This window comes from Pinus tabuliformis, chromosome 2_1, assembly GCF_031772625.1.
Source record: "Pinus tabuliformis cultivar Carrire ecotype Pingquan chromosome 2_1, CPIR1, whole genome shotgun sequence".
NCBI classification, from domain to species: domain Eukaryota; kingdom Viridiplantae; phylum Streptophyta; class Pinopsida; order Pinales; family Pinaceae; genus Pinus; species Pinus tabuliformis.
The window spans coordinates 77299345-77371433 of NC_142299.1; positions in this window are offsets into that span (position 1 = coordinate 77299345).

Here is a 72089-nt window from a genome sequence, read left to right on the forward strand (position 1 = left end):
TGAGTGTTTTTCAGTGGAGAACTGATATGAAGTGCTGTGGTTTGCTGACCTTGTTCCTCTAGGGGTAGGAACAACATGTTTTAGGGACTTTGGATCCCTTAGATTATTGACATTTCATGCTCTATGCTGTAAGGCACAAAAATGTCTATAACAACATGCGCCATGATCCATCCTTGTTATGCACCAATATTATTGGAGGAGAGAAAGAACTTTGACTAGGTTGAATTATATCGACCTCTAGCATTTCTGCAACCATACATTCAATTTCACTATTTTGGGCATAGGGATATCAGTAAGGCTTTATGTTTTGAGAAACACTTCCTGGAACCAAATGAATAGCATGATCATGATCACGAATATGTGGGAGGCCTGTGGGAGTCTCAAAAACCTAGGAATGATTGTTCAAGACTTTTTGGAGATATGGAGAAATAAATGAATTCAATGTTTGAATCTCTAGTGAGCCTAATTGTGCAATTATGCCCTGTTGTTCTTTATTTAGAAGTTTTTTCATGCCATTATACCTAATTATCTTTCCTAGTTTCCCTGTGATACCCCTTAATTCAACTTCCTTTCCTTCGCAAAAAAAATTCAAGAAAAGTTCTTGAAAATTAAAAGCTATCGTACCCAAAGATTGTCACCATTGGACTCCCAGTACAACATCAACACCACCCATTGGAATGGAAAGCATTGGACTATTCAATACATATTCCACCATGGTTAAATTGATTTTATGGAGCTTTCTAGATCAATTTATAGTTCCTCCATTTGCAACCATCACTTGACACTCTGGTGCAGGATATAGAAAGCAATTCAATTCCTTGACTATCTTACAATGAATAAAATTATGGGTACTACCCGAATCAATCAACACTATTATATTTTTCTTCTTGATATGTCCTTCTATCTTGAGAGTTTTAGGAGTGGTAACTCCTTCCAATGCATTACAATATATGGTTAGATTCATTTCTTATTTCTCTTTGTTTCCTGGTGTATGTCTGCTTCATTTGACGTTTTTTGTTCCAATCTATGTAAAATAATTTCTTCTCGGCACACTTACGACCTTTGGTGTATTTTCTATCACAACTGCAACAAATCATTTTTTATCTTTTTTCTTCCAATTGTTGTGGTTTCAACCTTGTAGGCTATGGAAGTCTAGGAGCAATAAAACTTCCATATTTATAGTTGTGAGTGGTAGACTTACTTGTTTCCATAATTTTTCTTTTAACTTTTCTTGCCACCCAAAATTCCTTCTCCAATGAATTAAGTTCCTAAAGGTGAACCTCATGTTGGATGTTATCATTTAAAGTCCCTATGAAGACATCAATCCTATGTTCATCTGAAATATCATTTACCCTTATATTCAATTTTTTGAAGTCCTCAATGTGTTCTTCCACTGAACCATTTTGTTTGAGATTTATCAGTTGGCTAAAGAAGGTGTTTCTCTTTGTATCCTCATAATGCACTATTATTTTCTCCATAAACAATGACCAAGTGATAAGTGATTTACAATAATAATGCCATCGATAGCCATGTTTTGTGTGTGTTGCACATTATGGAGATCAAAATATTGCTCCATTTGTAGTATCCATGTTACTGGATCCTTGCCATCAAACTTCCTCATATTGATCTTTGGAATATGATGTGTCTTAAATTGAATGTTAGAGTCTATGAAATCATGATTAAAAATTATTTTTTTCTCATCATGAGTTTCATCTAATACATTTTCGCCGTTAGGAAGCATTTCTTGTAGCAACTTTGTGAAGCCTTCTTTCAAACCTTCCATGTCTGCTTTTAAACCATCCTTCAAACCTTCCATTTCTACCTTTAATCCATCCTTCAAACCTTGCCTGATTTCAAACCATTATTCAAACCATCCATCTTATCTTCCATTTCATTTTTTTTTGCTCTTTGTGTGAGAGAAATTTGTTGCACTTGGTCTCATAATTTTGATATATCATGTTTCATTTCTTCCTCTTATTCATGCATCATAGTAGAGCTTTATGGTTTCTTACTAGATGTTTCTATTTTCTTGATTCGAGTCATTTTCGAATCAAGCAATGATATTTATGCTTCAATATGCCCCTCGAATCACTTCAAACTGATTTTTCATTATTTAACAACACACCTTTTTCTTTCTTTGTAGGATCTCGATGTTGAATCTATTGTATCTCTATAAATTCAAATCTCCAAGGTTTGAAATTCGGTCTTATGGTAGCCCTATGAGACTTATTTCCAATGCCACAACTCAGATCAAATTTTGATTCTTCAAGATAAATTTATGTCCAATATCCCACGATGGCTTGATTATAGATTGGTTCAGTAGAGAGAACTTGTACAAAGTGCCACATGTCACTGTTTTGACCTTCAACCCTGAAAATGATACACAAGATACTAAAGTTTGTTCTCTTCTGCAATATTTTACAAAATTTAAATCTGATGCTCGTAGTGGAAGATATGATGATTTTCCCAAGGTCACCTATTTGAGACGAAATTTTAGATCATGGAGAAACCCTAACTTCATTGGATCATATGTCTGAAAATATTGTGAACCAAGATATGAAATTTTTATTCGAAGTTCATCATGATTTCAACTCCTCATGGTAAAAATTTCATCTTCTGAACCTCCATAGAAAAAAAGTTAGAGCGAAAATGCCATGATGACTAGTTTGTAGCAAAGAAACCCTATAATCCAAATCTCTGATACCAAATGTTATATAACCAGATAAAAAAAGAGATATATCAACAACTTCAAACTTAGCCTCTTCGAGGGGGGAACATCATTTACATCACATAAATGAAGAATTTTTGAATGATACAAATGAAAATACCTCCTTTCTATATATAGGAGTGTAAGGGGTCATAATATAATCAGAGCCTACAAGTTTTTTACCTACATCCAGGTCTTTGGTAGTTTTGCTAATCCCCATGTCTTACCTTTGTATATCCCTGACAAACTTCTGGCTCGAGAGATAACATACCAAACCATAGGTAATGGTATTTATAAAGTATTAAGAGAATCCAATAAGAAAGTATGGTCTCCCTTTCCTATTCATTATGGTAAGTATACATTGGATAATTTCATACATGCAGTTGGTGAGATTAACTCTATCTTAGAGTTTAATTTTCCTACCATCCCTAACAGACAGTATGACCTTCATGGAACTGTCAAGAAGGTTGCTGTCCAAGCAAGCATCAGGAAATTTTCTCATGAACCATATCAGTTTGATGACTTATTTAAAAAAGCTACCAACTATTCAATGGTTACCAAACAAGCATTAGAGCATCTAACTCCATAGGAAATAACTCAATTTACCCAATACAGGGAAGCAAGGATATCCCATTTACCTATAGACTCATTAAAGCTTCCCCAAGAAAGCACAAATCAAGAAAAGGTTACAATTGTTCCTTCTGCATAGGTTACTGATACCCCTCAACCAAAAGAGATAAGGGCTTCTTATTTTACTGAAACTGAAGGTATTTTTCCAAGTTCTAAGATTGAGTATATATGGGAGCAATGTAGCCAGGTTTTGAAATGAAAGGAACCTAAGATTTTGAAGACTAGCTCACAAGAGGAGGTCTCAGACACTTCTGAAATTTTAGAGATGACTATGATTACATTAAAGATCTCTGATAACCCTTTGGAGAATGAAGACATTGAAATTATACCAGCATTGCTGACCTCTAAGGTCGTATTAAGGGTCGAAGACATTCCTCCCCTTGACATATTCTATAGTCCTGAATTTAAGGCCATTGTTAAAAGACAAAGATAGGAAAGGAAAAATGAGCAGTCCCAGGCCTCAGTCCCTGGAAACACCTCTTTTGAAGTAGTATGGAAGGGTTCATTGTCCACTCTTTTAGAGGAGCTGGGAAGACTCACTCAGTTCACAGGAGGATATGCTTCCATGACTATGGACAAAGCCATTGAGATACAACAACTATTGAAGGAAAACGAGGACACAATTATGCAGTTAGAACAAAGTCTTGAGAATAAGCAACAAAAGATTGCTAATCAATGGTAGGGAGAGCTTGTTGAGCTCCAGAATAATTTCAATGCCCTTAAATTTCAACATGACTCCAATTTACAGGTTCAAGATGCTCAAATTCAGGAATTATAGAACACGATTGAACAGTTGAAAGTTAATCCTTAATTTAAAAAGTTTGAAAAGTAAGTAGGAGAATTAAATACTCTTGTTTCTCAACAAAATGTTATATTTTGTCAGAAGTTGGCTATTATTCATGATTTGTGCCACGCAACCAGTTCCCTAGTGGACTAATTATCCGACCTCAGAACATACTTTGATGATATTGAAGAAAATATTGCAGGTTTCATAACATGGCAAGACAACACTGAGGGGATATTAGCTTCTCCCTAGGATAGAGGAATCACACAAAGAATTAGTCTTCAAAGAATGGGAGATCCAGCTTAATCATGTAGAGACAATAATATTCAATGCAAGCAACATCTCTAACGACCTCATTGAAACCATCAGTGGTAATTTGTTTCAGGCGAGTGTTATTTTAGACTGCCCTGAGGGAGCTCTACGAAATATCAAACTACTAACCAAAATGTGGCTGGAATTAATCAAGAAATGGCCGAAACAATTGAGCAGCTATCTAAAGTTGAATTAGAATGCCATTGACATTTCTTGGTCAAGCCTCCTAGCTAGTGGCTAATGCTCAGATGCCTATCCAACACAACCACCCACATGTTGTCAGCATTGAGGGATGCCATATTTACCAGTCAAATGTGGACTCAACCAAAGACTCCACCTGAATTGAAGCCCATGAAATATATATATGAACTGAAGTAGTTAATGGGAGGGCAATCCTTTTCACAGGCTTAGCCCAGTTGTTATAACAAATTCTAAAATTGTCTTGTTGACTTATTTTAAGCGTTGTTTTTTAAAACTGCTTCACACTTTTACTCTACTTTTCAATATTTGTATTTCATTTTGATACTATAAATCCCATTCATTTGTTATGACAAGGGGTTCTGGATTTTGGAAAGAAATCTTTTGTTTACACTATTGTGAATCAAGTTATCTTAATAGAAAGTTGAACCACTACTATTTTCTCATGAGCAGAGTTACGATATATCAGGTACTACTATCTATCTATTATTTCTTTTTGTTATCACTTAGAACCATAGTTCATGTATGTAATGTTGTCCACAAGTTTCATATAAAAGTCTTCAGTTTTGTGAATAGGTTTATATGTGTGTGTGTCACTTTGAAATTTGAATTTCAAAAGGTATTGATGTAAGTTCGTGTAAAAAAAAATCGTTAGATACCCTCCATCATTTTCAGTTAAGGCATGTCATGTCATTAGTACTTTGTGCAATTTCGCAGCGCGGTCTGTTTGGTCAATTTAGCTGCGCAATGATGTTTCCGTCTTTTCGCAGCGTACTGTTTATCAGCCATTTCGTAGCGCGTTTTGTTAAATTTGAACTGTCCGCGCTACGAAATCGGGGTTTCGGGGTTTTTGTAGCGCTTTTTCTTGCAATGTCAAATCTGGGAGGGGTGAGTCATAGGTCCGTTCATGTTTGTCAGTTGATGTCCTCTCCAGGTCATGATAAATCATCATTCCGCCATAAGGTCCAGAATCACGCATATGAATATCATCTTAAGGGATTTTATGAGGTATGGTTGTGTCATAATGTGTTTTTCATAATGTGTAAACATGTTTGCTGTATGAGAAGCCCGAGTTCTCATTTAAAGGGATCATTGCAAGCGAGCCTGCACTCCAAAGTCGAGATTGTTTTCGAGCTGTAGCTGCCATTAGTTCCCTGTGTGAAGATATTCGAAGCAAGATGGAAAAGAGGGAACATCGATCCGGGAAGTGCCTAAGGACAGAGCCAGAGGGGCTTGATGTTACACTCAGGGATGAAGGTGTAGCAAGAGCCTTTCGAAATGCTGGTTGCTGGAGGTTCTGCGAGAAGTTGAAGGGAGGACATGCAGAGGTAACGAAGGCTTTCGCATTGAATTTTACCGGATTGAATTCAAAGGTGTCAATGTTAGAATTTCCTGTGTCTCCTGAATCCATTTCCATTGTCACTGAAATCCCGAGGGGAGGTCAAGAATGGTTCAAAAACTTTAAATTCGACATGAGTCCCTGTAAATAATTTTTGAAGGAACCGTATGTAAATGAGGACCTCACCAAAGCGGTGCCAAGGAGTTACATAAAAGAACATTATGCTATGCTCCTCACATGCATCCAGAAATACCTAACATGCGAGGGAAGGTACAATAAAGTTTACTCCTACCACTTCAAACTTTTGTTGCATTTCACAGGTAAGGCTTCAATAAACATACCTTTCTATTTGTTCAGAAGCATTAGTAAAATGTGTGATAAAATCCAGTTAAAGAAAGATGGTTGTGAAACATCCTTGTTTCATCATGGCTTGGTAAAGTTGCTGGTATTGGATGCTTTACAAAAGATTGGCAGAGATTGGGATTCATTTGTTTTTATGGCCGGCTTTCCAAGCAAAACAGGCCTCACTCCATTGCCTGTGAGAGAAAGGGAAGAAAGGAGTGAAGAACCTACTCTGGCTGAGCTCAGAAAAGAGGTGACAGACCAAAAGAAGCCTAAAACCAAGTTAAGGAAATCAGAGAAGTCAGTGGCAGCAAAAGAGACACCTAAATCATCAGCAAAGGAAACACCTAAGTCATCATCTAAGGAGACACCTCAGTCATCAAAGCAGAAGATCCAGAAAGAGAAGGATGAAGCTAAACCAAGTGAAGTTGAAAAGATTTCAAGGGTGAAAACCAGAGGTCAAATAAACAAGGAGAAAGGTAAGTCAATTACTGTGGAAGAAAGCCCTATTTCAAAAGGCAGTTTAAGTGACTTACTTGAAGCTATTGAACTTGAGCAAGATCAGCCAATACAGATTGAACCAATAGAGTTTGAGCAAGATCACCCAGTGCAGCCAATGCATATTGACCTCACTCAATCTTCACCCGAAAATACTAAAAAACCAAGAGCTTCAAAAAGGTTGAAATTTGAGGAGCCTAGTAAGGAATATGCTTTCAAGCCACGTAGGCCAGTCACAAGAGGACAAATGAAAGAGGTGGAGAAAGCGCAGAAAGAGAAGGCACCTTTAGAAGTGCCTAGTTCAGATGTACTTGAGGTTTTGACCAGAACAGTTCATGCAGCCAGAAGTAAAAACAAGGGTAATAGGGTCATCATCAGCCAAGGTGGAAATGTCATTGCTATCAAGCAAAAGGCAGGAACAACACAAGAAGAAGTGCCTTAGATTAAAAATGTTTCCAAGGAAAGGGCAGTGAGATATGCAAATTATAAAAAGGCTGTAATAAAAGGCAGAACAAGTCTAATGATCCAAACTGACTCAGTGTCTGATGCATATGTGTGGACGGTGCCAGCTCTGAAGCAGGCAAAAATCATGAAACAGATGAATACAAGCTTAAGAGCAGAAAACAAGGCTTTGAAGGAAGAAGTTAGCAGTTTGAAGAAGAAGCTAGGTAAACTAGCTGATTAATCCAAGGGGAAATTTGCTTTTCAAGTTTTGATAAATTTTGGTTGTCATCATTTTGAAACTTTTTGGATCCCTTACACCTGTACAAAGTAGCTGAAGAAATCACGAAGTTAAGTCATCAGTGCTTTAAGATTCATATGTTCTGTTTTGATTACCTACAGCAGTTTCGTAGCGCGCTACGAAACTGCTGTAGATGACTGTTTATGTGAAAAAATGAAATTGATGCTGAGGTCAGCAAATCTTGAAAAGGATGACTCGAGGCCAGCATGGAGATTATACAAAGCTATCCAGATATTCAAAAGGTGACAGGTGTAAGTATTGAAGGAAAAGGTGAAATTTTTGTTAAAGTCTTCCTAAAGTTACTTTATAGCCGAATTTTTAGGGTTCTGGTAGGGTTACCGAAATTTTGAGTGGTACACCTGTTCAGCTCACAAAGTGTCCAGATCATAAGGCATATTGGATTATGCATGGTTATTAAAGGAATTAAATGGCTTGGAGCATAGTCTTTTAGTGCATAAAGACTAATGGGAGGCAGAGACCATGAAAATAGGGCACAGAACTTCATCAACTGATGAGTCATCCACACAACAAGTATCCGAAGCTGCTCGTTCAGTGAATGTTTCTCCAGCATGTATTGGCTATTACTGAAATGGTACAGGTGTCAAAGTTCAAGAAAGCATCAATGCACACGAGGAGATAGACTTAGAGTTTCAATGGGAATGGGATTCTATGTTTTCACAGCGCAATACCTTTGTAATTAATTAGTTTGTTTAGATATGGATAAGGCAATTAATGATAGGATTTCGAGCTCCCCTCATGCTGGAGGAGGAGTCTCAAGTAGTTGTATTTTTGTTTTCCTATATATAGAAATGACTCTGATGTAAAAAAGGTTGGAGATTTTATACAAAAACAGAGTTTATTTGGGCCAATGTAAAGACTTATTACAGTAATAGTAAAACAGTGGTTGTTTCTTCTCAAGATTCTCAATGGATTATATTGTTCAAATATGATGGTGGTTTATTCTCTTAATGTTCTTTTACAGCCTTGTTATAGCATAATCACTCAGAATTCATGTTTAATGCTCTGACTTCCTGTATGTTTGGCAAGCTGTGGTTTATGTGAAATATGTTTGAACATCTGATGCAAAGAGCCTTGACTTCCATGAAATGACTGTGATTTTGTTTACTAAATGTGTGAGACTCCATAGCCCAATGAAGACTTATTTGATATGTGTCCAACCAGCTTTATTTTTATAAATTTGTGAAGAGTTAGCCATCTGTTGTTGTGATTGATTTTTATCAAAAGTCTGTGAGAGAGCCCTCTCTGACCAAGGAGGCTAATCTTTGGTCTAAAGTCTGGTTGAAAGAGTTACATGAAATCTTGCTTGGCTGCAGCCCTTAGTACTGATTTTGTGATAACATTTTGGTGCGTCTGCCGGGAGCCTGATGATTACTTATTCTCGTAGTTTGAAGATTGAATTTCTGGAGGTAGCAGGAGTTCAAAATGATTTTCGAGGCTGCATTCTACCTTGGTGACTCCATTGTTTTTTAAAGTTTAAAGGTGGCTTCGAGAGGAAGATACACAAGGAGCAATCCTGACCCAAACCCACCTAGTCCTGTGGAGAATCCTAATATCATCTCAAGGAGTAAACAAAGATTCTCTGATATACCAGGTACTTAAAGTATTTCAAAGTCATTATTTCCTGAGTTTTCTAGAAGTCCTGAGGATAAACTTGTTGATGATAAAGTTCAAGAGGTTATATTAAGGTCTGAGAATGAAGAAGAATTAATTGGTATTATTTTGGATCTACAAAAGAAAGGTATTGATACTTCTTTAGTATCACAAAAAGATAAAGAGGAGTTTTGGGAAATTGTTTCTTCTGAGTTATTATTAGAAAAAGAGGATTTGAAGCAGCTCAAGGAGCTTGACCCTTTTGAAATTTTGCTTAACTCAAAGATTGGTTTACCTCTCCCAAATTGGAGTTCTTTTGTTAGTGGTTTACAAAGCCCTAATAGTCCTTTTTGTACTCATACTTTGTCTTCTGCCTCTGCTAGTCCAAATAGCCCTCAGACAACATCTCATACTAGTTCTGGTCCTTCTGGTCATACAATACCTATTGTCACTGTTCCTCCTTTCATTATGGCTGTACCTGCTAGGTATGCTCCTCTAGCTCTCCCTGTTGTTCTGCATGATCTCCCTAATAAATATGCTGCTAGGATTCCAACATGGGGAGGAGATGAAGACATTACAGCTGAAGAGCATGTGGATAGATTCAATGATTTTATTGATAGGTATGAAGTGGATGATGAAGATGTCAAACTGAGATTGTTTGCTCAGTCTTTCATTGGGGAAGTCAGGAAATGGTTTAAAGCCTTGGGAGCTGGTAGCATTCACAGTTGGGCTGAGTTTGAAGATAGTTTTCTGAGGAAATGGGGAAATAGAACTAATCCTGTTCAGGCCCTCACTGAATATAATAATTTAAGAAGAGCTCCAGATGAGACTGTTCAAAATTTTTCTAAGAGGTTCAATAAAATTTATAATTCCATTCCAGCACACTTGAAACCTCCTGGAGCTTTGGCACAGTTAAGATATGCTGAGTCCTTTGATTCTGATTTTTCTCTCTTACTCAGAGAAAGAGAGTCTGCTACACTGGCTGACATGCAAAATGATGCTATCAAGGTGGAGGTGAACATACTTGCTGCTAAAAAGTCCAAGATGGCTAAGACTAAGATAAAGGAAGAGGAGAGGCCTTCTACCTCTGCTCAAGAAGATAAATTTGAAACCATGATGAAGACTATGGAGAAATTGATGGACCAATTAGCACTTGGGAATACTGCTGCTCCCCAAGCACAACAAGAACCTCGGTTTAGAAACCCTCAGTTTAGAAGGCCTCAAAATCAGCAAAGGCCAAGGGAAAATAGAAATCAGCAAGCTGATCCTCCTGTAAGACCTCCTTTTCAGCAAAATATGGTGGATGAAGAAGAAGAACCTGAGGAACCTGAGGAATCTATTCATTGTCTTGGTGAAGAAGATTCGGAGATCTTTCTAACAAAGGAGGAACATGATGAGTCCAGCCAACTAAAAGCCGAGGAGGAACCCTCAGATTTCTTAAAGGGTTATCAGCATGCCATATTTGAAATCCAAAAGCAATACAACCTCAGAAACAGAGATGTCCCTATTACAGCAAATAAGGCTCAGCCCAAGAAGAATGTTTCAAAAGCAGTGGAAGACAAAAAAGAAAAGCCAAAACAAGCTGATGGAAAAAGTGATTCTCCTCTTGAGAAAAAGGATAATCAAATCCCTGCTCCTCCTAAGGAAATTGAAAGGTCTACTTCTGTGTTCAATATAGAAAATGAGATTGCTAAAATTAAAATATCAGTCCCATTTAATGAAATCTTGAAAGTAAACAAGTATAGAAGTAAGATTGTGGAAATGCTTAATTCTCCACCAGGAGGGGCTGATATTTTGAATTTGCAAGAGGATAATCCTATCATTTGTTTAGGTCCAAGACTTGAAGATGAGCAAAATGATGAGTTTCCTCCTTTTTATATAAGTATCAATATACATGAGATGACTCTTCATAATGCCATGTTGGATTCAGGGGCATCTCATAACCTTATGCCTAAAGTCATTATGGAAAGGTTAGGATTAGAAGTGACCAGGCCTTACAAGGACTTATTTTCTTTTGATTCAAAGAGGGTTCATTGTATTGGGTTGATAAAGGATGTGGTTGTGGCACTCACACAAATCCCAGCTAAAACCACTGTCATGGATATTGTTGTGGCAGATGTTCCACCTAAATTTGGAATATTACTCTCAAGGTCATGGGCAGCTAAGATTAAAGGTACCATGCAGATGGATTTGACTTATGTTACTATTCCAGTATTTGGGGAACAAAGAAGGTTATACCGTGAGACAAGGATGGCATATATGGTGAGCAGCAAGGACAAACCACAGAATTTTCCCATTTATTCTTGTGATACAGGCCTTGGATCAGCTATTCTATTTAATGAATCAGTGGGAAAAGAATCACAGGAAGAAAAGGCAGAAAATCAGTGTGAAGAGTTGCAGCAAAGTGATGAAGAAGATGCTTCTGGTTGCTGGTCTTTGTACTTTGATGGAGCAGCAGGGAAAGAAGGTGCAGGAGCTGGAATTTGGATCATGAGTCCAGCTGAGGAAAGTAAGTTTTTGTCATATAAACTTAATTTTGATTGTACAAATAACATGGCGGAATATGAGTCCTTGGTTTTAGGCTTAGAAAATTTGATTGAGTTTAAGGCAAAGAACATTGCTGTTTATGGAGATTTTGAGCTAGTCATAAAGCAAGTTCAAGGTGCTTATCAAACAAAAGATGCAAGGATGAGAGCTTATAGAAACTTGGTGTTGGAATTGTTGGAGAAATTTCAGTCATATACTTTCAATATCAAAACCAGAGATCAGAATTCTATGGCAGATTCTCTTGCTGTAGCAGCTAGTCTTTTTGTCATCCCCAAACATGCTTCTGATAGCTATGAAGTGAAAGTCCGCCATAGGCCAGTTATCCCAGATAATATCCTAAATTGGCAAGTCTTTGAAGATGATCAGCAGGTGAAAAGTTTCCTAGAGTTGAAAGGAGAATTTGAACATAGTCAAATTGATCAGCAAAACATGTTAGTGGAAACAAAAGAAAAGTCTGAAGTGTTACAGCTGCAAAACAATCTGATTCCTAAAGGTCTTATCCCACTTGAGAAACTCTTTGATCAGAATGATGTGTTTAAAGCACCAAGGTTGCAAGAAGATGAAGAGGAAGTAGAGAGCTGTAATTTAGGTGATTCAGTAGCGCCTAAATTGGTCAAAATTTCAAAATTTTTATCAGCTGATCTAAAAGTTAAGTATGTTGAGTTAATGAAAAAGTTCATTGATGTATTTGCATGGAACTATGCTGATCTGAAGCAATATGATTCCTCAATTATACAGCATACAATCCCAATCAAGCCAAATGAGAAACCTTTTAAGCAAAAATTAAGAAGAATTAACCCTCTGCTAATGCCATTAATTGAAAAAGAAGTGAAGAAGCTTTTTGATGCAAAGATTATTGTTCCTATCAGATTTTCAAATTGGCTTGCTAACTTGGTACCAGTTAGGAAAAAGAATGGAGAGATAAGGATTTGCATAGACTTCAGGAATTTGAACAAGGCCTCACTGAAAGACAATTATCCTCTTCCTAAAATGGATCTTATTTTGCAGAATATTGTTGGCTCTCAAAGAATGTCAATGTTAGATGGCTTCTCAGGGTACAATCAGATCCTTGTTCATCCAGAGGATCAGGAGAAGACAACCTTCACTACACCATGGGGCACATTTATGTATGCAAAGATGCCCTTTGGCCTCATGAATGCAGGGGTGACTTTCCAGAGGGCTATGGACATTGCTTTTGTAGAGGAAAAAGATAAATCAGTGGTGGTATATCTTGATGATATCACAATTTTTTCAAAGAGGGAGGAGGATCATTTAAAGCATCTTGAAAAGATACTATTGAAGTGTAGGGGGTTTGGTATTTCTTTAAACCCAACCAAAAGTATCTTTGCTTTGACTTCTGCTAAATTGCTTGGGCATATCATTTCTGAAGAAGGAATTAGGATTGATCCTAATAGAGTCAGTGCTATTTCAAAGTTGGATTTGCCAAGGAGCAAGAAAGAGGTTCAATCTTTTCTTGGTAAAGTTAATTTTGTTAGAAGGTTCATCCCCAACTTTGCTGAAGTGGTTAAACACATCACAAAAATGCTAAAGAAAGGAGCAGACTTCAAGTGGACAGCTGAGGCAAGGAAGTCATTTGAAGAAATTAAGAAAGCACTCACTCAAGCACCAGTCCTTATCAGCCCTGATTTCACCAAGGAATTCCTAATCTTCACATATGCTTCTGAGGATACAATTGCTGGAGTCCTATTGCAAAAAGGAAATCAAGGTACTGAACAGCCTATTTCATTCTTTAGTAAAACATTGGCTAATGCTGAATCAAAGTATAACATTTTAGAGAAGCAGGCATATGCATTGGTAAAGGCAATCAAGGATTTTAGAATCTATGTGTTACATTCTCATATTGTTGCATATGTGCCAAGTGCTGTTATTAAAGACATTCTTACACAAGCAGACCCGGATGGAAAAAGAGGAAAATGGATAGCCAAATTGTTAGAATATGATATTGAAATTAGGCCAACTAAATTGGTGAAGGGTCAAGGGTTGGCAGAGTTGTTAACTCACTCAAATCTAGACAGCGGTGACATAAATTTCAATGCAGAAATATCAGAAATTTTTGAAGAAGAGGAAGAGTTGGTTCAGATCAATGAAAAATTTCTGACATCTGAATGGTATAGGGATGTGTCATTTGTTTTACAACACAACAGAGCTCCTGATAACCTTTCCAAGTCTAAAGCTCGGTTCACCAAGCTGAAATCCCTTAGGTATTTTGTTTATGAGCAGAATTTATTTTGGAAGGATGCTTGAGGAATTCTATTGAGTTGTCTGATTGAAGAAGAGGCTGATAGGGTGATTGATGAATTTCATAAGGGAGATTGTGGAGGCCACCATTATTGGAAGGCTACTGCAAATAAAATATTGAGAGCTGGGTATTTTTGGCCCACTATGTTCAAGGACATTTACAAAAAGATAGCAGCCTGCCATGAATGTCAGATGTTCGAAGGTAAAAGGAAGCTTATGCCTATGCCATTAGTTCCTATTTATGTAGAAGCACCCTTTCAACAGTGGGGGCTAGATTTTATAGGTGAGATACATCCCTCTTCATCAGGACAACATCGGTGGATACTCACAGCCACTGATTATTTTACAAAGTGGATAGAGGCGGTACCAACTAGGCAAGCTAATGATGCAGTAATTATTTCCTTTTTAGAGAACAACATCTTATCAAGGTTTGGATGTCCACTCAAGCTTATCACAGACAATGCTCAGGCTTTTAAGTCTAAGAGAATGATAAATTTTTTCCATCAATACCATATTTCCCTTGGTCACTCCACAGCTTATTATCCACAGGGTAATGGTCTAGCTAAAAGTTCAAACAAAAGTCTTGTGAGGATTATTAAAAAACTGTTGCAAGAAAACAAAAAGACTTGGCACTTAAAGCTGAAGTATGCCTTGTGGGCTGATCGCATCTGCACTAAAAGGTCTATTGGAACTTCACCTTATGAGCTTGTGTATGGAGCAGAGGATATTTTCCCAACATCTCTTGGGGTACCAGTTATGAAGCTAATTCAAGGACTAGAGGAGGAGCCAAATGCCATACAGCGGAGGATTAATCAATTGATAGCTTTACAAGAGAAAAGGAATGAAGTGGTTGAAGACCATCAACAAAATCAGAATAGGGTCAAGAGGGCTTTTGAAAAGAAGATTAAAGATGTTACATTTCAGATTGATGACAAGGTTTTGAAGTGGGAAGCTAGGATTGAAGAAAAAGGTAAACATGGCAAATTTGAGAATTTATGGAAGGGGCCATATTTGATTTTTGCTTTCCATGGAAACAACACTTATATTCTGCAAGAAGTTGATGGATCATCATATGCTGGAGGAACTGTTAATGGCAAGTTCTTAAAGCATTATTATCAGTGAAAATCTGCCAAGTAGTCCATGATCATTGTAAATAACCGTTTTCTGAATGTTTCATGTTAGAAATAAATGACAAGCTGAACAAGAAAACTTTAGCCCGAGGAGAAGGCCCACAAGGTTTGAAAGAGATGCTTGTCAGTCATATGTGAGTGCAATAAAATGGATAAAGGCACTGGTACTACGCGTTCTTAGTGTACTACAGGAGCACACTATCCCAAGTGGAGCCACTGTTATCACTTAGAACCATAGTTCATGTATGTAATGTTGTCCACAAGTTTCATATAAAAGTCTTCAGTTTTGTGAATAGGTTTATATGTGTGTGTGTCACTTTGAAATTTGAATTTCAAAAGGTATGGATGTAAGTTCGTGTAAAAAAAAATCGTTAGATACCCTCCATTATTTTCAGTTAAGGCATGTCATGTCATTAGTACTTTGCGCAGTTTCGCAGCGCGGTCTGTTTGGTCAATTTAGCTGCGCAATGATGTTTCCGTCTTTTCGCAGCGTACTGTTTATCAGCCATTTCGTAGCATGTTTTGTTAAATTTGATCATTGCAAGCGAGCCTGCACTCCAAAGTCGAGATTGTTTTCGAGCTGTAGCTGCCATTAGTTCCCTGTGTGAAGATATTCGAAGCAAGATGGAAAAGAGGGAACATCGATCCGGGAAGTGCCTAAGGACAGAGCCAGAGGGGCTTGATGTTACACTCAGGGATGAAGGTGTAGCAAGAGCCTTTCGAAATGCTGGTTGCTGGAGGTTCTGCGAGAAGTTGAAGGGAGGACATGCAGAGGTAATGAAGGCTTTCGCATTGAATTTTACCGGATTGAATTCAAATGTGTCAATGTTAGAATTTCCTGTGTCTCCTGAAGCCATTTCCATTGTCACTGAAATCCCGAGGGGAGGTCAAGAATGGTTCAAAAACTTTAAATTCGACATGAGTCCCTGTAAAGAATTTTTGAAGGAACCGTATGTAAATGAGGACCTCACCAAAGCGGTGCCAAGGAGTTACATAAAAGAACATTATGCTATGCTCCTCACATGCATCCAGAAATACCTAACATGCGAGGGAAGGTACAATAAAGTTTACTCCTACCACTTCAAACTTTTGTTGCATTTCACAGGTAAGGCTTCAATAGACATACCTTTCTATTTGTTCAGAAGCATTAGTAAAATGTGTGATAAAATCCAGTTAAAGAAAGATGGTTGTGAAACATCCTTGTTTCATCATGGCTTGGTAAAGTTGCTGGTATTGGATGCTTTACAAAAGATTGGCAGAGATTGGGATTCATTTGTTTTTATGGCCGGCTTTCCAAGCAAAACAGGCCTCACTCCATTGCCTGTGAGAGAAAGGGAAGAAAGGAGTGAAGAACCTACTCTGGCTGAGCTCAGAAAAGAGGTGACAGACCAAAAGAAGCCTAAAACCAAGTTAAGGAAATCAGAGAAGTCAGTGGCAGCAAAAGAGACACCTAAATCATCAGCAAAGGAAACACCTAAGTCATCATCTAAGGAGACACCTCAGTCATCAAAGCAGAAGATCCAGAAAGAGAAGGATGAAGCTAAACCAAGTGAAGTTGAAAAGATTTCAAGGGTGAAAACCAGAGGTCAACTAAACAAGGAGAAAGGTAAGTCAATTACTGTGGAAGAAAGCCCTATTTCAAAAGGCAGTTTAAGTGACTTACTTGAAGCTATTGAACTTGAGCAAGATCAGCCAATACTGATTGAACCAATAGAGTTTGAGCAAGATCACCCAGTGCAGCCAATGCATATTGACCTCACTCAATCTTCACCCGAAAATACTAAAAAACCAAGAGCTTCAAAAAGGTTGAAATTTGAGGAGCCTAGTAAGGAATATGCTTTCAAGCCACGTAGGCCAGTCACAAGAGGACAAATGAAAGAGGTGGAGAAAGCGTAGAAAGAGAAGGCACCTTTAGAAGTGCCTAGTTCAGATGTACTTGAGGTTTTGACCAGAACAGTTCATGCAGCCAGAAGTAAAAACAAGGGTAATAGGGCCATCATCAGCCAAGGTGGAAATGTCATTGCTATCAAGCAACAGGCAGGAACAACACAAGAAGAAGTGCCTCAGATTAAAAATGTTTCCAAGGAAAGGGCAGTGAGATATGCAAATTATAAAAAGGCTGTAATAAAAGGCAGAACAAGTCTAATGAGCCAAACTGACTCAGTGTCTGATGCATATGTGTGGACGGTGCCAGCTCTGAAGCAGGCAAAAATCATGAAACAGATGAATACAAGATTAAGAGCAGAAAACAAGGCTTTGAAGGAAGAAGTTAGTAGTTTGAAGAAGAAGCTAGGTAAACTAGCTGATTAATCCAAGGGGAAATTTGCTTTTCAAGTTTTGATAAATTTTGGTTGTCATCATTTTGAAACTTTTTGGATCCCTTACACCTGTACATAGTAGCTGAAGAAATCACGAAGTTAAGTCATCAGTGCTTTAAGATTCATATGTTCTGTTTTGATTACCTACAGCAGTTTCGTAGCGCGCTACGAAACTGCTGTAGATGACTGTTTATGTGAAAAAATGAAATTGATGCTGAGGTCAGCAAATCTTGAAAAGGATGACTCGAGGCCAGCATGGAGATTATACAAAGCTATCCAGATATTCAAAAGGTGACAGGTGTAAGTATTGAAGGAAAAGGTGAAATTTTTGTTAAAGTCTTCCTAAAGTTACTTTATAGCCGAATTTTTAGGGTTCTGGTAGGGTTACCGAAATTTTGAGTGGTACACCTGTTCAGCTCACAAAGTGTCCAGATCATAAGGCATATTGGATTATGCGTGGTTATTAAAGGAATTAAATGGCTTGGAGCATAGTATTTTAGTGCATAAAGACTAATGGGAGGCAGAGACCGTGAAAATAGGGCACAGAACTTCATCAACTGATGAGTCATCCACACAACAAGTATCCGAAGCTGCTCGTTCAGTGAATGTTTCTCCAGCATGTATTGGCTATTACTGAAATGGTACAGGTGTCAAAGTTCAAGAAAGCATCAATGCACACGAGGAGATAGACTTAGAGTTTCAATGGGAATGGGATTCTATGTTTTCACAGCGCAATACCTTTGTAATTAATTAGTTTATTTAGATATGGATAAGGCAATTAATGATAGGATTTCGAGCTCCCCTCATGCTGGAGGAGGAGTCTCAAGTAGTTGTATTTTTGTTTTCCTATATATAGAAATGACTCTGATGTAAAAAAGGTTGGAGATTTTATACAAAAACAGAGTTTATTTGGGCCAATGTAAAGACTTATTACAGTAATAGTAAAACAGTGGTTGTTTCTTCTCAAGATTCTCAATGGATTATATTGTTCAAATATGATGGTGGTTTATTCTCTTAATGTTCTTTTACAGCCTTGTTATAGCATAATCACTCAGAATTCATGTTTAATGCTCTGACTTCCTGTATGTTTGGCAAGCTATGGTTTATGTGAAATATGTTTGAACATCTGATGCAAAGAGCCTTGACTTCCATGAAATGACTGTGATTTTGTTTACTAAATGTGTGAGACTCCATAGCCCAATGAAGACTTATTTGATATGTGTCCAACCAGCTTTGTTTTTATAAATTTGTGAAGAGTTAGCCATCTGTTGTTGTGATTGATTTTTATCAAAAGTCTGTGAGAGAGCCCTCTCTGACCAAGGAGGCTAATCTTTGGTCTAAAGTCTGGTTGAAAGAGTTACATGAAATCTTGCTTGGCTGCAGCCCTTAGTACTGATTTTGTGATAACACTTTTCTTAAGAGTTAAATGGTTATTTTATTACGTTTATCATATATTGTTGTAAGAAATCGTGCATTTTTCACTATTGATATGCGTGATTTAAATAATATATTATATGCATAAACACCGAAATCTTATATGTGTAACAAATTCATCAACTAATTTAATTAACTATTTAATTAAATTAGTTATCATTATCTGCTTTAACCTCATAATAACTTGATAATATATATTGTCATGTTTCTTGTGAGATCCTTTTAAATCACATATACATATAAGCTTTTACGGGACAAATATTTAGTTTAAATACTCTTTGTTTTTCAATTTTCATTATATCATAGCCTCACACCTATATACTCCATCCATTTTTATAATTTATACTAAGGGAACTGGTCCCATAATTTCCAGTCGGAGCCACCATTCCAAATGGAAAAATTTTCTCTAAGGTTCCAACTGGGTGGTTTCCCCTGTCGTTGAGGCAAACATTTTGAGCCTTCAACATTAACATAATATCATTTGGAATATATACTAAGGTTACATATTGACAAATGTTAGTATATGCATTATAATATATTTTGATACATACTTTGGTATATATTCTAGTGTATATCGCATACACTGACATCTATGTTATACTATGGTATATGCTAATGTATATATACTACACCAACATATTATGTAAACATGGTACTATTTGGTATATATGCTGATGTATATGTTGGTATATATACGATAGTATATAGACTAGTGAGCATATATTTTGGTACATATATAGTGGTACTATGTTATGTTGGTTCTATGTTATATTATATATGTTAATGTATATATACAATATTGACATATTGTGTAATGAGAGTTAATAGCTAACTTTGATGATTTTTAAGTATTACAGGTGGGTTTGAACTTTGAATTTTTTCAAAAGTGAAATAAAACTTCAATGACAACATGAAAACAAAGTTTAAAGGGAAACTCCAGTGGTGTAACATTTGTAAAAATGAAAAGTGTTCTCCAATGTCCAGAGAAAATTTTAGTTTTCACTAGGATGAAAGCCAAGACTTGCCTCGACAAGAGTGTACATTTTCTCTAACCACAATTGAGATGAAAATAAACTTTACAATATGATGAAAGTTGAAACAAAGTTTTGATGGAAATTTTATATTTTTCTTGATGAAATAAAGTTTAAATCTTCTCCAATGGTCAACACAAAATAATTGGCTTCTGATTAACACAAGGCAAAACATGAATTTTGAGAAATGTGTCAAAACTCATCACAATCGTGTTTGTTTTATTCAAAATAAAATTTCAATATCTTCTCCAATTTTTTTTCTATTATTATTGTTGATCATTATACATATTTCACTTGACAATTAAACTTTTCTAGGAATAAAAGGTTGATTCAAGCCTTGATAAAAGTAAAAGTTATTTTCAGTAGCCATTGAAATCCATTGTCTCGCATTAAATGTTTAAAGGATGAGTAACTGGATATATCATATGAAATATGAGTGACCATTAATACTTTTATTATAGTCCTACCCTAATCCCCTAAGTAGATATGTAGGTTACTATGTATCAAGGCCATCTATAGTAAATGAATCCCACAAAGTAGTGTGAAAGTAATAATTGTAAGAAAAATTACTAGGAGGTTTTACCTAATAGAAAGTTCCTTCTCTATAATGTTCCTAGGAGGTGGACAAAATTCTATAAAGAAGTATTGGCAATGTAATGGAATTTCTTGCAAAGTATATTGATGACATTGCATTGATTTGATAAAAGTCCATATGCACGTGGGGGAGTGAAATTGTTTGTGATTGAAGGATAGTTATTGAACCAGTACAAGAAAAGGTTTCCTAAAGAATCCATGGATATAGTGGCTAGCAACCCATGTATTTCAGTAGATAGTAACTCTTTTATCTGGGCTTCATTAATTTTTATGTTTTGCAGGTATAAGATGAAAATTGAAGAAGGTTGACGTTGAAGAATAAATAAGACCAAAGATTGTAGAAGATGGAAGAGGAAGACAAATAACTGTTGCCATTATGATACAAGTGTTGTCCTTGATGGAAACTCACTCTTAGGTCAGTCCAGTTTTGATAAAAAGGCAACTCACAGTGTAACATGTCTATTTAGAGGTAACAAGTCATTGGTACAAAAGAACAGGAAGATGGAACTAAGGTCTACTGATCAGAATGAAGAAGTTGAATGAAAAAGATGGTGTAAAGTAGTTTAAGATGTATACATAGGTCCACTTAGTCAAAACAACGTATAGACGCTGGTTCAAAAAACAAAAAGAGCGTATACGTATACATGCACTTTCACAAGAGGAAAAACACGTATATGTTGAAAAATCAAGGAACTTCAAGAGTAAACAATCCCAGGGGTCAATACCATGGTATTAGCCCACAACATTGAGTGGAGTAATGGTTATTTTATCTCGTCCAAGAATACCACAGGCTCTAAGTACTGTTTTGGTCCAAGGTATTGAGGAAGGACAAAACTATATAAGGAGGAGAAGATCAAAGGGCCTAGTGTGGAAGTGAAAGGGTTTCTCACGAATACTTCTATCTGAAGTATATTTTATGTTGCAGGGGCTATGTTTGTGATATGATCTAAAATATTTTGTGCACCTTGAATTCAATGTTGGATCAGGATCATGAGACAAATGACTTATCATTGAATGATCTGATCTTGGTTGAGCTAGATCTAATTGTCTACACCTATTTTATTCTTAAGTGCCATGATTTGGGTATGTCTGAAGTCTGGAATAGCAGTGAATATGTGAGTTAATTTTTGTAGATCTATATGCTAGTTCACCTCAGTAAAGGTGCGTATACATGCAACTTGTTCTGAATGATGATGCATGTTTCTGGGTTCAACACAATGTTCTGGTGACAATGATCTGACTGTTCAGATTAACTAATTATTGGTTGATGTAGTTTGAAAGTTCTGATGGGTCAAGTATGAAAATTTGATGAAACGAGGCCTTTCATTTGTATTTTCATGTACCAGGGGCATTGTTGGGCATGGAATCCCCCCACATCATGTTTTGGGGCTCAAAGCCCAAGTTTTGAGTAATATTGTTATAAAGACTCCGTGAATTGCGGGCACGGAGCACGAATTGTATGTTAGAGTCATAGGGTTGTCTGCCCTAAGTTTTGAATGTGGTGTCGGCCTACCCATGGTCCATGGACCATGGGATTGTATAAATAGAGTGAGGCTCTAAGTTGTAAAGATATCTAATAGAATCATAGAGAAGATGGACAGGAAAGGTCTTAGAGTGTAAGTATAAGTGCAAAGTGTGTCTTGGGTCATAGAGTAGGAAGAGGCTCTGCAGCTGAGTGTGCAGACCCCTGTAGTTGAGTGTGCAGGGTAGATTCGAGTATGTAACCAGAGAAGAGAATAATAAAGAGAAGCTTTGTTACCAATCTAGTGCATCTATACTAAGTTATTATATGTTTTGATATCATTTGAAATTATACTGTTTTAGTTATTATGCGCACTTGTATGAATGGTGAATACTGTTAAGTATAACTAAACACGTAAAAATAAGCTAAGTTAATTAACTAATAATGGGTTACTAGTAAGGACTTGGGTAATAACACTGCTCGACCCTCGAGTAGGGCTGCGCAAAGGCGGCATCTCAGGCTGCGAGGTACGGGTAAGTGTGCATAGCAAAGTGCACGTAGGATCGAACTGCGGACCACTTGAAATCATCAAGACACCCCCAGGGTACAGAAACCTGGTTCTAGCACCCTCTCATACTACTTCGGGTGAGATCTCAGTTCACGCTCCGTGGATTGTTACCAAAAGGGCTAGTAGTACCAGGATTTGTTTGGCTAACTCACCTCCGAACCTGGGCTAGGCCCCATCAAGCCAAAAAATGGTTCTGTTGTTGAGATTGGGATCTGCATAAGGGATCTCTAATGTCGTGTCATTGGAATTTGACAAAGAAATAAATTGAAAATTGGCTAGATAGAAATATTCACGAGTTCGTGGTGCAGGAAAATAGGAATTCATGAGTATCGAAGGAACAATGGATAGAGCGCTACTTATATACGGAAATCCATGAAATTTTCTTTGCATCCTTCTCCTCTGAGCTGTACGAGTGGATCACGAAGCTAGCAGATATTCAGGGAAGGTGTAGGCTCGACAAACCGATTGTGTGGACTCTCGAATTGGCGTGCAGACTAGAAGCATCAGAAGATAATATTGCACATGCTGTGGACCATTGGCTTGATCGAAGTATAGGAGGGTTTATCACTGAGTTCATGGTAGATATGACAGTCAATTACAACAAAGCAGAACGATGCTTCCTCAAGGGACCACGAGGTAAGTACATTAAATCTTTAAACACTTGGATTAAAATGCTACCGTGTGAAAAATGGGTTATGCGAATAAATTGATGTTTGGGGCAACGCGAAGTGGGAGGATCTATAGAAATGGAAGTAGTGAAGAATTAGAGACTAGTCCCTTGATTTCACCTCCATGGGAGAGCGAGGAGGAGCTCGCGAAAGTTTCTCCGAGAAGCATGATCAGTCTGATAAGGCAACAAATTTCGTGCATACCACCCCCACCTACACCACCACCGGTTTCACCATCTTCATCTCCAACTTTGCCAACACCACCTCCGCCACCACCACAGTTTAATATGGCAAGCGCAATGAAATTGTCGGTATTCAGAGGAGTAGGAAATGAAGATTCAGACCAATTTTGGTTCGTGGTAAAGGCTGTATGGGAAGCACAAGGAGTCACGGATGAAAATATTAAGAAGGTAACACTAGTAATCACGCTAAAGGATCGTGCACTAACATGGTACATTAAACATTCTAATGACCATCTGAATGCGGGGATTGCAGATATCCAGGCCATGCTGAATAGGATATTTAGCAGGCCGAAATCAGAAACAAAGTCGATTATCAGGTTTATGGAAATTGCGATGAGACCCCCTGGGAATTGGATCGAAGACTGAAGAGTATGATTTGCGAAGCCAACATGACTTTGACCGATGGATAGCACCACACATGGTTTGTAGCGTCACTAACACCACATCTTAGGACCATGTTGTTGCGATAGAAGCTATCCACTTAGGCTGAAGCCTTGGAAATAGCAATGAGGCTGCACGAGACCACAATACAAGATCCTAGCTTGGTAGTATAGCAAATCCACGCGTAACTGAAAAATTTATGTCTGGAAATGCAGAGTTTAAAATAGGACAGGACGACTCGACCAGAGGTAGTGAGGAGATATGGTGCATAAAATGCAAAGGCCAGGGGCATGACAAGGACCATTGTCCAGTCTTCGCGAATTACTTGGCCTGAGGAGGGCCGATGCCATTAAGACCAGAGGCACAAGCAAGACCCAGCGCTGCACTTGCATTATGGTGTGCGATTTGTCAGATAGGAGGAAAACATGCTATAGATAATTGTCATCTATTATAGAAGTATATGCAATCGTCCCAACAATTGTTATGTAATTTCTACAGGTTGGTAGGCCATGAGAGTGTACCTGTAGAAGTTATGAGTTGATGATGGATCAGACTCCTGCCTATAGGGTGCAAAATGAAAAGCGAGCCCTCGATCCAAATGCAGGGATGGTGCGCATTAGATTTTAGGGGCGTGGTCGAGGTCGAGGTGGGATGGGACCAAGAAGGGGTCGTGAACAGCTGATTTGTTACAATTGCAGGGGGCCAGGGCATTATGCCCACGATTGTACAAATCTGATGAGAAAATCATGTTTATATTGTGCCCAATTTGACCATGAGATAGAGGACTGCCCTACTTTGATAGTGAGGTTGCGAGATAAAGGGGTACTCCAGCCTCCCCCGACTCAAAACCTACAGATGATGAGGTTTGAGCCACGCGAAGAAGATCCGAATGTGAACATAGTACTTCAAAGTGGTATCACGACCGGGGATGACAAAGGTAAGCAGCCTGAAGAAAGTGCATGGGTTCACAAGAATCCTACAAAGGAACCTGAATTTAATTTGGAGTGTGCGAAGGAGACATTCATGGAAGCTAAGAAGAGCTTCACGGAGGCCTCCACTTCAGGTAGTAAGGATAAACTAGAACCAGATATGGATCCTTTAATGCTCACTACCTTTCTGGAGACATGTCTGAAGCTGCTGTGTGACAAAAAGGCTATGAAAGGACTGCAAGAACTTATCACTAGGTGCGTTGGGTAAGGAGAACCACGCGTAGTCTAGAAGCTCAGGAAACATACATTGCGAACAGGAAGGGAAATGAGATTGATTGTGCGAATTGGGGAATATGAAATGGATCAAGTAATTTTGGATCTAGGATCGGATGTGAATGTTCTACCAAAGCAGACATGGGAGCGCATGGGTAAGCCCGCATTGCAATGGTCCCCTATTCAATTAAGAATGGCGAATCAACAAAAGATCCTACTAGTGGGGAGATTACAAGGAGTAATGGTGGATATTGAAGGGGCGAGCGCACTGGCCAATTTTGAAGTGATAGAGATTGTCGATGACAACAATCCCTATTATGTGCTATTACGAATAGATTAGGCCACTGATATGAACGAAGTAATAAATCTAAAAAAGCACAAGATAATTTTTGAAAAAAAGTCATTGCGTGTAGTGGTACCTTTAGACCCTGCAGAAGGAATGTGCTACATAGAACGATGCGTGACGATGATAACGATGATGATCTCAACCGTATCTACAAAATAATCGTGTGGGAACAAGATTGGGTGAACCCAACAAAAAATGGTAGAATTTCGTGGGAGAGCGACAACTCCTGCACTTCGGATTTAGATGAGGAAGTAGAACGATGGCAGAACCGGTTACACGAAGTAACCACGCTCAACTGCAACATGATGATAAGGTCACTACACTGTGTAGCGACAGAGGTAAGGGATCTGCCTATATATGATGGATTGACATCAGTGGATGAATTCCTAAACAAATTTGAGAGTGAAGTGCTAGAACAGTAGCAGCTCGATGCTTTGAAATGGGCACTGCGCGCTACGCCCACAATGTGATGGGGTACGCACCAGCAGAGTTTTGGGGATTAGCACAAATGCAGAAGGATGATGCTTATGCTATTTGGAAAGCCTCAGCTGCGGATGAGAACCAATTTTGAGGGGAAAAACAGCATGTGCGCCCACCTTTCCAGATGGGTACAAATGTATGGCACGTAGCCCACACAGACGCACATCACTCCTAGGATAGAAAAAAAGAACAAAACATAGCAGCACAAAAGATGAAGTGCGCCAAAGATTATCCACGGGGAAGCATTTGACAGGGTGTGCGAAGTGCTGAACAGGGTCCACTAGGTGAGACACACTGACTGGGACCTGCACATACCAGTGGTTCGATGTGCCTATAGGACCATGTGCAAAACCCTAGGAGCATGCAAAGATAAATCCGCACGTAACAACACCCATAGATTTGACAGGGTGCGAAGCCCGGGACGAAGAACTCACACAGCTATGCGAAGAAGAACATATAAGACTTCAAGAAGCAATTCGACAGGGAAACTTTAGATTTTGCGAACTTGAAAAAGACTGGGTACGGTTAAGGAAGAAAGGTGCTTTAATGGACATAGAGGTTAAGAGGCTGGAAAACGAAATAAAGGAAGCATTTCTTGTCGATAAAGCAAGGATGGCAAGGAAAGGTGCGTACGATCATGCTAAAGAATTAGAGGACTATCACCGAGAATTGGTTAGTCTGCTGCCATGGCTGGGACCGCATATTGCCAAACGCAGTGACCAAGGTAGCGCATTGCCAATAGTAGAACGCGCTGTGCCGATCACCACAAGGGAAGATGAGAATTTTCCGCAAACCACAAAAAAGGACGGGATGAAGCCCTGCACAGGTGGTGCAACCACCTAACTAGCCATAGGAAGAACAGTCTTAGCGCTCCAGGCAGTTGAAAGGGAGTGCGAGACTATAAATTATCCTGCTTGGGAGTTGCGAACTCTGAGAGGTGCGTGTAGGAGCAGAATGTCATAGGGTTCACGACCGCGCATGGAGGGCTGCGCTACTGCGTGGGTTGGTAGGGAAGTGACCGTTGGTGTCACTATTAATGACAAGATATCCGAGTTGAGGCCAAATGGAGTGGGTGGCGACATTTAAGACGAAAGTTATGGGTAAGATTTGGGAAAATCTTCCACCATGGAAGCATTGATGGCCCGGAATTGGGGGGAACGGTCAAATTTGAATTCAAAAGGCGCTATAAAATCAAAGGGCTGGCCAACGAACAACACTTAGTCATTTGAGAATTGAGCCCTTGAGTAGAGCATAGAGTGTTAAGAGCCGAGTGATAATTAAGCTCCTAAGTACGCGAGAGACAAAATATTGTGTAGAGATAATGACGGCCACTAAATATGGGTTGGGAATTGAAGAAGGAACGACCGATGAGGCCGCACAGGCCCCCATGGTACAAGATGTTTCCAAAGGTGCTGGGGTTGTGACAAAAACCCCCAAATCACCATGAACGTCGAGGCCGAAGAAGAATAAGTAGGCAATGGGACTAGTACACATGTCCCCGAGGAATCCGCGACACAACAAGTTATCAATGGAAGAAAAAGGGAAGGTAGTCACGATTGAAACAGATGAGAAGGAAGAAGATTTGCAGGCCCTAATTGCCGCCACAGAAGAAGAAGAAGATGTGGAGGAGGACATCCAACCATTGCGCTCTGCAGCGAAACTGCCCGCATATGTCCCTTCACAGAAAGGGAAAGCCAAAGTACCAAAGGATCTGGATGCAACAAAGAGTTCACTCCAGACCTCGCTCCTCCCCAATGGCATTGTATTTGAGGGCTCGCACCTAGGCCACGTGCCCACCATGAAATTTGAAGACTGGAACCTCGCAGACAGCGAGAAGTTCCCGCACTTAGAAATGACAAATCTGATGAAGCAGAATACGGAGGGGGCGGTGATAATGTTAAAGCCATGAAAATGGCTATGCAGTGTGGAAAAGGCCGAGTTGCTGCACTTGTTACGGATACCACATTTCTACCATGTGCCCATCACCATTTTCATCATCAGTCAATTGCTTTGCCCGGTGCATGATGGGTATCTATGGATGGAGGAGCCTATTCCCATCATGGCATACCTCATCCACTGAATTTCTTGGCTTCCCTGTAAGGGAAAGGACCCTGCGACAATAGCTAAGAAAAGTAGCGATTTGGCTCTCACAGAGGCCATGAAGGCAAAGTATAAGCTGGAAAAGGAAAAGAGGGGCTACGCTATCGCTAACATCAAGGACAAAGGGGTGCACGTAGCCACCCAACTCCTGGCCAGTAAAGTGATGAGAAAATGCCGCACTGATGAGGTACCAGCGTCGGTGGTCGCGTTGGCTGAACAATGCACGGAGGGGGTCCAGTTTAAGTGGGCCAAGTTCCTCTGTGAAGAGTTTTTGTTAAACTGTCACGAGGCCCAAGAGTAGGGTAAGACCTTCCAATACGTGTGGTTGCTCTTATCCATATTGCTGGTAGTGGGAGAACTGCCAGAGGATAGTTAGTTCCCAAACATTGACTGAGACTTACCAAAGGCTGCGAAGTATGCTTCGCTCTGGGCCACCAAGGACGCGAAACAAATTCACAATACCAAAATTTTATGGTTGCTCATGGAGGCGAGCATCTGAATGTGGATTAACAGGAGGCCGCGCCTGTAACCTATGGTGCACAATAGCCTGCAGAGCTTTGCAGAATTCAAGGTAGATATGCACAACATATACATCAGGGCGCGAAAGGATTTGGCACAACAGTGGACAAAGCTACCATTTATAGCCACTGATGACACTATCTTTACTGTATTAGAGACATGGCCTCCCAAGTGGCGCGCCCTAGATTTGGCAGAACTGGAGAAGGCGACAACACAGAAAAAGAAGGATGATGCCAAGCTGTGCGTCAGCCAATTGGTTGAGAGAAGGCGAAATGAAAAAGCGGTAGTCAAGGTAAGGGCAGTCCGTGAAGTAGCACAGGTAGCCACAGAGTAGAAGAAGGCCACAGAAGTAGCAGTAGCAGCGTAGACAATAGAGGCTGCAATAGTACAGGTAGAGGAGGGCCAAGAAGCATCCTTAGGGCAGGAGGCAGAGGACATAGAAATAGTAGAAGGGAGTGTGGACCCCAGGACCGTGTCCACACAGCTCAAACAATCGTGCATCGCAGAAATATCGGGTCCAAGAAAGAAGGTCAAGGCCCCGAAGCTGGCCACTGACCCGATCACCTTAACTGAAGGTGATCTCCATGACATCGGCGAGACGGTCCACGATGTCACCAGTGAAGTGCTCTAAGAGTTTATGACGGAGCACCAGAGTGTGTTGGGGGCCCTTAGGGCACAACTGCAGGAGTTAAAGGTGTGGCCCCATTAGGAAGGTATCCTATCTACCCACGTCATAGTAGGAACTTCAACTGCAGAGCAGATGCTACGTGCGGGGATGGCCAACACAATAATGTTTCCAGAGGGAGCGTCAGTATCATCATATGCACTAGACCAAATGACAGTTAGCATGATGAAAGGCCTTGGCCTTAATCTAGTTGCCTTCCCCGAGAAATGCTCTATCAGCTACAAGATGGAATAATAGCAAAGCTGCAAACTAGGGGGAACCACACGATCTAAGTGTTTAGTGAACAAAAGATCAATATGGAGCATCTCAGCTTGTAGCACGACGAGTTGGTGTTGCAAAACCAAAGGTTGGTGCAGATGGTAGATGAAGCTTGCCGATGCGTCCCAGAGTTGGCTATCGCAGCAGATCTACCGGTAGACATGCAGATTCACAGTTTGGCAATTAGATTCCACAATGCGCGAGAAGAGACAACACGGGTGCAGCTGGAACTGAATCTCTAGATCGCCGAGCTGCGGTTGAAGGCTAATGAGCCCCAAAAATGGATAATTATATGGGCTCATTCAACCTCCTAATTTGACTTAATCCACCATTCTCATTAGTTTATTGCATGTTTTTCATTATATTTATGCTAATAGAGTGAATTGGGTTAGTCATTATGCCAACAAGTCTAATGTGTGCTTTGTGTAGCCTTTTTGGTCAATTTGGAGACAAAATTGAAGGTTTTAATGAGCACTTGGTAGCCAAATTCGTGGGAGAACAAGGGAGAGGATTTGTAGGAAGGTGTGCCCCTCATTTATGGGCCCTTACCTCGAATTCTCCACCATCAGCTCGGAGTTCAAGGGCCACCAAATCAACTACCACAAGGGCAGCCAAGCAAGTCAAGTAGGACTGTTGTTAACTGCAAGTTTTGGGCAGCCGAGTCCCTAAAGTTTAGGAGGACTGTTGGGGTCCTCAATTTGTATAAATAAGAGGGCTTAGGGCCTCATTTTAGCTAGTCACTTTATAGTCATTTTGTAGTCATTTTTTAGTCATGGTGTAGGCAGAAGTTAGCTAGTTTGTAGTTCGATTTTTAGGCAGTAGATTAACTTTGCTCTCAACACATTTTCAAGTTCTCCTTGTGGACAGTTTTTGGAATGTAACATTTCTTGCTCAATAAAGATGAATCCAGCTTTGCACTAGCTCTAAATCTCTCTTAGGAGGTTGTGGCTCTTGGGGTTGGGCCCATCTCAAGTGCCCAGTACCTCCTTTGTTTACTTTCATGTGTCTTTGATGCATTCTTAGAATAAAATATGCTATTTAGATTTAAATCTTGTTTTGTTATTTAGGTTGTTTTTGATGAGTAAAATAACTTTTCATGCTCAAATTTAGTTGATCGGTTGCTAACAGAAAAAGCTTCAAGAAAAGGTCCAACAAACATCTGTGGTTTCACCTCTCCCTCAGTGGGATCAGGAGCTATGACTAGGATGACTTTGCTGCCCACAAAAACACTGATTTTGCTTTGCCATGCAATCACTAGTGTTTGATCTTCATGTGTAGAAGTTGGTTACAAGTTCAAACTTTCGTTTGCTTAGTTGCATGAGTTAAAATACATGGTTTCATTGTAGGTCACACTTCTGTTCATTCTCTTTACTGACAGCTAGCAAATTAGGTCAACGTAACTAGGTCTTTGAATTTACAAGTCTTTGTTGGTTCAGATTGGAAAAATGACTTGCAGAGCACCTGTACCACTCCTTCATCTGCTTATTCTCCATCAGCACCATCCACTCCACCCTCTACTTAGAATCCTTACCTCACGTTTGCCACATTTTCTCACATAACCCTAGTTTTTGTACATCATTGTTTCAGCCTTCTTTGAGCCAACTTAGCTATCTACACCTTCTCACCACTCCATCCACCAGTCCCTGGGCCACTTCAGACCCCTATCCTACCTCCATATCCATTCATGCATATTCCCTCACTCACCCATCCTCCAAAATCCAATTTTTAAACATCCTGTAGAAATTTCTGAACATCCTGTAGAAATTCCTGAAACATCCTGTAGAATCCCTGCAGACTTCCTGTAGAAGCTCACGAATGAGGTTTCTTGATAGCCAAAATCTGTGAAACTCTCTGGAAGGGTGTTAGGGACCCCTTAGGCCCTCTTTGAACCTTCCCAACCTCTTCCAAGAATTTCCTCTCGCCAATCCACCTTTGCACAATAAAAAACAGTTAAATTGTATGCATGATAATTGTGACAACTTATTCAAAAATACCAAAAGATGTTTTCTTTAGATAGTGATAACTTAGACACATGCATTTTACCTTCCTAGAAGTCAATGGAATCTCTTTCAGTAGCTTGCATCCTCTTTTTCGCATCAGTAGGGCTAGCTGGTAAAATTAGGGTTTGCATTTCCTTTCCACTTTCCAGTTTCTTTCTGCAAGTAAATTAACCCCTTTGAGTTAGCTTTCATTCATCAGTTAAAAAGCTTCTTCTAAGAGCTCATAGAAGTTGGCTTAAGCTCCTAGCAGACTTGTGCCAGCTGACCAAGTGACAGTTGCGGCAAGAGCTAGTACTTGTGCATACAACACCGTTTCTTCCAAGTTTGTTACGAACTACCGGGTTGATAAAATTAAAGAAGGGAGTTCCAAGAGTTGTAGCATTATTGCTGCAATACTGGGGCCCACCATCTTTTTGGCGCCGTTGCCGGGGACGCGTCAGAGTATTGGTGATTGCTGCTTTTCTTCTATTTTCCACTACAACCTTCTGCTAAGTAGTTTATTTCATTTCCATTATGCAATTTCCTTTTTGCAAAAGTAGATTAGAATTTCCCGCTTTCATAGATTAGCATTTCAATTCCGCAATTTCATTTCTGCAAGCATAGATTAGCATTTCAATTCCACAAGCGTAGCCTAGAATTTCATTCCTACAATTTCATTTTAGAAAAATAGATTAGTCCTTTCCTGCTTTCATTTCAATTCCGCATTTTCATTTCAGCAAGATAGTTAGTTGCAGTTCAATCTATTTTAGTTTTTGCAAGAAGAAGCAGAAAAAAACAAAAATCAACCAAAAAGATTTCCTTTCATACCTTGTAGGAGTAGAGATAATTTAGAAAAATATTTGCACAACACCCCCCACTGCTTCACACAGCCAACCTTCTCTCTTCTTCGATGGCTGTGATTAAGAGGAAGCCCTAGGTGGACATCAAGGCATCTTTAAAGAACCTCTAGGGGAGAAGAAGAAGAAAACATTCCTTTGGAGCGAATGGTTACAAGCAGAAATGTTGGGAGCAGTACCTTATCCAAAAATGAATTTGCAAATCAGATCGAAGATTTCAAGAGTGATATGAGGTAGTTTCTTGCCATGCAACTGGATACCTTACAGATCCAAAGGAAGCAAGAGGAAGCCAAGAGGGATTTGGCCATATTTTATCCCAGGTGCACTAGAAAGCATCCTAGGAATGAATGTCCATTGCACTCCATAGAAGTGTGTTTTGTCTGTGAAAGAGACCATCCTACGAATCAGTGCCCTTCCTTGCCCAGAATCAAAGCTGCATATTAGAGAGCCAAGGGAGCCACTGAATCACTCTATTATATGAACCAAAGGAGGCCACATGGACCTAGATCTTACCAGCAAGAACTGCAAGGGACATCCGAGACCTATTATGACCCCTATCAAGCCACTTTCATGCCTTCTTGGGACCCCCCTACTCATCCTTCCTGGTTCACACCTCCTCCTTGTTCCTTCACAGATCCATATTATGCCCAACCAGCTGCTCATTCATTTCACTCTTATGCTCAGCCACAACCTCAGTGGAATGCACCTCATCAAGGGTGGAGGCCCCAGTACAACTCTCCTCCCACTCCTTTGCCTCCACCACCTGCTCATCCACAACCATCGCCTCCTGCTCCACCAAGGCAACCCCAAATGCCTGCCAAACCACAACCCCATCCACATCCATCTCAAATCTATGCCCCCACTCAGCTACCCATACCACCATTTCCAAACATGTCCATTGGAGTAGCTCAACACAATTGCAACATTGAGACACAACATGTCCAAATGACTCCTCTTGAGCTCAATGATCTTCACCATAGCTCAGGAAGAGTATTGCGAAAAAGAGATTATCTTGAAAGCATTGAAGGACCACATCCAACAAAAGAAGATTCAAAAGAAGAGATCAAAGAACCATGGGCTGCACTTGATGAAGAGAAGACATCAAAATCAGAGATCGAGAGAGTTCCCTCATGGTTACCATCAAACCCTCCATGTAGTCAAGAGAAAAGTCAACAAAAAGAGGAAGATGTGAAGGTCATGATAGAAGAAGATATGGAGAATGATCCAGATCAGCAAAAGGACCAAGGATATCAAAGCTATATTGAGACATGGTTCCATACAGTCACTAAGTTGCAGCAATACTCTCTTCCTCAGCTATGTTTGATCCATTCAAAGTCAAATCATTTGGTCTCTGAGATCTGGATAGCTGTCAAAGCATGCATTTCAAGCCACCACATCATTTTATCTCTAATCTCGATGTGCACATGGCTCCATTGGAAGTATTCTTATACTTGAAAAGAATTTTGTTTTTTTCAAGTAGGGTAGGGTAGAGAAAAAAAGAAAAAAAAAGAAAGAAAAAATGAAAAAATGGAAATAAGAGGAAAAATCTAAGATGAAAACCTCCTCGGAGGCGCCTTAGATTGGCTCATTGACTGAAAACCTCCATGAGGCGGTCAATGGGTTGAAAAAAAAGAAGAAAAAAAGAGAAAAGGAAAAGAGAATAAGATCTCTGGGTGAAAACCTCCCTTGGAGGCGCCCAGGGCAGGCAATTAGGGTGAAAACCTCCATGAGGCGCGCTAGTTGTTTTTTAAAAAAAAAGAGAAAAGAGAAATAAAAATAAACCTAATTTCCATTGGATAATTTCAGGTTGCAAGAAGGACATTGCAGGTCAGGGGGATCACTCAAAACAAAGACGAAGGAATTTTTGTGCCTTCTACAGGAAGTTCTGTATTTCTACAGGAAACATCCTGTAGAACCTTCAAGCGAGACAGATTCGATTTTGGAAGGGAATCTAAAGCTTGGAATATATTGGTTATGCCTGCAAGCATCCATTTTTCCATTCCTCACCCTTTTCCATCATTTTTTCCACCTCATTGTGCTTCTTTTGTGAAAACTGTGTTTTCTACAGGAAGTTCTGTGTCTTCTACATGAAGCTTACAAAAAAGCCAAATTGATCTTCGAAGAAGACCCAAAGGCTGGGAATATGTCCCTGAGGCCTGCACACATCCATTTTTCCATCCCTCACCCTTTTCCATCATTTTTCCATGTCATTGTGCTTCTTTCCTCAAAACTGTGTTTTCTACAGGAAGTTCCTGTAGAAATTACAAGAAGTTAAAAATGGATTGAAAAAAGTAGTTTGGTGAACACGATAGCTTCCGAAAAGGTTCAGAAGTCCTCCTGCAATCTTAAAAATTCTCCTCCATCATCTCCATGCCTGCATCACAGCCCAAGCTCAACTTTTCTTTCCATGCAAAAACTTGCAGAATGCTTTGAAGAAAAAATACATAGAACAGAATTTGTTTTTTCCCTAACTTGAAAACCATGCATCCATTTGAAAAACCCTTTTATAGGGAATTGTACAGGGATGATGGCAACATGCCCAAGCAGTTTCAACCCATTCTGATGTACGGTTTCCAAGAAATTGGCCTCCATCATCGTCAGCCATTTTTTCATTTTCTCCATATCCGTGCATCCATTTCAAAACCTATTTCATGGGGAGATTCATATGGGTGATAGTAACCTACCTAAGAAGTTTCAGCTGATTCCGATGCACGGTTTTCGAGAAATTGATCTCTGAAATCTTCAGCCATTTTCCATTTTTCTCAAAATCTGTGCATCCATTGATCTCAATTTTTCAATGGGAGGTGCATCATGATGATAGGAACATGCTCAACAAGTTTCAGATCGATCCGATCTATCGTTCGGGAGCAATGGTGAAAACAAATTTTGGTCTTGAGAAAATTCAGCAGCAGCAACTTGACGATGCAGATCTAAACGTGGAAACGAACTCCTGCAACTTAGATCTGGCTAGAGGATACCTACACAAGCAAAATAACCACACATCAGACAGCAAAGATCTTATAGCACAAAGGAGCCATCATGCAGCCACCGAAACAGATGCATGCAGCAGCAAAAAGCACCTCACAACAACCATTTGACTTCAGGTACGTGACTAAAACTCATTCCTCTGATTGCATTAATGTAATTCGGAAATAGCATGAGCAATGAGATGGTTAGGATTAAAAAAATCGGTGGCCAGCTAACTGGCCACCCTCATCTAGTTCAACAGCGCTCAGTGGGTGAGTAAGACATGTGCGCTCAACCATCTCAGGAGGAAATTGGGAAGCAAGTAATGGTGACTGTTTGACCTTCAACATGATTGATGGAGTGATCACAGGTAGGAAACGTGATGATTCGTGATAGCACTTCCGTCTGCATGGCCAACACATGTTTTTTCCACCTCACCACAAATCATGCAGCAACTAAAGACGGCTCGACTGAAACTCATGAACTGCTGTTCATCTGCACTTTCCACATCCTCAACTGAAGTGTGCACAATCGGTTAACCTATCGTCCTCCACTAAGTTTTTCTACCTGTTTTCGAAATTCTCCCGCATATCGGGCTCGCTCAAAGGCAGAATAACATTCTACAGGAAACGGGGGGGTCTTCTACGGGAAGTATAGCAAAGCCTTCCAGAGCAGAAAAGCCCGAGTTTTTCTTCATCAAATTTGGAGCCTGAAGAGAGATATGTAGCACAAGGGAAGAAGATTTTGCAGCCTCATCATTTATTAGATGGACTAACAGAGGTATTGGGAGAGAATGATGAACTTCAAACGCTCAAAGATGGGCTATTTGGAGATGTGTTAAGGTCCACACAGGAGGCCATCATTCTTCCACCATGGATTGTTCTTGCAGTATGGCCAAGGCCTGGTGTGTGGGATTATGTCCGTGTCAATGTTGATGAACTTGCTGTTGAACAGATTTCTGTGGCTGAATATTTGGAATTCAAGGAGCACCTTGTGGATGAAAGTGTCAAGGTTAAATATGCATTGGAGCTAGACCTTAAGCCCTTCAATGAATCTTTTCCTCGCCCAACACGACCATCTTCCATTGGTAGTGGAGTTCAATTTCTCAATCGGCATTTGTCCTCAAGATTATTACATGATAAAGAAAGCATGCAGCCCTTGCTGGGTTTCCTTCGAGCACACAGCTACAGAGGCCAGAAGCTGATGTTGAATGAGAGAATACAAAGTTTGTCCAAGCTACGCTCAGTCTTGGTAAAGGCAGAGGAACATCTTAAAAATTTCCCCAAGAATACACCATATGCAGAGTTTGAATACAAATTACAAGAAATGGGATTGGAAAAAGGATGGGGAGACAATATAGAACATGTCTTGGATATGATTCATTTGCTCTTGGAGACTCTGCAGGCCCCTGATCCATCAACTTTAGAAACATTTCTAGGAAGGATTCCTATGGTCTTTAATGTTGTGATTCTTTCACCTCAGGGTTATTTTGGCCAAGCAAATGTTTTAGGAATGCCAGATACTGGTGGATAGGTTGTGTATATACTTGATCAAGTTCGTGCATTGGAGAATGAAATGTTGCTGAGAATAAAACATCAAGGATTGGACATCAAACCTGAAATTATTGTGGTGACTCGGCTGATTCCTGAGGCCTATGGTACAACATGCAATCAACGAATTGAAAGAATTGGTGGAACACAACATTCAAGGATACTCCGGGTACCCTTTAGAATAGAAAAAGGAGTTCTGCAAAAATGGGGTTCTCGATTTGATGTGTGGCCTTACTTGGAAAGATTTTCAGAGGATGTATTAAATGAAGTAACGGCAGAGCTAAAAGGTCAACTTGATCTGATCATTGGCAATTACAGTGATGGAAATTTAGTTGCATCTCTGATTTCACATAGAAAAAGAAGGAAGAAACAAAGAGGAAAAAAAAACAAGTTTAATCCCTGGAAATTGTTGCAGGTTGCAGGAACACAATGCGGAAAGGGGGCCTCCCAACACAAGCAGAAGGGTCCCTACCAAGTTCCCAGGCATCCTCACATCCATCCCCTCCATGAACACTCATTTTTTCAGGATTCAGACACAATCTAGTCACGGTTCAACCTTCTACAGGAAGCTACAGGACTTTCTACAGGAAGTTCTGTATTTCTACCAGGAACATCCTGTAGAGCCTTTGGGCAGGCCAGAATCGATTATGGAGAGGGATTTGAAACTTGAAGTCTGTTGAGGAGGCATGCAACCACTCTTTTCTTCCATCCTCCACTGGTTTCATCTCCTTTCACCACCATTGCCACCATCTGATTGAATATACTTGCACAATCATACCAAAGCTGAGAATTCTCTAGGAAAAGGAGCACAGGCAGTGGGAAGAAGCAAAGAGAAAAGCATGTGTTACACTAAAAAATGTCACCATGACTATTTGCAGTTAGTATGGCTCCATCAACTGTCATACTATCCTCCTTGGCAAGTCTCATGCCTCTGCTTTTCATGTCAAACTCCAAGAAAGAGAGAAAAGTCATTTAAAGTCAATTATCTCTGGGTATGCAGTTTCTCTTAGCCTTACCTGCGTGTACGCACCTCAAGTTCACAATACCTGCGTACTTGTACGCTCTGTCTGTAAAGCAATGGGTGCGTACTCCTGTAAAGGTCAAAAGGTGCAAGTTTCACTCCAAAAAAGTTACTTGTGGTCATTTCTAGAGCAATTTAGAAGCTTGTTTGACGTGTATTGAGCGCCTCCAGATGGTTCATGTATCCCTATGAAAGAGGAACTTATCCCATCAAGAGGGGAGATAACCCATCCAAAGAGGGGCTTATCCCATTGATGGTGGACCTGATTAACTTCCTCTAGAACACTATAAATATAGGCATTGGGCCAGAGGGAGGGGAGGTTGAAAGCTGAACATTCCTAAGGGTAGATGCTGCTGAGATTAGGACTTCCTTGTAGAAGCTTGTGAGGAGAGATTCCCATCCTTTTTTGTTTCACTTGGAAGTGGGTGAGTTGATCAAAGTAAAGGAAAAATCTTGCTGGACTCTGGGAGGAACTTGCACAACACCAAGGCTCAGGTTGTAATGGTTTCTTTTGTTTCCTATTAATACAAATAAGTCCATTCTTCTCAACAATTTGTTATTTATGAGTTGTTTCATATACTCCTTGGTCTGTATGTTAAATATGTTTTATTTTATGAGATATTCAGGTGCTATTTAATCATTTGATTGTTAGTGAATGCAGGTTTCGAAGAGAAGGAGGAGCTCATCCGGATCGACGAGACTGGACTACTACAACAGCGTTAGACTACAGGTAGGATCTAAGCACTTGATTTCTTATATGGTAAATGCATATTTAGATAAGGATTGTTCTTAATTGTCTTGTTTGTCACTAGAAAGCCTTAAGCTTCTAGGGAGGTTGGTTTTGTCCGCAAAATTGACTCTTTCCGCATGACAAAATGGCGACTCCATTGGGGACTCCATTGATGTGAATGGTTTTTCCTTTGTCTGAAACTTTGATCTGAGAAAAGTCTTTTTCTTTCTGGTTTTTGGTTGTCTGACTGTGTGTTTGGGTGGCTAGCTTAGGGTTAAATTAGATTTTAGTTTTTCTTAGTTTTTCTAGAACTACGCAGCCTCTGAGTTGAGCACAGTGCGTACCTGTACGCATTGCGGCTTTGTGCACAGAGCGTACACGCACCTGTGCAAACAGGTTGCCTGCGTACCCTGTCAAAATTGAGAAAATTTCAATTTTCTCCTTTTTGCCTCTTAGATTTTGTTTGTAAATTGTTTTTACCACCCAGATCCACTAGTTACCTGCCAGAGATCTTCATCTGAACTTGTTTCAACAGTGTCAAGTGTTTTAGTGGAATTCGTAGAGGTTCTAGCCGTAGGGTTTGATTTTTACATTGGTCCTGTAGTGACTTTGGCTTTAGAAGTCATAAAACCTTGGATCTCCCTGGTATTTGCAGTCTTCTTAGGAGTCGGACCTTTCATAGAATCTACCCTTGTGAGACACCTACCTTTGCTTTGTCTCTTTGCCGAATCTCGAAAAAGTTTGTTGATTGAACTGTGAATTTCATTTTACGAAAAAGAACAAAAGATTTTATGTTTGTTTTTGGCTAGTTTTTGATTCTGCATTGACCAGTCCTTAGTTAAATCACGACTAAGTAAAACATCTTGGGATCATACTTTGTAGGTTTTGGCCTCATTAGATTTGCTTATTAGGTGAATTTCTTTTGATTTGATTTGGTTTGATTGTCATAGATTTGTAAAGGTTTGCTTTTTTATTTTTAAATGCTTTGTTAAGTAGGGAAAAATCCAAAAATCTCTTTTGAAAGAAAAGTTTTCTTAGGTAGCATTTGAGTCTTTGAAAGGAAAAGGAATTTTCGCGAAATAATTAGTGGTCATGTGTTGTATGTTTTGGAAAAGATAAAGAGATTGTTTCTTTGATTTTCATTGCCAAGAAAGTTGTCTTTATATAAATTTTGCATTCTCCAACTCTCTTAGCTAAGGAATTCATTGAAAAAGAGAATTAGTATAAATCATCCTAAGTGCATCCTTTTAGTGGATTGAGTCGAGTCTACACACCATCAGTTTCATCTCCGCTACCTTTTGTCTTAAAGAAAAGCCATAAAAATTAACGCTTAAAGTAAAATCAACTTAGTAACTTTTTATTTACTAGGGCTCTGAAACACCAATATAGATCAGGCTAGTGTCTTGGAGTAGGAGAGTAATTAACAGTCCAAGACAGTAAAACCAAACAAGTAGCTGATCTTGTGGTAGGATAAATCCAACTATTTCATTTATACTCTGGGAAAACTCCTCTTAAAGGAGAAGCACGAGACCGTGTCCGAACCAGTGAGGGGATCAATCCTCCTTCATTGGGAAAGACGCCAGATACGCACGTATTACAAACGGTAAACCTCATATTATTGTCGAGGAGCCTGGGGTCACTTGTCGGTAAACCTTGGATTATTGTCAAGGAGCTGACAAGGGGATTGAGCTTGTTACTCTGCCCTTGCGTGCTATCGGGTCGTAGACTGTTCCCCCAGGTATATTTGTTGTTGTTGGTAACCTTAGTGACCATTATCTTTAGGATTCTACCCCAGGTGACGGTGGAGGGAAGATCCCACTGTACCTGGAGCAGACATCGGCTAGACTCACTTGGATTTTCCGGGGGGTTCACTTCACTCAAGACGGTTAAAGTGGAGGAACTTGTGCCAGTCTATTCATTAAGCAGGTTGCTGAGGTAACTGTTCCACCCACCACTTCTGTACTGAATTCGGCGATGTTGGGCTTCATCACCAACTAGTGTTTTCGGTCCGGAAGGCTACTGTTTGTGCATGGTTTGACGCCCTAGATTCTTTAGGCGTGTGATTCAAATTTGTTTGGTTCTTTAGAGACTTTAGGTGGTTTGCTTTGAGATTTTACTTTGTTTGCGTGTGCAGTAGTTAAAAGTTTTTAACTATGGCGGAATTACCGAGACAGTCCCGTAGACTTCGGGGCCAGTCTCCTGAGATTGTTACCATGGCCGATTTGTTGAGGAAGTCCCATAGACTTCGGGGTGAGCCTCCTGAAGACGTCCCGGGTCATTACGAAGGTTTGAAAGTCCTTGTAACTCCTCCTAGTGGCAGTAAAGTAGGTTCACCTGAAGAAGGAGAGTCTTCATTGGTAGTCCATCCAGATTACCAAAGTCTAGAAACAGGTTATAATCCTGAAGCTGTTGCAGTTTCCGAGCTTGCTGGTAGTTTTTCATCTACTAGTGATATAGGTGAAGAACCTGAAATATATGAACCTGTTACTCCAACTTCTAGTGTTCCTGATTCACCTAGGGTAGAAAGAGTTATCACCGAAAATCTTCCTTCTGGTTTGATAGCTATTAAAGAACTTGCTCCAGAAGAAGAAGTAGGCGTCCCTATTCCTGAAGATCAACCTACCATTGATCTAAGGGAGCGTGAATCTATTTTTTACAGTCCACCTAGAAGTACTACTTGGTATCTTTCGTTAACTAATTACTTAGACAACTCAGGGATAAGTTTTTCTCCACCTCGTACTCCTTATCCACCCGGAGGTATTTATACTCCTGTAAATATGTCTAGTCAGTCATCCGTGTTTACTCAACCTCCTGAATCTTTCTTGTATGGTGGTCCTTCCATTCCTGCTGGGTATCAGTCACTTTCTGGTGCTTTTGCAGGAGCATCTCCTCAACCCATTGGACATGGGTCATTAGCTAGAAACAATGGTAATAAACCATTGAGCGTAGGAGACATTTATATGATGTCAGGTTCAATTCCCGGTTCTCAACCTCAAGGTGGTCAATTACCGCCTGGGGGGCAACCTCAATTAACGCCTGGGGGCAACCTCAAGGTACACAACTTGCGTCTGGGGGCAACCTCAAGGACAATATGTACCCATGGTACAGTACATTCCTCAAGGTCAACCCCAGCCTCAATATGTACCCCAAGGTCAACTTCAGTATCAATATATGCCTCAAGGTCAACCCTAGTATCAGTACTTACCTCAAGGGTATCTACCCCAAGGTCAGTACTCGAGTCAAGGTTATCAACCACCTCAAGGTCAATCTTATGTTCAAGGTATGGGAAATGTACCTCTCAACTATCAATCCTACCCTCATTCCGGTTATGGATCTCAATATCCTCAACCTGTCATGGGTCAATACCCCGGAATGAACATAGTGTGGGATCCATCGCAAGTTCAACAAGTGTTGCAGCCAAGCGTACAGTTGTCATCTCAAACTAGACAACCTGTGGTTTCTGGTCCACCCCAACAACTAGTCCAGTCTAATGTTCAAACTTCTGTACCTTTGGTAGTTACTCAGTCGCCAATTGCACCTAGTACTCCATATCAAACGACTGCTGCAACTACCGCAACATCTATTCCTTCCACCACACCTACTTCTGGAGTATCGACAGCTTCGGTTTCTACTGTCTCTGCCACTACTCCACAGACATCTTTACCATTGTTTGGATCCACGATTCAAACTACGGTTCAGATCCCTGTGGGGCAGCCAGGTTTAAGTACGGTTGTTACTACTCAACCACAATTTGTTTATCAATCGTACCAGGTACAGTACCAATACGGGCCTGCTGTCCAACAACCAGTTTACTAGTATCAACCATATCCTGGGTACACTTATCAACAACCACAGCAACCCCAGTACGGTCCGGTTAATCCTGGTTTTCCGGGAGGATATAATATCCCGAATGCGATTCCTGTTCCAAGTTATCCTGGATATCCTCCTCCTGGGACTGTTCTTGTGACTCAGAGTTTTAGGGATCCTAATCGGCAATTGCCATTTATCGCAACTTTGGATTTACCAGACTTGACGCGCCTAACGAACAATCCAATAAATTAACTTCCGTTCTGGCCGCCAATGCCAAATAAGTTGCTCAGTGACATACCCAAGTTCGAGGGTAAGTCTGGAGAGGATCCATCAAATCACGTGATGACTTACCACCTCTGGTGTGCTTCAAATTCCATCTCGGATGATTCAATCCGTTTATGTCTTTTTCAGCGTACGCTCATTGGTCTCGCGGCCAAGTGGTACATTGAGTTACCACGGGCCTCTTTTTATAATTTTAGTCAGTTAGCTACCTCGTTCTTAACACATTTTCAGTTGCCGGTCATATATGATAATGGCATCGAGTTATTAACTTCATTAAAACAGTCGACGTCCACTTATATTTCCGACCATATTCATGAATGGAGACGTCGAAGGCGATTAGTGAAAGTTTTTATCCCGGACCAAATCTTAGCTGAATGGTTTGTTAAATCATTATTGCCGAAGATTACTGAAGACGTAGCTAAGGCCGGAGTAGTTACTGAAGAGCAAGTGATTGCTCAAGCGCAGTACCTTGACTTAGTTTATACTCAGTCGGGTATGTTACACGAAAAGATCCAAGATCTTCCAAATTCGAATCAAATCGCTGCTGCTCCTTCGGGATCTCATGATGCTGATGGCATGATTGGTACGGTCAATACTAAAAGCAAAAAGAAGTCTTCAAAGAATTCTTCACCCATTATCACCTTACTAGACTCCCCGACAGGAGAGTCTTTTGCTGAAGTTTTCGCTGATATTCACGCTGTAGAGTCATCTACGGCCAAATCAAAAAATAGTTGGAAGAAGAAAGGCAAGAAGAAAAATAAAGCAGACAAAACTCCAAAGGAGAAAACAGAAAAGTCAGAAACCAATGACGAAAAGCGCAAGCCCCGTTATCCTTGTCTTATTTGTGAAGAAGATCATTTTACAAGAGATTGCCCTCATCGGGCCGAGGTTGCAAAACTCGTCAAAGGTTCCCAAATTCCTGCTGTCTTGAAGGATCCATTTCCGAAAGATAGCAAAATGATAGGTTCTTCCTCGAGTGCTATTGAAGAACCCATATTGATGATGTCTCATGTAAGGATTGCGACTCGGTCACACGATTATGGTAGTAAAAGTCCTGTTGATGGATCGAAAGAAGCAGAATCTTCTCAGTCAAATCCATCAACCTCAACTCCCGGTTCCGATCCACTACAGATCGAGAAACCTAACCCTAACTTAGTAATTAATCCGCCCGCCAAGGGTGTACTTCGAAGGTCTGCTTTCAATCCACATGCGAGAGCGGCCCATAATTACAACATTGTTGAGGATTTAGCTGTTTCACCCTCAGCGATGTCGGCTTTAGAAGTGCTACAATCATGCCCAGCACAACGAAAATTACTTTTGTCGGCTATAGGAGCTGTTGACGTTCAGGACCTGAACCTAATAATCTTTGATCTAGAAAATAGTACACCGCGTTTACCTCATCAGATGGCTTTCCAGATTCCAGTGATAGTAAAAAGCAGGCCTATTCATCGGACTGTAATTGATGAGGGAGCTTCCACATGTATTATGTCGATACAGTGTTGGAGATCGCTTGGTTCTCCATCACTAAATCAATCCCTGACAATTCTTAAGGCCTTTGATGGCCGTGGGTTCCATCCGTTTGGCATTCTACAGGATTTTCCTATAGGGGTTGAAGGAAAAACTGTTAGTCTGGATGTGGAGGTGGTTGATGCCCCTCTAGACTACAACCTTCTCTTGGGTCAAAGTTGGTCTTACGCTATGATAGCGGTCGTCTCATCGGTCTTCAGAGTAATAAAATTTCCACATAATGGCAAGATCATGACCATAGACCAGCTGGCTTACTTTTCATCCGACCCAGCCTCTTCAGAGAGTATCCAGCATGTCGGTAAAACGACTATCCCTTATAAGGATGTTGGTGTAGGATTAGTTAAAGATGCCGGTTTACTGGGAACTTTTCCTTTTCCTCCAATCAACGCTGTGTCTTCGTTTGCATCCATTCATATGATTACATCAGATACCATTTTTTATGACGATCCTTGGATCGTTCCTTCCGAATCTGAAATAGACTCATTTGGTGATGCTATGCCTTTGAGTCCGTATGAAATTTCTTACGAAGCCGTGCAGTCTTTTACCGACCTGCGTTCAACCAAAATTGACCAAATGAATGTGGTCCGTGAGGAATCACTTTTCACTTCAACCTCGGAGTTAATAGCGTTTCCCGAAGTTGTGTCATCTGACGAACAACTTTGTGAAGTCCTGTGTGTAGACGATTTACCATGGGAAGATCTCCATCATAGATCTTCGTTTTTACCTGAGGATGATCGCTTTGAAAACGATTTCTCATCAGTTTTTACAGCTGAATATGTCAAAGAAGCTCAGAGTCCAATGAAACATCCTGATTCAGAGCTGAATTTGGGAAACATCTCTCGCACTGTTCCCATTGACATTTCAGTCAAGCCCGGAATCATTTGAAACATTCATATAGGTGCCTCGTGTTCAGATGATGAAATTCAGACGTACAAGGCCCTATTTCAAGAATTCCGCGACGTGTTTGCCTGGTCTTATGAGGAAATGCCAGGAATTGATCCCGCCATTGTTGTCCATGAGATTAAGACTTACCCGGACGCTAAACCCGTTCGGCAACGTTTGTGTCAGATTCGCCCACGAAAAGCGGCTGCAATTAAAGCAGAAGTTGAGAAGCTGTTGAAAACAGGTTTCATTTATCCGATCCCATTAACGGATTGGGTATCGAATATTGTTCCGGTTAACAAAAAACAAGGACAATAAGAATATGTATCGACTATATGGATATCAATCGTGCTTGTCCCAAGGACAACTATCCAATACCCTATATCGATCAAATAATTTATGATTGTGCCGGCAGTGAAATATTTTCCTTTATGGACGGTTTTTCCGGTTACAATCAAATCAATATTCTACCTGCCGATCAACCAAAAACGACTTTCATTTGTCCATGGGGGACATTTGCTTATTTCAAACTACCTTTTGGGCTTAAAAATGCCGGAGCCACTTTTCAAAGGGCGATGTCTTATGCGTTTCATGACATCAAACACATTGTGCAACCGTACCTCGATGATTTGCCTGCTCATTCATTACATCGAGCTGATCACCTTGTCCATTTACGAGCAATCTTCATGAGGTGTAGGCATTATCGTATATGTTTGAATCCACACAAATGTGTCTTCTGTATAGAAGTGGGACGATTGCTGGGATTTGTAGTTTCAAAAGTCAGCATTCGCGTTGATCCCTCGAAGGTAGAAGCTATCATCCAGTTGCCTCCTCCTTCGAGTCTTCGCCAACTCCAAAGTTTGCAGGGGAAAGCAAACTTTCTACGCCGATTCATTCCTAACTACGCCGAGGTTACAAAAGGTTTTACACTGTTGTTGAAACAGAATGCTAAATTCTCTTGGGATGAGATAGCTCAATAATCTTTTGATGCACTTAAACACGCGTTGACTCATGCACCGTTGTTGCATCCTCCCAACTACAACCAAGACTACTTTTTGTACCTCGCTGCCTCTCATTCCACTATTGGAATGGTGTTAGTTCAGGAAGACGAATTTGCAACGGAACATGTGATATATTATCTTAGTAGGACGTTAAATCCCACTGAGCTAAAATATTCGCATGTGGAGAAATTGGCCCTGGCAGCCGTTCAGGCTGTCCAACGTTTTCGTCATTACATTCTTCTCCGTAAAACTACAGTCATTTCGGATTGCAACCCTATGATCTACATTTTGACTAAACAATTGCTAGGGGGCAAGTACTCTAAATGGATTGTTATCTTGCAAGAGTTCGACTTAGAGTTTGAAAAATCTAAGTCTAAGAAATCTTTAGTCTTTGCAGAGTTGATGTGTGACTTCCCGCATGCTGACATGGAAACTGTGGCAGAGGAACCCATTGCGGACGAATCTTTGTTTCTCATCAGCACTTTAGATCCGTGGTATGGGGATATAATCATCTATCTCCAAAACCAATCCTTTTGGCCCGAAGCTTCAAAGTCGGAACGTCCGAAAATTCGATTCTAGTCCCAACAGTACAAAATTATTGGAGATACTCATTATCGCCGTGGGGTAGACTTGGTTTTCCAACGTTTCTTAACTCACGAAGAGGCAGAAAGGGTTTTGAATGACTGTCACTCTGGGGCATGTGGCGGTCATATGTCTGGGTATGCCACAACTTAGAAGGTGTTGCGTGCTGGCTACTTCTGGCCGTCCATGTTTAAAGATTGTATCATTGCAGTCCGAAAATGCCACAACTGTCAAGTGTTTGATCGCAAGATGCGCGCACCACCAGCTCCTCTCCACCCTATAATTGCCGTTGGTCCTTTTGCCAAATGGGGTATCGACTTTATTACATGTAACCCTCACTTGGCCGGGGGGCATGCGTATATCATCCTTGCGGTTGATTATTTTACTAAGTGGGCCGAGGCGATGCCTACATTCGAGGAAGATGGCAAGACAGCTGCGATTTTCGTATTCAATCACATTATTGCTAGGTTTGGTGTTCCACAAGCAATAATCACTGACCATGGGCACCATTTCTGAAACATTATGATGACAGAACTTACAGGCCAGCTTGGTTTGCGTCACGATAGATCAACTCCTTATTATCCACAAGCCAACGGTCTGGTTGAGTCTATCAACAAAGTTTTGGTTATCATGATCCGACGAATCATTGGGATTCATCGGTCGAATTGGCACAACATGTTATTTTCCGCGCTTTGGGCATATCGAACTTCAGTGAAAACATCAACAGGATTCACTCCTTTCCAACTAGTTTATGGTTTGGAAGCTGTGTTGCCCATTGAATGTGAAATCCCATCACTTCAAATGGCTGTCAAATTCCTTCCAGCTACTTTCGAAGAGGAGAAGCATTTATTATACTTAGCTCAATTAGATGAGACTCGACGCGATGCTGCACTGGCAATCGAGACTCATGCAAAACGAATGAAAGCTCAGTATGATCGAAATGTGACCCCTCGAAATTTTTCGGAAGGAGACCTAGTGTTATTGTATGATCAAGCTAACGATAAATTAGGTGCTGGAAAATTTGTTCCTATGTGGCATGGGCCCTACATTGTTAAGCGAAAGCTAGCAAAAGGGGCTTATGAGTTGGTTGACTTTGACGGGGACTCTTTGGGTAAACCCAGAAATGGACTTTACCTAAAGAGGTACTATGCTTAAATGATGGGTGTGAAGATTTTAGTTAAGTTAGTTAGGTTAATTTTTCTTTCTAGCTAGTGTGTTTGTTAGTATAGACAGTGTGCTTAGCTTAGAAAGTGTGTTTTTCGTCGTTATTCTGCTTATCTTGGTTTTACCCTTGATGTTTGCAGATGTCGATGCCTCTCCAAACATACATTGGATTTGCTGATGGTGCTTGTCGTAGTACACGGAATATCTCTTCCGTAGCTTGGGTTATCTATTCGCCCTCTAACGAGTTAGTTTCTATGCATGGGGTGAGCCTCGGTCAAACAACAAACAACATTGCAGAATACAGTGCAGTGATTGAGTTATTATCTGAATCCATTTCATTTGGAATTCGGAGTTTGATAGTGAGGTTAGATTCTGAACTCGTTGTATTACAGCTTAATAGAGTTTATGCCATTAGAAATCCAGTGTTATTAAGGTTATTTTTGAGAGTGCGTCTCTTGGAACGTGAATTTGATTACATTGAATATCAGCATATTCCAAGGTATTTTAATACATTAGCGGATGCAATTGCTTCTTGAATGTTAGACAGACATTTGCGATAATCATACATGTAAATTTAAAAACATTAACATTTAATCAGACATGTTTAACAAGATAAGCCGGTAATAATGATATATATAGATAGGAGTGTGTCAAAAATACATCGTCTTCGATCATAGGTTGCAAAACACCTTATGATCGGCAAAAATGATAAGTACAAAAAACCAAAATGTCACATGTGTCTACAAAGTGACCATCCAATCACTGGTGGTGCTCCCTATACGACACCACTGCACGGGCTACCCTACACAAGAACCTCCTAAAAGGTCCTGGGACTGCGACTACATAGCGCTGAATTCTGATAGGAATATCATCTATAGTAGTCTCTAGTATATTCGCCGTCAGACGCTCTAGATCCTGCTCCAACTCAGCTAAGGTCTCTACAGCCGAGTCCTGTGGGACCGGTGCCGGTGCAACTGGTTGTCTCCTCTCGAAAGGCCGGAGGTTGGCTGGACGCCGTGGACCTACATCTGCATTTTGAAAGTTTTTACTGTCAGTTTTGAGATGATATATAAAAACAAAAAAATATAGATAATTTAAAAACTTGTGAAAAATGAAGTACCTCTGTCGTCCCATTGTTCTCCCTGTGGAAGAACCATGTCCGGATCACCGCGAAAATCCACTCCGGCATAAGGAAAATCCTGGATCGCAAAGACCTGGTCCTCCAACCAGTGAAAGTAACCCACATGAAATCAGACAACTCCCGCTCCCTCATCAGGATGCCGGGCCATCACCGCAACCCATCGCATCAACTTTGGCTCCCGAGGAGGCCCAACCGCAACAGTGAGATGCTGCGGGATCAGCATCAGAACTCTCTCTAGGGAAAAGATCACAACTAAAGGCCCATACCCAAAGGTCTTTAATTGCCCATTCTTTGCCCTAGTCAGTTGGCCCTTCATATTGGCCAACATAGCGTCGCACCAGTTGAAAATGGTGCCTCGGAAGTAATCAGTCGCCATCCGCATTTGGGACCCGGTGGCAATGTGCAAAGAGGCTGCGCCGCAGAGTCTGGTAACTGTAAAGGCAATTACCATAAGTTCAGGTCGGGATATGTATTTGATTTCTATCCCCTTCTCCTGGTTCTGATTATTGCACCACTCTAGCCGGAGACTAGCGAGGGATTGGCCACCCAGCCTAGTCCTGAACAGAGATAGTTGCTCGCCCCTATTAGACAAACCAGTGAGAAAATATATGTCTGAGGGCTCTATCTCGAGCTGGTGCCCTCCGATGTAAAAACATTGATCCTGAACGTTCCACCTTTCAACCAGCCACTCTAAGAATGGCACCTGGGCCCTCATGCCAGGTATGCCCCAGTATTTGTAGAGACCGCATGCCTTCAAAGCATCAATGGAAGGTTGATGATCTATTGCGGCCAAATCGACATCTTCGTGTTCTCTTTCGCGCCAATCAAGCATGGTGGGCAATCTACACACCAGAAAACATCCATTAGAATTCACTAAATCAAAAATTAATGGTTCAAATTTGAGATTTGGGGGTTTAAAAATGCTTTGCGAGGAGTACGCACCCCGCGTTCAGAAACAGAGCATGGGTACGCAACTGCTTTGAAGGTAGGTTGTGTACACCCGCCACTTTCCCAATGGAGAAAATGTCGGGGTACGCAGGTCACCCATGGGGCACCTGCGTACCCCGAAAAGCGGATCTTGAAACCCCAAAGCCCCCAAAAAATCAAACTAGGGCCTAAAATGAGATTCTAAATGGATGAAAACAAAGAAGAGGATGTTGTGAAATACCTGAAAGAGACGGCGCTCGATTCCGACGGTTGGATTCTCCGCAAAGTCCACGGGAAGTTTCTTGCCAAAAGCCCTTTTCTCTCCCTCAACAGTAAAATGGTAAAAATGACATGGTAAAAGGTCTTTTTATAGGTTTTTTGGATAAATGAATGCTAAGTTTGTTTATTTTTCACCATGGAAGGATACTTTTCAATGTATTTTTGCCTATCTTAAATAGGTATGAGTAATGTGTTGTTTTTGTGCAGGACAAAAGGACTTTCAGGGAAAAATTATCATTTTTCACGAACCAAGACATCAGAGTCATCTTTTAAGCCCTTTTTTGACTCCTAAAACATGAAAATATTGCCGAGCATTTCTTTTACACTCGTTAAAACGGAATTAAAAGACGGTCCCCTTATAGCCCTTTTCTGACCGTAAAAACAGGAAAAGATTGCCGGGTTTTTGTTGTTTCAAACTCGTTACTGGAAATAAAACGACGTGCCCTTGATCGATTTTTACTTTTCAGGTCAGAGGCACTAATCATGAAAGTACTCCTTGGTCACAAGATCAAGCGGTTCTCTCAAGTATTATTTTATACTTTTTTGGGCTTGGGAGACACAAATTTACGAAAAAGTTCAACCCTGGAGTCTTCTTTAGTTTTTTCAGACTCTCTAAAATTGAAAAACGCCGAGTTTCTCCTATACTGGACTCGTTAAAATTTCACAGTAAAGGACCTGTTCGATTACAAATAGGAACGGACCACTCCTTCTTAGGGTTTGAATCTAAACTAAGTTGGACTCATCCGAAGGATGAGCTTATAATCAAGCATATTTTATCCTCCTCAAGCTTGTAAAAAATAAAGAGGTACTTACCAGAAATGGTGGGGGAAAAGAGAGAAGAATGAGCCTATTTGTTATCCTTTGTCACAGAAAAAACCTTATTACCACTCTTGAACACGACACTTTTCATTCACCTGGGTTGGGAAATCCTTTGCCTCTCAGTTAATTAAACCACTTTGAAAGTCTTCAACCGTTTCTGGGGATTAACTTTGGGTCAATCGTCGCCAAGCCATCTGTCGTGTCGTTATGTGTTCAAGAGGTCTCTGCAAATAAACCATTCATATGCAAAATACTTGTCATCCATCTCGACCATCCCTGAGTCAGTCCTTACAGCAACATTTCTTCAACTTGAACTATGATTTCGTGTCGTGGGCTTGCCTGCAACGGGTCGCTTTCTATCGACATCAGCAAATTATCTAGAGAGATGACTTAGAAATCGTCAGTACCTTGAAGTCTACATGCATCAATGGCAGGTTTCTCGCCTTTGACGACAGTTTACATCATTGACTTTCAATTGAAGGATTCCGTGACATGTTCGACATCAACCCATTCATTCACATCTCATGGATTGTACTGGGTACTTTGAGAACCATTGACATCACTAGTGGTCTCTCTCACACTTGTTAACAGTTTACATCATTGACTGGTAATCAAGTGGTTTCTACCATGTTCGACATCAACTCATTTATTCGCATGGATAGAATCGTACCAATTCGGGAAGTAGAAATGAAGACCCTGGATCTAGTTTCCACCATCCAGGCTGCGAGGAGTTTTGTATTCATTATATAGTAGACTAATCATAAACAGATGGCTGCATCCATACTGTGTCTACATGTGTCTATGATTTTGATGTACTGCAAAATCATTCCTGTATCAGATCAGTAGTTAGATTGTTAGTTAAAAGTTTTCAATATGAGTATGGGTATGCCTACCTCAGCGATGATATGATCTTATATATGTATTTTGTGTTGAATATTTGCAGGTTCTGACCGGGCTCTCCACAAGATAATCCTTGAAATGATAAAGTACTTCACCCTTCCTAGATAATATAAAACCCTAATCTACTACAGGCTTCACACTTTAGGGGGCAATCTGTTACACTAAAAAATGTCACCATGACTATTTGCAGTTAGTATGGCTCCATCAACTGTCATACTATCCTCCTTGGCAAATCTCATGCCTCTGCTTTTCACGTCAAACTCCAAGAAAGAGAGAAAAGTCATTTAAAGTCAATTATCTATGGGTACGCAGTTTCTCTTAGCCTTACCTGCGTGTACGCACCTCAAGTTCACAATACCTGCGTACTTGTATGCTCTGTCTGTAAAGCAATGGGTGCGTACTCCTGTAAAGCAATGGGTGCGTACTCCTGTAAAGGTCAAAAGGCGCAAGTTTCACTCCAAAAAAGTTACTTGTGGTCATTTCTAGAGCATTCTAGAAGCTTGTGACGTGTATTGAGCGCCTCCAGATGGTTCATGTATCCCTATGAAAGAGGAACTTATCCCATCAAGAGGGGAGCTAACCCATCCAAAGAGGGGCTTATCCCATTGATGGTGGACTTGATTAACTTCCTCTAGAACACTATAAATACAGGCATTGGGCCAGAGGGAGGGGAGGTTGAAAGCTGAACATTCCTAAGGGTAGATGCTGCTGAGATTAGGACTTCCTTGTAGAAGCTTGTGAGGAGAGATTCCCATCCTTTTTTGTTTCACTTGGAAGTGGGTGAGCTGATCAAAGTAAAGGAAAACTCTTGCTGGACCCTGGGAGGAGCTTGCACAACACCAAGGCTCAGGTTGTAATGGTTTCTTTTGTTTCCTATTAATACAAATAAGTCCATTCTTCTCAACAATTTGTTATTTATGAGTTGTTTCATATACTCCTTGGTCTGTATGTTAAATATGTTTTATTTTATGAGATATTCAGGTGCTATTTAATTGTTTGATTGTTAGTGAATGCAGGTTTTGAAGAGAAGGAGGAGCTCATCCGGATCGACGAGACTGGACTACTACAACAGCGTTGGACTACAGGTAGGATCTAAGCACTTTATTTCTTATATGGTAAATGCATATTTAGAGAAGGATTGTTCTTAATTGTCTTGTTTGTCACTAGAAAGCCTTAAGCTTCTAGGGAGGTTGGTTTTGTCCGCAAAATTGACTCTTTCCGCATGACAGCATGGTTTCATGACTAAGAAGAGGACATCAATTCAGAAGCTTAGCATGATAGGGAGGTCACCAGGGCCATCAAAGATGAGGAGATAGATTGGTTGCTCAGAGGATGAGCAACACTTTCAGTAGGGGGTGATGATGAGCCCCAAAAATGGATAATTATATGGGCTCATTCAACTTCCTAATTTGACTTAATCCACCATTCTCATTAGTTTATTACGTGTTTTTGATTATATTTATTCTAATAGAGTGAATTGGGTTAGTCATTATGCCAACAAGTCTAATGTGTGCTTTGTGTAGCCTTTTTGGTCAATTTGGAGACAAAATTGAAGGTTTTAATGAGCACTTGGCAACCAAATTCGTGGGAGAACAAGGGAGAGGATTTGTAGGAACGTGTCCCCCTCATTTATGGGCCCTTAATTCGAATTATACACCATCAGCTCGGAGTTCAAGGGCCACCAAATCAATTACCACAAGGGAAGCCAAGCAAGTCAAGTAGGACAGCTGTTAACTGCAAGTTTTGGGCAGCCGAGTCCCTAAAGTTTAGGAGGACTGTTGGGGTCCTCAATTTCTAATAAATAAGAGGGCTTAGGGCCTCATTTCAGTTAGTCACTTTATAGTCATTTTTTAGTCATGGTGTAGGTAGAAGTTAGCTAGTTTGTAGTTCGATTTTTAGGCAGTAGATTACTTTGCTCTCAACACATTTTCAAGTTCTCCTTGTGGACAATTTTTGGAATGTAACATTTCTTGCTCAATAAAGATGAATCCAGCTTTGCACCAGCTCTAAATCTCTCTTAGGAGGCTGTATCTCTTGGGGTTGGGCCCATCTCAAGTGCCCAGTACCTCCTTTGTTTACTTTCATGTGTCTTTGCTGCATTCTTAGAATAAAATCTGCTATTTAGATTTAAATCTTGTTTTGTTATTTAGGTTGTTTTTGATGAGTAAAATAAATTTTCATGCTCATATTTAGTTGATTGGTTGCTAACAAAAAAAGATTCAAGAAAAGGGCCAACAAACATCTGTGGTTTCACCTCTCCCTCAGTGGGATCAGGAGCTGTGACTAGGATGACTTTGCTGCCCACAAAAACACTGATTTTTCTTTGCCATGCAATCACTAGTGTTTGATCTTCATGTGTAGAAGTTGGTTACAAGTTCAGACATTCGTTTGCTTAGTTTCATGAGTTAAAATACATGGTTTCATTGCAAGTCACACTTTTGTTCATTCTCTTTACTGACAACTAGCAAATTAGGTCAACGTAACTAGGTCTTTGAATTTACAAGTCTTTGTTGGTTCAGATTGGAAAAATGACTTGCAGAGCAACTGTACCACTCCTTCATCTGCTTATTCTCCATCAGCACCATCCACTCCACCCTCTACTTAGAATCCTTACCTCACGTTTTCCACATTTTCTCACATAACCCTAGTTTTTGTACATCATTGTTTTAGCCTTCTTTGAGCCAACTTAGCTATATACACCTTCTCACCACTCCATCCACCAGTCCCTAGGCCACTTCAGACCCCTATCCTACCTCCATATCCATTCATGCATCTTCCCTCACTCACCCATCCTACAAAATCCAATTTTTAAACATGCTGTAGAAATTTCTGAACATCCTGTAGAAATTCCTGAAACATCCTGTAGAACCCCTGCAGACTTCCTGTAGAAGCTCACGAATGAGGTTTCTTGATAGCCAAAATCTGTGAAACTCTCTGGAAGGGTGTTAGGGACCCCTTAGGCCTTCTCTGAACCTTCCCGAAATCTTCCAAGCATTTCCTCTCGCCAATCCACCTCTGCACAGTAAAAAACAGTTAAATTGTATGCATGATAATTGTGACAACTTATTCAAAAATACAAAAAGATGTTTTCCTCAGATAGTGATAACTTAGACACATGTAGTTTACCTTCCTAGAAGTCAATGGCATCTCTTTCAGTAGCTTGCATCCTCTTTTTCGCATTATTAGGGATTGGAGGTGCAGTGCACGACTGTATGAATATGTTGGAACAGGCACCGGAGGTCCTCACGAATTTGCAGGAGGATCCCAATATCCTGCGGTTGGAGACAGAGGCATGCAAACTCCAACAATAGTACGATAGCATCAAGAGGACTACATAGACAGTAGTCCTCACTCAACAACTTGCGAAGATGCATCAAGCCAAGGCATTAAAGGAGCAGGTGGACGTGACGTGCCATAAGGAAGCAGTTCTCAAAGCATGCATCTAGCCATGGATTGATGAAGCCTTCACAATCATGATAGATATTGAAGGAAAACTCACGTAGATTCAGGGGATGCATGCAATGATGCAGGGCAACACTCAAAAGATAGAGGTCTCGGATGAGAGAATGCAGTAGGTTCAACAAGTAGCAGCTCAATGCGTTGGAGACATCAAGACCGTTCGGGACCAGCTGGAGGGACTCCGCACCAAGATCACCGCACCGACAGAGTGACTTGAGGACGAGTCACGATGTTTGTGTTGGGGGCCTGTTGGGCATGGAATCCCCCCACAACATGTTTTGGGGCTCAAAGCCTAAGTTTTGAGTAATATTGTTGTAAAGACTCCGTGAATTGCGGGCGCGGAGCACGAATTGTATGTTAGAGTCATAGGGTTGTCCACCCTAAGTTTTGAATGTAGTGTCAGCCTACCCATGGTCCGCAGATCATGAGATTTTATAAATAGAGTGAGGCTCTAAGTTGTAAATATATATAATAGAATCATAGAGAAGATTGATTGGAAAGGTCTTAGAGTGTAAGTACAAGTGCGAAGTGTGTCTTGGGTCATAGAGTAGGAAGAGGCTTTGCAGCTGAGTGCGCAGAGGCCTAGTAGAGTCCGAAGCTGAGTGCACGGACCCTGTAGCTGAGTGCGCAGGGTAGAGTCGAGTCTGTAATCAGAGAAGAGAATAATAAAGAGAAGCTTTGTTACCAATCTGGTGCATATGTATTGAGTTATTATATGTTTTGATATCATTTGCAGTCATACTGTTTTAGTTATTACACACACTTGTATGAATGGTGAATACTGTTAAGTATAACTAAACACGTACAAATAAGCTAAGTTAATTAACTAATAATGGGTTACTAGTAAGGACTTGTGTAATAACACTGCTCGACCCTCGAGTAGGGCTGCGCGAAGGAGGCATCTCAGGCTGTGAGGTACGGGTAAGTGCGCATAGCAACGTGCAAGCAGGATTGAACCACAAACCACTTGAAATCATCAAGACATCCCTAAGGTGCGGAAATCTGGTTCTAGCACCCTCCCATACTACTTCGGGTGAGACCTCAGTCCACGCTCTACGAACTGTTGCCGAAAGGGCTAGTAGTATCGAGATTTGTTTGGCTAACTCAACTCCAAACTTGGGTCAGGTCCCATCAAGCCAACAAGCATCCAGTTTGAAAATTAATGAAACATGGTCCCTAGAGGAAGAGAGAAGGACGTAGCCTTCAGTAGGCTGGCGCCTATGTACTAGTAAACATATTAGCTAGTATAAGAGCTAGGGGGTTGTAACTCCCTTCCAGTAGAAGCTGGAAAACAAGAGAAGGTTGTAGCCTTCTGTAGGTGGGTGCCTGCGTACTGGTATGAGTCTACACTAGTACAAGATTGTAAACATATTTTCTTTATATTAAAAGAAGATAGAGATGACAACAGCAGGTGGTTTTTCTCTCGCATTGGGTTTCCACCTTAAATCTTGGTGTTCATGTGTGTTTCTTATGTGTGATGGTTTATTATGTTTTTACTGCACATAGTTACTGTATAATAAGTTACTAATGCACTGCTTAAAGATCAACACATGATAAATTGACTAAATCATAAGTTCTCTAGGTATACCCTAGTTTCTCTAATTACAGTAGCATGTACACACAAGTTCACTCCACTGAAGTAACGTATATAAATTTGTTTGGGAAATGAAATATTATTATGTTTTTACTGCACATAGATACTGTATAATAAGTTACTGATGCACTGATTAAAGATCAACACATGATAAATTGACTAAATCATAAGTTCTCTGGGTATACCATGGTTTCTCTAATCACAGTAGCATGTACACGCAAGTTCACTCCACTGAAGTAACATATATAAATCTGTTTGGGAAATGAAATATTATTGAACTGTAAATACTGATTCACCCTCCCCTCTCAGTATTATTTCCAACAATAACATCAAAGGAAAAGATCATAGATGATGAAGATGAAGAAGAAACCAATTCAAAGGAAAGTTGAAGATTGCATATTAAGATCACATGTATTTGTTTGTTGGGGGTGGGAGGGGGGTTATGAAGGAATAAATCCTACTTATGATCATGAATAGTGTCTAAATTATATGATGGTTTGTAATGATGTAGACCAATTATAGAAGTCTATGTAAGAATGAGAGACAAGGAGAAATGAAGTCATATGTTGAACATAAGGTGATCTTATAAGGTTAAAAGACAAATAAAAAATGTAAATCACTCTTTTTAGAGACAAGATAGATGACAAAATATGAATAATTATTCATTTCCAACTAACCATCTCCTTGTTCACTTTCATGCATTATTGGTCCTAAATCATTGTAAAATTTTCAATTTTTGTCCATGGATTTTCCTACACATTCAATGACATCACCTTATACCCCTTAATATAAGTTTTGGATTTACCTTTGCTATAATTTTGTATAATGACAGGGTATCGATAAGTTTTTACAAGTTAGCTTCTTAATTAGTATCAGTGGTAATAGAGATGATACCATCTAGAAAACATAGCCACACATATACAATTTCACTTGGAAGTCATCCCTTGCATTCTTTAGTTTTTGGTGGATCTCATCCTCAATTATTTTAGCCCATTCTATTTGTGGCCCAAAAAAACAATTTTTGGATAACAAGTATGTTCATCCCTTAGGCAAGACTTGCCCTTGTTTTTCTCCAAATATCATATAATAAGATTGTTAACACATGAAAATTGGACTATAATGTACCATCTATTGTTCTGGATCATTACGTGGCATTAGAGACCACAATATGATAGTAAGATACACCATTTATTTGTCATATCTAAAACATAAATATGTAAGGTTATATTATTTAGTGAAAAGCTCATTAAGTAATGGAAAGTAAATAAATAATGGAAAACCACCCCCTTGATGGAAAAGCTACAAAATGTTAGAAACCCTACATTTCTTCCATAATTTGGATTTTCACACTTGAATAAAATATGGAAACCTAACCCAAAAGGCCTCTTAAACACTGTAAAAGAAGATCTTGGAGTATCCATTACCTAGTTTTTTTTGGAGAAGAAGATTAGAGAGGGTTTTGTTACATTGGAGGAACAATGATATCTCACTTTTTCTCATGCACAAACAAGGATATCATCCCTTTGAAGCCAAAGAGAGGAGCTACTCTTGAGCATGACTGATCATCTAAACCAATATTAAGGTATGATTATGTATTTTACTACATACAATTGGTAAAGTTGTTGTCTCCATTAAATCATATTATTTTTGCATGCATTTTGATTTGAGAGTTTTGTTGATATAAGCATTAGCATTTGGATTAAGTTACATGCTCGGAAAGTAGAGACCTCTAGTTAAATTTATAGTGTAAGGGAAACCATTGGAAGCTTATAGTTACTTCTCATCTTCTACACTTTATGGAGATTCACAATTTTCACAAAATTTACCATTTCTCTGTCTTCTTTCTCTTGGAATTTCAATTATAGGTATTATATTGGTAAACTAGGGGCAAAGTATTAATATATTTAAATAAACAAACACTTAATCAAGTTGAGTTTTTAAACACATAGAAGCAAATTAACTTTAACAAGGATCATTAATAATTCCATTAGAAGCCCAGGATTTAGCTCATTTGTGTCAAAAACTTCCTTGATCACCCTCATGGTAGTCCAAGCATCAAACTAATGGTTAAGGTCACTAAGGTGGGCATAATTATCCCCTTAAAATGCATAGAAAAATACTAAGTCCCTAGCAGTAATCAATGAAACTTTAATGATATACAAGACTACTACCCTTTATCACTACAACAAGCACTACTCTAGCTTCTCGTTGGTTATTTTCTAGCTAAAGGTGGTCTTTCCTAGTATGACTTCAAGTAGGTTGAAATCTTCTCATTCATTAGCTCAATGAGAAAACAAAAACATGATAATGAAATTTATTGGTTGAATCTATCATGACTTGTGCCTACTATATGGGTTATGGAGTTAAATGGTTGTAAATAAATGTATATGTGGAGTTAAATGGTTGTAAGTGAACATATATGTGGAGTCAAATGGTTGTGCCTACTACATATACTTTTGGTATATGCTAGTGTATATAAACTATGTTGACATATCACGTAACATAGTAATATTTGGTATATATACTAAGGTTACATATTGACATATTTTAGTATATGCATTATAATATATTTTGATACATACTTTGGTATATATTCTAGTGTATATAACCTATACTGATATCTATGTTATACTATGGTATATGCTAATGTATATATACTACACCAACAAATTATGTAAACATGGTACTATTTGGTATAAATACTAATGTATATGTTGCTATATATACTATAGTATATACACTAGTGTGCATATATTTTGGTACATATATAGTGGTACTATGTTATATTATATAATTTCTCAAAAATCATGAGAAATTAGTGAGTTACGACTACCTCTAATGGAAATGGTCATACGTGAATGACTTACTTAACCTAGTTGAATCCCAAAATGATATCTAATATAATGCAATTCATAAACACCCTAATACTTATATTATATATGTTAATGCATATATACAATATTAACATATTATGTAATGAGAGTTGATAACTAACTTTGATGATTTTTAAGTATTATAGGTGGGTTTGAACTTTGAATTTTTGTAAAAGTGAAATAAAACTTCAATCACATCATGAAAGCAAAGTTTAAAGGGAAACTCCAGTGGTATAACATTTGTAAAAGTGAAAAGTGTTCTCCAATGATTAGAGAAAAACTTTACTTTTCACTAGGATGAAAGCCAAGATTTGCCTCGATAAGAGTGAAAATTTTATCTAACCACATTTGAGATGAAAATAAACTTTACAATTTTATGAAAGTTGAAACAAAGTTATGATGGAAATTTTATATTTTTCTTGATGAAGTAAAGTTTAAATCTTCTGCAATGGTCAAAACAAAATAATTTTCTTTTGATTAACACAAGGTAAAACATGAATTTTGAGAAATGTGTCAAAACTCATCACAATCATGTTTGGTTTTTTCAAAATAATTTTTCAATAACTTCTCCACTTAAATATTTTATCATTGTTGAGCTTTATACCTATTTCATTTGACTATTAATATTTTCTAGGAATAAAATTTTGGTTCAAGCCTTGATCAAAGTAAAATTTATTTTCAGTAGCCATTGAAATCCATCATCTTGCATTAAATGTTTAAAGGATGAGTAACTGGAGATATCATATGAAATATGAGCGACCATTAAGACTTTTATTAGAGTCCTACCCTAACCCCATAAGTAGATATGTAGGTTACTATGTACGAAGGCCATCTATAGTAAATAAAGCCCACAAAGTAGTATGAAAGTAATAATTGTAAGAAAACTTACTAGGAGGTTTTACCTAATAGAAATTTCCTTCTCTATAATGCTCCTAGGAGGTAGACAAAATTCTATAAAGAAGTAATGACAATGTAATGAATTTTCTTGCAAAGTATATTGATGACGGTGCATTGATTTGCTAAAAGTTCATACACATGTGGGGAAGTGAAATTGTTTGTGATCAAAGAATAGTTATTGAACGGTGTAAAAGAAAACATTTCCTAAAGAATTGATGAATACAGTGGTTGACAACCCATGTATTTTAGTAGATAGTAACTCTTTTGTATGGGCTTCAATAATTTTTATGTTTTGTAGGTATAATATGAAAAATGAAGAAGTTTGAGGCTAAAGAATAAACAAGACCAAAGATTGTAGAAGATGGAAGAGGAAGACAAATAACATCAAAGGAAAAGAGCATAGATAATGAAGATAAATAAGAAACCAATTCAAAGGAAAGTTGAAGATTACATTTTAAGATCATATGTATTTGTTTGGGGGGGTAGGGGCGGGGGGGTGTATGGAAGAGTAAATCCTACTTGTGATCATCAATAATGTATAAATTATATGATTGTTTGTAATGTCTAAATTAAATTCCAATATGATTTAATTATATCTTGTTATGACTAATCTCTTGTAGATAATCTCAAAATAAATAATATTGAATAAAACTTATTTGTTGTTTACAAGACATCTTTTAAAATTAAATAAACTTATTTCAATCCTATTTGTGTTTTTTAATTGAACCTTGAGATAAGAAATTGATTGAAATACTTAAAAGAGTTGACCATGCAATGGTATATGGGTGGGTCGCAAAAATTTCCATATATAGATTTTTTATTATAATATGGATGACTTTAGAATTCAAATAATATTTTTTAAAATCATTGTAATAACATACATGTTGATTGCACTAAAAGGCACTTTCTACAAGCAAATATGAAACATATTTGTAATTCTTTCCATGCTCAATATTAAATTGATACATGATATATTTTAGTTCATTTTAAGTATCAAAGTGACTTGCATCATAGTAAGATTGTACTTATATCATGTTATGACTAAGCTCTTGTAAATGAACTCAAAATAAATAAATTTGAATAAAACTTGTTTGTTGTTTCCAAGACATATTTTAAAATTGAATAAAATTTATTTCAATTCTATTTGTGTTTTTTAATTGAACCTTGAGATAAGGAATTGATTGAAATACTTAAAAGAGTTTGCCATGCAATGGTATATGGGTGGGTCTCAAAAATTCCATATATAGATTTTCTAACTTATAATATGGATGAATTTAGATTCAAATAATTTATTTTTAAAACCATTGTAATAACATACATGTTGATTGCACTAAAGGGCACTTTCTACAAGTGAATATGAAACATATTTGTAATTCTTTCCATGCTCAATACGAAATTGATAGATGATATATTTTAGTTCATTTTAAGTATAAAAGTGACTTGCACCATAGTAAGATTGTACTTATATCATGTTATGAATAAGCTCTTGTAGATGACCTCAAAAGAAATAAAATTGAATAAAATTGATTTGTTGTTTACAAGACATCTTTTAAAATTGAATGAAACTTATTTCAATTTCATTTGTGTTTTTTAATTGAATCTTGATAGCCAAGTAAATTGAGGAAGGTTCATAAAATTATATATAAAATTATAGAAACATACATCATTAATTGTTTTTTGGTATATAAAATTCCAATACATATATGACCTAAATACGATGTTATGACTAAGCTATTGTAGATGACCTCAAAAGAAATAAAATTGAATAAAACTTATTTGTTGTTTACCAAACATCTTTTAAAATTGAATTTAAAACTTATTTCAATCCTATAGTTTGTGTTTTTTAATTCGACCATGATATATTTTTGTTCATTTTAAGTATAAAATTGACTAGCATCATAGTAAGATTGTACTTATTTTCTTATTCTATGAAACTAGAAATCAAAATTATTATAGTTTTTAAGAAAAGTTATACTATATAGATTTTTTTTTTTTAACTAGCGAAATAATTAACAGATCCATAAACTGAAATTTAATGAACATCCATAAGAAAGATTAATAAACATTCATAAACTGAAATAAGGAATGCATTAATAAACTGTCCATATGAAAATATATACAAATTACATTACATGAACATCCATAAACTAAAATAATAAGCATGCGTAAACTGATATAATGTTCATGTACATCCATAAACTGTCCATGTATGAAAATATATAAAGTCTGTATCACACATGAATGTTCCCTATGAAACGGGTCTGAAAATATAGAAACTATCCACTCTAAGTACCACTAGAACTCCTATGTGAGTTATGCTGCACAAAGTAGTAGTCCATAATTTGGTACTACAATATAACACATTCAAATTAAAATTAATTAGATCATTATTTGTACAAAATAAAAAATATAGAAATAAATGATTTTGAACTACATTTAATTACATACATGAATCTACTAACCTCACTCTATCCCAAATGCAAGTTAGGGAGGATGGGGTTTTGATCAATCTGGGTTTGGTGCTCCCCTTTGTGTGGCTCAAAGATTGGGGCCTACATTGATGTACCTGCATCGTCAATGTCTCTATACCCAACATTCCGCTCATGCATCCAAAAAAATGCGACATCGAAAACACTTTACTTATGGGCCTGTGTACATAATTACAAAGGCAAATTATAATTTATATATAAACCTGGTATGTGTCAAGTGGTTCATGCACCCTCTAAGTGTTACATATGGCATCACAACACATACATGCATATGAAAAAAGATGGTCAACATATAGACTCGCGAGCTATGAATCATCATATAATGTAACTTTTAGGTCACAAGGAAACGATGGTGGTCTTCTCATCTCTCCACACAATGCGACATGCGCACTGACCAATGTCATATACATGTTATCTACAATGGTATGTCTGGTCTCAACACTGAGCTGTGAAACTCCTCTAACTCTGTCAGTAATACCACACTCTAAGATAATAGTTGAAACTATCTCGGAGGTGGTGGTACATGCCCAGGGTCCTTACGAGTCTCGTCACAATCATAGCTATGTCCCAAGACGGGTCCATAAAACTCATATCCACTGCTAGTGTAATCCAACCTCACATGTAACATGAAATTCACATATATATGCTTTTGATAGTAAATGGAGACCTGGTCATGGGGGGGAACTGGACCCAAGCTCCAATGAATTGATCATACAAAAAAGAGGCTACATCAACATTCTTAAAATACCCGAGTGGAACCAGATCTCAATCTCTAGCACAATGTTCTAAAGGGATGTCGAACAACTTCCCACGAAAATCAATGTCCTTGGTGGTTTCTTTCACCACCTCCCAAGTATGTGGGGCTTTAACCTCCAACCTCTTAATCCTATGTATGAAATGTAGGAGGTGACTTTGTGGGCCTGCCTTTTGGTATGTATCGATCAATGTTAAACAACCAGCTCCCAAAATAGAAGAAAAGATAGATCAACGAATTCAAAATTAGCCTCTTCGAGGGGGAAACCTCCTTTACATTACATAAATGAATAATTATTGGATGATACAAATGACAAAACCTCTTTTCTATATATAGGAGTCTAAGGGGTCACAATATAATCAAAGCCGACATAATAATATTAATATAAGGGCACAACAATAACAATAGTGGGCTTCTTGAGGCACAATAATAAAACTATGGGGACAATAGGGGCACAACAATAACTGATCCAAAATGGATCCAAGAACCCTCTAATTCTTCAAAAATCGTTTGAAATATCAAAATTATTGCATGAGGAAAACCTATGGAAAAGTTGGATTACACTATCGATAGGCAAAAACACAAAGAAATTAGTGAAAATAGACCTATCGGCGCCTGAACAGTAAATGCACAAGAGACGGTGGCAATCGGCGAATAATGGCGCAGACCTTGTGGAACATGCGATGGCAATTGGCGGAGTCAATGAGGACCATCGATTAAGCACACAGATCGATGGCCCACGTTACATCGCCAAATCACAATCGATAAACACAATGGCGCGGGGCTTATACATATATATACATATATGCGATGTGATTTTCAGACCCAATAACAATTATAAATGATGTTTGATATGATTTGAGATCTGAGAAACAAAGTTTTCCTTTGTAAATCGCATTTTTTTTGAATAAACGAAAAACCAAGGAAAATCACATATGCGATGTCACGAACCTGAAAGGGTTTATTAACGCTGTTGAACATTATTTCAAGTCCATTAAAGTTGGTTTTTCAATGTTTTAATGATTTTTTTTTTTTATATAAAAGAGAAATAATAAACCAGGCAAGATTTCTGGAGGACCCAAGGGCGATAAGTGGTTTTGGCCAGGCTCCGCCCGATCCCATACAACGACTGCCACGTGTCTAAGTCAAGGAGAGAGAAAACCACCCTCATTGGGCGATTAACCCTCGTATGAAAGAGCCGTGCGAAATGAACCATGACCGTTGGATATGGATCTCCCAGATCAACGGTGGAGATACTATATCGACTTACAGGTAGACCCAATAGGAGAATAGAGCGAATATGAGGACTTTTGAAATTCGATAAACAATGGTTTTGGCGGAATTTCACAGTGTTTGACTGCATTTCTCGGTGTAAACAAAAAATGATCATTTTTGGCATTTCAAAGGATTTCAAAGGCTCGATGACCTATCTCGCTACAGTACAGGTGGTCACCATCCCTGGGAGCATTTAGCAATGATTTCTAATGCTTAGAAAGGGATCTGAGCAGACAGATGTCAGGGAGACAGAAAGCTGAGAAGCTGAAATGAGCAGGCAGAGAAAAATGGCTTTAAATCCACAGACAAAGAGAAAACAAAGCAGGCAGTATTGCAGGTAGTGCCAAGATAGAGCCAGGACAGAGATAGAGAGCGTTAAGGGAGTCTGTGTACTCAGAGAGTCTTGAGAGGTTCAAGCAAAGCTCTCGTTATTGCATCTGTTGTGAGTGAGGCTCAAATTGAGCTCACTGTTGTAAAACTCTGTTTTGAAGACATAATAGAGAGGTTGTTGGTTGTAGCCCAGGAGTATTGGGTGAACTCCTTATTGTTAGAAAAATTCCCTCCACAAGGGCCATCATGACAAGATTTTATTATATCATAAACCTCATCTTCTCTAATGCATCTTCGGATTTCTTGATCAAGTCCTGTGTAGAAAAGACACCCACTTATCCAGTTATACCTAGCACTTTGTTGAATGATTTTTCTTTTCTCTCGGTGGGATAGGTGTGGTGGTAACTTCCCTGCAACCAAATAATTGGCAATGTCTGCATACTATGGTGAATGAACAGATACTACAAATAAATATTCATGAGGAAAGGAATCATCTAATGGAGTATTATCATAAAGTGTTAACCGAGAAAGAAAATCAGCAACTACATTTTCTTTTCTTGGTCGATCTACAATTGTAATATCAAATTCTTGTAATAATAATAACCATCTAGTGACTAGAGCATTTGTGACAGATTTGTTCATTAAATATTTAATAGCTGAGTGATCAGTATGGAAAAAAGTAGAATAACCAGTGATGTAATGTCGAAATTTATTAATAGCATATATAATTGCGAAAAATTCCTTTTCGATATTATGTAGTTAAGTTCAGCAGGAGCCATATTCTTACTAATGAAATAGATAGCATAGGGGAGATGATTTTCCTCTTGTCCCAAGACAGTTCCAATTGCAGTATTCGAAGCATCAGTTGATATATGAAAGGGAAGTGCCCAACCAGGTCCCCTTAGAATAGGAGCTGTAGATAACTGACGTTTAAGTGCATCAAAGGCTTCCTGGCAAAGATTAGTCCACTTGAATTCAACATTTTTCATAAGTAACACAAACAAAGGAGAATCTATTTTGGAATTTTTTTTTATAAATCTTCTGTAGTATCCAACATGTCCTAAGAAGCTTCTCACTTCTGTTTGGGTTTTGGGAATACGAAGGTTCTCAATGACTTGTATCTTAGATGGATCTACCTGAATTCCTTGAGATGAAATAAAATGTCCAAGTACCACTCCTTTAGTCATATTCATATGACATTTTTCAGTGCTTAAGGAGAGGTGGGCTTGTATACATCGGTTAATTACTTTCTCAAGATTTTGTAGTTCCTCCTCAAAAGAGACACCATAAGGGGTAAAATCATCCATAAAAATTTCCATAGAGTCATTAATCATATCAGAAAAGATTCCTATAACTACTCTTTGAAAGGTTGATGGTGCATTACATAGCCCAAATGGGAGGACTCTATAAGCAAAGGTTCCCCAAGGGCTAGTAAAAGTGGTTTTATCTTGGTCTTGGGGTGCAATTTTGATCTGGTTATACCCACTGAAACCATCTAAGAAAGAGAAGAATTTCTTCCCTGACAAACTATCTAACACCTGATCAATGAATGGTAACGGAAAGTGATCTTTTTGAGTGGCTTTATTTAAGGCTCTATAATCTACGCACACTCTCCATTTCCCTTTTTCTTAGGAACTATTACCAATGGGGAAACCCATTCACTGTCAGATATAGGATATATAAACCCTGCATTAAGCAATTTTTGAAGTTCCTCTTTAACAATTTCCCTTAAATTAGGGTTCATTCGTCGTTGAGGTTGACAGATCAGTCGACAATCTTCCTTGATATAGATATGGTGAGTACATAATTCAGGAGAGATTCCCTTCATATCTGTATAGTCCCATGCAAATGCTTCCTTATTTTCAAGAAGTAACTTCATTAATTGTTGTGTTTCAGCAACTGTCAAGTTGGGGTTTATATTCAGTGTTTTGCCAGGTTCAATTTCTACTGGTATACTTTTAGAGGAGATGGTAGCTGATGTTTGAGGTAGGTCTTCAGAATTAAGCTTTTCCTGGGTATCTGACTCAAAAAGTGTAGCTAGCTAATTATGTGTTTCTGGAGTCACAGAGGAGGGTTCACAAATAAAATTATTAATTACTTCATCCTCAGTGGTATCTTTAAGGCTTAAAGCTTGTCTGATAGTCAAGATAGGTTGAGTAGTTTGATCATCATAGTCCACCCATAAGGAATTATCATTATTAATCAAGGGTGTAGCGTGAGGGTAGAGAGTAAGCTGTTTGGTCTCATATCCATTGGAAATTGTCATTGAACCAGATCTGCAGCTGATAAAGGCATCTGCTGTGGCTAGCCAAGGCCTACCCAAAATTAGAGGATGACCCCCCAACTTTGTTTTAGGTTGTAATACCACAAAATCAGTTGGATAATTCCAGGACTCAACTGAGATGATTAGGTCTTCAATAACTCCTTCCAGTTTGATTGTAGAACGGTCAGCTAATTCTAGAATGGTTGGGGTATCTTTGATTCCATTCTTCAGTTGTAACAATTGTGAAGTTTCAAGAGTCATAATATTGATAGCAGTGCCTAAGTCTACCAGAACTTGAGGAATTACTGTTTTTCCAATTTGCACTATGACAGTAGGATGGCCGGGATCACCATATTTAACTGAAGGAGCTTTACCTGACATTAGTGCAAACAGATCACCCATGACATGAACTGTGAGGGGATCTTTAGTTTTCCTACTAGGTTTCTTAACACAAATGTCTCGAATAGTTCTGGCATAAATTGGTACATCTCTTAGTGCTTGTAATAGTGGAATTTTGACGTAGAGATTTTGTAATTCCCCTAGAAGAATGAAAGCAGGTGGCTCAGGCGTTTTAGTCAAAGCTAAATGCTTAGGGAATGGTGGTTCTGCTGTTTCAGCAACAATATTATAGGGTGGTTGTACCTCTTCAAGTGAATCGTACTTTTTTATTTATTCTTTATCAGAATCAGAAACATCATCAATGATAGGTTCTACTATTTTCCCATATCGTAAATGAATATCATTGGATTGTGTAGGGAAAATAGAAAGTATAGGCTGGTTTTGAATATCAATAAACTGGACAACCTTATTATCGGGGTTGGGGTTAGGTTGTATAGGTAGTTGGGGCCGCACCATTTGATTATTCGGTGGAACACCTGATGGTAAAGGGAGTGGTTGCTAAAATTGTGATTGAAATTGAGGAAATTGATTTGGAAACGAGAGTTGTTGACCTCTCCAATTTGGATTCCATTGGTTAAAATGAGGTTGTTGTTGTGGAGGCCAAGGAGTCCACATGTTGGGTCTACAAAGGGAGGGTTTGTTTGTTGCATGGGTGGGTAATTCATTTGATTGAAGGGTGGGTATTGCATTTGGTTAAAGGGAGAGTAATTTGCTTGACTAAAAGAAGGATAATTATTCCAATGATTAGAACATGTAAATGGCATATTAGGATTCATACCTTGTCCTCGTGGTTGCCATTTCCTTCTTTGTGTCAAAAAATAGACAGCTTTAGCTTCTTCATCAGTTGGTTGTAATGCTAGTTTGATTCCTGGTAAAGAAGGGCATTGTTGCATTTCATGATCCTTATCAAAAAGGGTGCAGATTGTCATTTTGTCCAATGGGCATTCCCTTAGTGGGTGCTTTTCTCTGCATTTGGGACAAAAGATGGACATAGCTGCTTCTGCTTCGGCTTGTTTATTTTTAATATGCAAGGTGTCAATTTGTGAAGCAAAAGAACTTAACATTTCAGTTTTAAAATCCTCAAGTAAATTACCTATTTCGTCTCTTGTTGCTCCTCCATTGGCTGATTTTTGAAGTCTTGAAAATGTGGTATCCCTACTGTTTGATCTATTCCTTACAGCTCCTCTTGAACATTTTTTGCAAGGTTAACAATTTCATCATATGATTCTTTAGATATGTCCCCTTTACCAAGCATATTTAGCATATCTAGACAGTCATCCCTTACTCCTTTTAATAATATTGTTTTAAGAATATCTTTACTTACATCGGGGTGATTGGATCTTTGTAGATTATATTGTAGCCTTTCCACAAAGTCCTCCAAATTTTCATCCTCTTTCTGTATCATCTTGAATAGTTCCTCTCTTTTTTCTCTTGTTCGGCAATAGTCTTGATATTTGTGCAGAAATTTCTGTTTCATCTGATCCCATGTTGTGATTACATGACCTCCAAGACTCATGAACCATCTTAATGCATTTCCCTTTAATGTTGCTGGAAATAGCTTTAATTTTTTAGCATTGGTAATGTAATCATAACTTCTGCATAATATATCAAACTTGAAAAGGAATTCATCAAGATCTTCAAAAGATAAACCATGAAAGTTAGGTAAAGCTAAAAGTGGAATATTCGTCGTAGGAGCTACTCCCCTAGGAAGATCACCAATAGGAAATCCTAAGGTAGAAAAAGAGTTTTCATCATTTAACTCTCCTTTAGGACCTACCTGTTCTACATGGTGTAATTCTTCATTATACCCATCCATGGTTTCTTCTGTTTGTTCCCCTACTGCACTTGCTCGATCCTCAATGTTTCTTGCTGGTTTCTCAACTGTTTCAGGGCTCCAAATCTCTTCCTCTATTTCAAAGTTCACTTGAAAGGAAGGTTGAGGCTTTGGTTTTCGAGAGCTTGGTCGCTGAGGAACAAAAAATTCAGATTTTGATATAATCTCGTCGATAAAAGTCTTTCTTCCTCCTCCCCTTCCTTTGCCCCTACCACTTGTAGGGTTAGTTTTCTTGGGGGCTCCGCATCCTCTCATGCAATCTGTACATCTGAAAGAAAAACATAAATGCTTTTGAAATCTATAATTGCCTTCCCTGGAAACGGCGCCAAAATGTTGGTCACTATAATTGCTTATTTAATTAAACAATCAAGTGCTACATAAATTGTCAACCCAGGGAAGTTTGTTTATTTCAAAGGCAATCACACACTATATATGCTCAATCTCAAAAGCAATCCAAAGTTGTAGTAAAAGTTACACTAATCACACCTTGCTTTGAACAGACTGAAGCTCTACTTTGAATTACAGTAAAAGCAATCTTTCTATTGCAGAATTCAAGAATTAAATGAAAACGATTATTAGAAGAATCCTGGACTATATTAAGAAACAACAACCTAGGAAAAAGGAACCTTTCAGCAATCTGCAAAAGAAAAGACTAACTATGCTGTAACAGAGAACAGGACCCTATTCCCCAAAGTAGGAATCTTCAGCACCTGTCTCTGACTATCACACTTTCATAAACTCATTCGGCAAATAGAATTACCAATTGAACTGAACAACAATTACCTAGGAATGAATTGTATGAAAACGATGCAACAATCAGTTGAAACAGAGTTTCAGCAACAAATAGCAGAGTTCTAACAAGGCATGAATAAAAACAATAATTAACACACTACAGAAACTAATGGGTGAATCTTGTGAGGAAGGTGGGCCCTCTCCTTCTCACAAGATTCCCCAGAAATGAATGGGAACTAAGAAGAAGTGCTCAAAATGATCTTTTATTCATCTGTCAAATGTAACATGTTACAATAAAAATAAACACACTCCTTCTCTATAATTCCCTTCTAGCTAAGCCTTCTGTATTCTGTCATCCCCCCTAATGCTGATTTTTCCTCTATTTAAAGAGGAGAAATCCTCTTAATACAATGATTACATGTGTACATACAAATCCTATTCTTAGTTTGATCTAATCTTCTATGTTGGAATAGGATATTCAGATCTTCCCTAGAAAAATGCTGTTACAGTGGTTATAATGGTGTTGGCTTACAACTATTGCAACTAGTGTAACAACTCATTTAATTATACTTTCTTGTTACTGCTATATATGAAATACTATTTCATCATTGTAAATCACAAACTGTTTCAACATTGCAGATCACAGGCTATTTCAGCATCGCAAATCACGGACTGTTTCAGCGTCGGGATTTGCATACTGTTTACTGTTTCAGCAACGTGGTCTTCAAGCAGCAACAATATATTAACTGCAGTCTTCAAACTATTTTAGCAACTATATATTTTTGATTAGTGGCTAAGTATGAAATTAATGTAAATTTACATGTAAAACAAGTTAAACATATAACAAAGAGAAGAAACATTATATACCTTTGGAAAAGTAGATTAATGTGATATGTAGGCTTAAATATGAGTGGGAAAAGGATGTAATGATAGCAAAAAATATGAACAAAAAGGTACATTATAGGGTCCTAACAGAGGCCACCACTAAAGGCTAGACCAGGAGATGTAGCCCAGGAGTATTGGGTGAACTCCTCATTAAATTTGCTGTGTTATGTGTTGTCTATTATGCTTTGTTTACTACTTCATTGTCTGTGTATTTCACAATCTTATCGATCCATTGCATAAAATAACATAGACAAATACATGCACATAAGTCTATAATACCTTATTAATTGTTTTAGATCTCAGTATCAGATCAAGTGGTATCAGAGCTTTAGGTTTACTAAGGTTAGACAAGCTTGTGCTGGATTGGTGAATGATAACTAGGTCAAAGCTCAAATTAGGAGAAGGAGAACTAGTTGAAACTAACCCAGATATTGGTAGAGTCTATCCTAGGAGGAAAATGGCAGAAGAAAATCCCTTGGAATCAGACACTTAGTTCATGG